At 40.5% G+C, this 72,089-nt stretch overlaps 2 protein-coding genes and 1 pseudogene across 3 annotated transcripts; 2 read left to right on the top strand and 1 right to left on the bottom strand.

Moving 5' to 3' along the window:
* Positions 1-16,610: 16,610 nt before the first annotated feature.
* On the top strand, positions 16,611-23,411 carry DPPA4 (developmental pluripotency associated 4; the record flags this gene model as incomplete). The annotated part of the gene is made up of 7 exons (XM_082655326.1): positions 16,611-16,634; positions 18,391-18,553; positions 19,459-19,622; positions 19,710-19,760; positions 20,109-20,406; positions 21,879-22,074; positions 23,381-23,411. The coding sequence occupies 7 exons, from the start codon at positions 16,611-16,613 to the stop codon at positions 23,409-23,411; spliced, it is 927 nt and encodes a 308-aa protein (XP_082511452.1).
* Positions 23,412-40,404: 16,993 nt separating this feature from the next.
* DPPA2 (developmental pluripotency associated 2) lies at positions 40,405-51,692 on the top strand (the record flags this gene model as incomplete). Its single annotated transcript, XM_082655435.1, has 7 exons — positions 40,405-40,428; positions 42,188-42,335; positions 43,974-44,134; positions 44,554-44,607; positions 45,007-45,265; positions 48,797-48,992; positions 51,584-51,692. The coding sequence occupies 7 exons, from the start codon at positions 40,405-40,407 to the stop codon at positions 51,690-51,692; spliced, it is 951 nt and encodes a 316-aa protein (XP_082511561.1).
* A 6,744-nt stretch (positions 51,693-58,436) lies between these two features.
* On the bottom strand, positions 58,437-58,752 carry LOC309822719 (small nuclear ribonucleoprotein G-like; annotated as a pseudogene). Its single transcript has one exon. The product of its transcript is annotated as a small nuclear ribonucleoprotein G-like (transcript).
* Between the last annotated feature and the right edge of the window lie 13,337 nt (positions 58,753-72,089).

The following is a 72,089-nucleotide window of genomic DNA, read 5'->3' on the forward strand; positions in this document are numbered from 1 at the left end:
GGCCATCCCTCGCAGCTTGTGGGATTTTAGTTCCCCAACCAGGGATTGAACCTGGCAGTGAGAGTTCACAGTCCTAACCACTGGACAGGACTGCCAGGGAATTCCCTACATCCATTATCTTTTTAATCCTCGTAAGGACCCTGAGGTTGATAGTATTATTACTGCCATTTGACCAAAAAGTAACCTGATAATTACTTTGCTCAAGGTCACATGGTAGATTCGTAATGCAGGTAAGATTCTAAATAGAATATCAGGACAATAGAAATTTACCTCGAAGGGCTTCCCTGGTGGCGCAGTGGTTGAGAGTTCGCCTGCCGGTGCAGGGTACAGGGGTTCGTGCCGCGGTCCGGGAAGATTCCACATGCCGCGGAGCAGCTGGACCCGTGAGCCACGGCCGCTGAGCCTGCGCGTCAGGAGCCATGGCCGCCGAGCCCGCGCGTCAGGAGCCATGACCGCTGAGCCTGCGCGTCCGGAGCCTGCGCGTCGGAGCCTGTGCTCCGCAACGGCAGAGGCCAGAACATTGACAGGCCCAAGTACCGAAAAAAAAAAAAAAAAAAAAAGAAATTTACCTCGAATTTTTAAATTTTCATAAATCAGGATTAAGAGAGGAAAAGCTATGGAGGTTGGGTTTCTCTTTCCATTTTTATTATGATAACTTTTAAACACATGCAAAGTAGAGAGAATACTAAAATGCATTCGTAAACCAATTATCCACATATATCTCACCAAACTTGTCACTTTCCTTCACCTATTCCTTTTTTCCCTTTGCAACCCTATTTTAAAACAGATCCTAGATATCATATTATTTCGTATCTACATATTTTAGCATGCGTCTCTTTAAAATGTGGCCATTTTCCTACTGACTGGAATGTCAAAATCAACCAAACAAAATTAAGAATAATATATGATGTTGGCTAATACCCAAGCCATGCATTTCCGTGTCTTAAAATGTCTAAAGTAGACTACTCAAGGGACTTCCCCGGCGGTCCAGTGGTTAAGACTCCATCCTTCCACTTCAGGGGACACAGGTTCAATCCCTAGTCCGGGAACTAAGATCCCCCCCGCATCCCGCGTGCGGTGTGGCGTGGCCAAAAATAAATAAATAAATAAAATTAAAGTAGACTGCTCAAACTTTTCCCCCTGTGTCATTGATTTGTCCTGTAGAACAGTGGTCCCCAACGTTTTTAATACCAGGGACCGGTTTCGTGGACGACAATTTTTCTATGGGGGCGGGGGGCGTTTCTATGGGGGCGGGGGGCGTTGGAGGGGGAGAAGAGACGGTTCAGATGGTAATGCAAGCGATGGGGAGTGATGGTGAGGGGTTTGGCAGACCATTTTAGTTCTTTTATTTTTCTTGTATAATTTTAAAGTAGAAACAATAAAATATTCATACGAGTCATAAAAACAAGTATCCAATTTTCATGTAAGAAAATGTGATATATTTATTTCTCAAACAAACAGACAATGATAAGGGACAAGGACGATAGAGTTCATTTGTAACTGCTGCTTTGTTTACAGTGGGCGAAAAAAAAAATTGCTTTCCAAAGCAAGGTCAGTGCTTTTAAAAAAAGTACATTTAAATCTGTTTTTTAACCAATATATTACTTGAGAGCATCATAAATCCAAAGCAGATATTGGACCTATATGAGAATCACTGAGAAAGAGGCTTGCTTTAAAATATTAAATATTACTGTTGGAACTTTGCTGAATCTCATGGACAATTATAAAGATGCCATTAAATTGAAAAGGAGAGTAAATGCATATCTTACAACAGTAACATATACAGTAAAACCCCAATGTTAGTTTTTATTAAGGTTAAAATATTCTTCCCATGAAATAGAAGATCGTTGAGAAGATTTTTAAGTAAGATGGATTTTATTATGCATTTCTTTGAAGTAAGAGAAAATCTTTCAAAAAGAAATGATGCAATATAAGATGAACATGGGATATATTGCACTGTAAAGCAAGAAGGCTAATAAAGAGTAACTGGGCTTGGACTTCCCTGGAGGTCCAGTGGTTAAGACTCCGTGCTCCCAATGTAGGGGGGGCACGGGTTCGATCCCTGGTTGGGGAACTAAGATCCCGCATGCCGCATGGCACGGCCAAAAAGAAAAAAAAGTTAATAAGATTAACTGGGCATGCCAACATGAGCCGCAAAAGAACAGTGCAGGCCCCATGGGTGGAATACCTTGCACCCCAGGACTTGCTCTTTGTATTTCGTATCCCAGTGCTTAACACAGTTCCTGGTACCTATTACCTCTTAGGTATAGGGATATAAGAATTAGGAAAAGGAAAATCAAAATTTGATCAGATTAGTAGAAAGGGAAGTAGAGGGCACTAGAAATAAATGTACCTACTTAGATGTCTTCTATTCTGTTTTCTTTACACCCATCACCACAACACCCTCCCCTGAGCTCATACCACAAACCACCACCACCACCGTCTCCACCACGGCTTGTTAACCAAAGCCCTGACTAGTCACACATACCCAACATCAATATACACCAACTAGAGGAGCAATCTGAGCCAATGTCAGGATTCCTGTGACCACACACCCAAACTTAGTCTCAGCAACAATGAGAAGAACTAAACCAAGCACTGGAAAATTTGTCTGCTCATCCATTCAGTCATTTACTCATTACTTAGCCAATATTTATTTGTGTGCTAGGCTCTTAGACAAGGGCTGGCAATACAAAGTTAAATAAGACAGAGTCCTTTTAATCCAGGAAATCCTAATCTAGGAAATCATTATACTACAGGATAAAAGTCGTGCAAGATATGCAAAAGTCAAGAAGGGAAGAATTAAATGGGGTGAAGCAATTTGTCAGATAACTAGGACATTTTATCAAGCTGGCTATACTTTGGACCACTAAATGGACACCAGAATTTGCAATTCCAGGTTCTTTAACAAAGAAAGATATATTATAGTTCTATCCTCTACACTGTCTTCAGAATCTTAGCTAAAGCCTGGTAGATATTTGATTACACAACTTTGGATTTATTTTATGCCAGGTGGGTCATTGCAGGAAATAACACCTATCAACAATTACTAAGTGCTGCGATCTCTTAAGTCCATGACACATCTCCCTTCCACATTCTCTTTGGTTCAAATGTAGTGTTAATAATATCACCGTTTTCCTGGTACCCATATTTAAACCCCACTTTCATAACAAATTTCAATCCCTCGATACCTAATAAGTTCCCATGGAATTCTACCTCATCGTGCTTTACATAATCTTCCTTGCCTTTCCAGTTCCACCAAAAACCACTTCATGCTGGTCTTCATGGTCCCTTGAGGGGAATCCCACAATCACTCCTTACCAGAGTAATTTTCCTAAAGCCCAATTCCCATGATGCTTCTCTAAGAAACACAGCTGTGCTCATCATTAAATTCTCATCAGTGCTGACCCATAAGCAGTCAACAAATGTTTGTTGGAATTGACCCCTGGCTCCTGCTAACAAACTTCCCAAGGTAAGCAGAGGGGATTTAATATTCACAGGATCGGCTTCTCTGTAGTATCAAGAATGTTTATGTCCAGTAGCTGGAGTTTCTCTCTCCTTTGGACAATTGTAAATAAATTCAAGCACTGACACGTTCTTTTTTTCTACGCTACTCTTTGGTTTATAACAGGGCATGATCACACTGCCTCTCTGCATTGCCACCACTTTCAAACTGGGTTACTATTTTGAAGTTTACAGACTTGTTAACATTTATGGTATTTCAGGTTGACTACTTCCTAGTGGTATAAAGGGCCTTCTTGTCAGAAAATTGCCTTTGAATCACATCAGATGACTTACCATACCTGTATATACTTGCATGCTTTATTTTATTTTTTGGGTATCGTGGTTGTGACTTTTATTTATTTATTTATATACGCTTATTTATTTATTTTTGGCTACATTGGGTCTTCCTTGCTGTGCATGGGCTTTCTCTAGTTGTGGCGAGCAGGAGCAACGCTTCATTGAGGTGCGTGGGCTTCTCATTGTGGTGGCTTCTCTAGTTGCAGAGCACGGGATCTAGGTGCTCAGGCTTCAGCAGTTGCAGCACATGGGCCCTAGAGTGCATGGGCTTCAGTAGTTGTGGCTCGTGTGCTCAGTTTAGTTGTGGCTCGTGGGCTCTAGAGCGCAGGTTCAGTAGTTGTGGTGCACGGGCTTAGTTGCTCCAGGGCATGTGGGATCTTCCCGGACCAGGGATCGAACCCATGTCCCCTGCATTGGCAGGCGGATTCGTAACCACTGCACCACCAGGGAAGACCCTTGCATGCTTTAAAAAAAAAAAGGATATATTCCGTAAGGATTTTTATGACCCTTTACCAAAGTCATATCTAGGTCAATATTTATGGGATTCATCTTACTCGTGCATCAGAACAGTTATTCACTGTCTGTACAGGATCATCAATCTGTGTAAACCAGCTAATCATCACATTTGGTATTGTGTGGACTAATATAAGGGTCGTGTGGTTTGAATGCTCTCACCTGTTCTTTTTAAAACTAATTCTACACATAGGCAATATGGGAAACTTCGTGGATAATGTATCCCACACAAGGCTGCACTTATCCCAATGTACTCCTATCATCATTCTGCTATGCTTGTTGCTGATTGACTGCATTAGTAGTGCTCCTTAGAGCTGAGGGATGATCTACAAAAGAACCATAGGCCAGAATATAAGGAGGCAATAGCTGTACCATCCAACTAGAAGCCACTACCATATGTGGCTATTTAAATTTTAATTAAAATTAAATAAAATTCAAAATGTGGTTTCTCAGGAGTTCCCTGGTGGTCTAGTGGTGTGGTGCTTCCACTGCCGTGGCCTGGGTTCAATCCCTGGTCGGGGAACTGAGATCCCCCAAGCCACACAGCAGAGCCAAAAAAAAAGGGGGGGTTTCTCAGTTACACTAGCTGCATTTCAAATGCTCAATAGCCACATGTGGCTAGTAGCTACCTTATTGGACAGCATATTGTATAAAACATTTCCATCATCCCGAAAAGTTCAATTGGACGACTCTGCTCTATAATTTAGGACATTGATGTGCTTTAAAATCACCTGCAGGACATTAAAAAAAAAAGCTTGAAAAATAGATGGGTCCCAAAGTTTTTTATCCATTAGATCTGAGGTAGAGACAGAGAATTTGCATTTCTAGTAAGTTCCCAGGTGATACTGATGCTTCTGGTCAGGGTCTACATTTTGATAAGCACTGGTTTAGGAGTTAACGTCTCAGATTACTGAGACAGAAACATCTGAGTTTGAATCTTAACTCCACTTCTCATTAAGTGTATGACACTGAGTAAACTTCTGGGCACTAGTTTTCTTATCTGTAAAATAGGAACAATAATGCAATAATGTAAATATAATACTTATCACATATACGCTCAATAAATGTTCATTGTTATAATTATCTATGTCTACCTAGTTTTCCGAGTACCTAACTGATTCCTAGACAAAACTGAATCCTATTGCCTAACTGACTCACAACTAGAGGAAATCAGTCAAAAAACAGGTAGCTTTTGATGGATGAGTAGGAAACGAGCACTAGGGATCACGATTAGGGTGCTCAGAGTGGTCCCTAAGAAGAATGCCCTAGTGCTTAAGATTTTGGGCTCTTGGGGTGCTACCTGTATCTCTGGGTAAGGAACATCAGAGGATTTTTAAGGATGGCGACACTAAACACAGTCTGTACCAGTTTCACCACTTTCTAAGGATGTCCTAACCCTCTCACCCTTAGTAAAATTCAGAATATCTCTGTTCCATTCAGACATCTTGTCTGATGAATTGGAAAGTTATACTTTCCTTTCTTCTAGTTGGCCTGAATCCATGCTCCATCTTTCACTCTAATACACAATGATTAATGTTGTACATAACAAATTAAATATCTTTTTAGTGTGGTTTGAATGTCATGCGCTTAAAATACTTTTAGGTAAAGAAATACTGTATTTTAAAACACAATTTTCTAACATAGGGAACAGTGCTTAAATCATTTTAATGCTTTTTGGGTTTTGTTTTTACTAATTATAAAAATATTGCAGGCTAATTGCAAGAATTTCAAATATTGGGACTTCCCTCGTGGCGCAATGGTTAAGAATCCGCCTGCCAATGCAGGGGACAGGGGTTTGATCCCTGGTCCAGGAAGATCCCACATGCCTCGGAGCAACTAAGCCTGTGCGTCACAACTACTGAGCCCATGCTCCTAGATCCTGTGCTCTGCAGCAAAAGAAGCCGCTGCAATGAGAAGCCCGAGCATGAAGAGTTGCACCCGCTCGCCGCTAGAGAAAGCCCACGTGCAGCAACAAAGACCCAATGCAGCCAAAAATAGAATTAAAAAAAAAAAAAGAATTTCAAATACTACAGAAATGTCAGAAACTGACAATGAGCAATAATCTCTTCCTTCATTCTCCACATTATTACTGTACAAAAATGGTGTCAGCATACACATTGCTCTGAAATTTGCTTTTTTACTTAAAAGCATACCTAAGATTTCTTTACTATGTGAGAGTACATTTCTCTACTTCATTATTTTCAGTGGCGGGAAAGCATCGTGTTGTATGAATGCATCACAAATTTACCTCTCCAGTTACCTATGGCTGGATATTTGGGCTACTTTAAGTTTTTCACTATTTCAGACAGCGAGTATCTCATATTTTCTAAAGAACTTTCATATTGTGGAACACTTTTATGTGTTGTAACATACTTTCTTCCAATGAAACTTTGTTTCACTGTTCAGATGTACTATATTTTGTCTTTGTGATGTATTAGACTGAAAAATACACTAATTTTCTTTGACATATTCTGTACTTTAGACCCTTCATTCAATAGAACAGATCGTATCCAGTAATTCTGAATGAATGCATGTGAAGCATAAAGGACACAGATAAGAGAGAGGCTGGAGGACTTTGGGCCACCCCCACGAGCGGACCTCTCCTGGCCCAGAATTCCAGGACCTTACACTCCAGTTTATAAGCCTGGAAATCTAAGTCCTTCAGCACTAAGCAAATTACTAAGCAACCTCACGGGAGACAGAGGCATAAACCAGAATGATGCCAATTTACAAGGACAAATGTAACTCTCAAGAGAATCAGATAGCCTCCTTGGGGTGGTCATTTCCTCTTTCTAGCCAGTTGTTCATAAGAAGCCAAGTTAAACATGGAATGTAGTTCGGTGAGTAAGAAAACATGGCCTGAAGAATTGGAGGTTCTCCAAGGCTCCTGTCATCAGGCCCTAACAGTAGATAGCACCTATCTTTCCCTGGCTGGACAGTTGGACAGCAAAACACTCTGGAAGCAGGACACTGCACAGTTATAATATTTGACTGTAATTTCCGATGTGTTCACTATAAGGCAAACAATACAGAAATATATAAAGTTAATATTAAACATATAGCCCCTACCTTTCTCTTTATCCCGTTGCTCTTCTTTGCTTCTGTGTTTATATCCCTCCCTGAAACTTCTACTTTGTGCTTTTTTTTTTTTTTTTTTTTTTTTTTTTTTTTTTTTGCAGTACGCGGGCCTCTCACTGTTGTGGCTTCTCCCGTTGCAGAACACAGGCTCCGGACGCGCAGGCTCAGCGGCCATGGCTCACGGGCCCAGCCGCTCTGCGGCATGTGGGATCTTCCCAGACCGGGGCACGCACCCGTGTCTCCTGCATCGGCAGGCGGACTCTCAACCACTGCGCCACCAGGGAAGCCTCCACTCTGTGCTCTTTTTACCCCCGTTTTGTGTCTTTGTGTTTCTCCCTTTCCTCTTTTCCTTCCTATCCTCTTCCTTTCGCTGATAACAATGTATGAATGAAGCATATTTTCTAATAATGAGTAAAGGTTCTGCCCCCATTTCCCCCTTGGGGCCGTGGGGTTGTTCCCGACAACAAGCTATTCCCTGACACCGGCTGGGTGTCCTACAATTTAACTCAATTCTGACACTATGTTCACAGAGATCGCTTCAGATCCCACAGTCCCACAGACTGCCCCTAGCCCCACTTCAGACACCAGTCGCAAGTACAGGCAATCACCTGTACTTCTGAACAACCAGCTAGGGATTGGAGGTTCCAACAATCCCCCCCTTGGGTTCTATTAATGTACTAGAGCAGCTCACAGGACTCAGAGAAACATTGTACTTACTAGATCACTGGCTTATTATAAAAGGACATAGCTCCGGAATAGCCAGATGGAAGAGATGCACAGAGCAACGCATGGGGAAGAGGCACAAGTGTCACTCTCCCAGCACTTCCCAAGTTCACCAATCCCCACCCTTTTGGGGGTTTTATGGATGCTTCATTAGGTACACTGGATTAAATCATTGGCCACTGGTGAATGATTCAATCTCCATTCCCTTTCCCCTTCCCAGAAGTCAGGTGGGGGTGAGGGAGGGACTGGAAGTTCCAATCCTCTAATCCTGTAGTTGGTTCTCCTGGCAACCAGCCCCCATCCTTGAGAGCTTTCCAAAGGTCACCTCATTAACAAAACAAAAGATGCCTTTACTGCTCTGTCAATTAGGAAATTCCAAGGGTTTTAGAAGCTCTGCCCCAAAAAAGGGGAAGGAAGACAAAATTCGTATTTCTTATTATAAATCACAATGAGCAAGGTCCAAGACAATACCATTTTTTGAAATTCCACATATATAGCAAAATGAAGAAATGACAATGTAAATTTACCAAAAATGTACAATTGTAGAAAGTGTTTACTTCTAACAGTTACATTGAACAATTGATATATATTTTCTTTTAATCCTGATGGTACATCTCTGGCTATAGGGATAATCTCCTTTGGAGATCTTTGAACTGTCTAAACGTGAGGCCCTTTGAAAATGCGAAGCTTGGATCTCTTGGTTTCCTTTATGGCACTGACAAAAAAATATCAGTCAATCCAAGAAAGAGGTGGAAAATTTTATGGGAGCCAAACTGAGGATTATAACCCAGGAACAGCTTCTCAGAAATCTCCAGGAACTGTTCCACTCTAGAGGTCAAAGCACAGTTATATAAGTTGTTGAGACAGACAGCTATACATTAAATGATGTATTATCGACAGTTCACACAATCCATATCTACACATACAAAGCGAGTAGTAGGTCAGGAAGGTTATCTCCTAAGGATTTGTGACCCTTGGTGAGATTAGAAGGAATGTTATCTCCTAAGGAGGTTTGGTGAATGTGGATTCGCAATATACACTAAAGGGGAGGGAGGAGGCCCGAAGGGACAGAGAAAAATTTTACGTTTAAATTTTTTTTTTGTCTTGCCACAAAATATGAATTTTATTTCATCAATGGTAACACCTGTTCTTATTTATCGTGAAAATTTTAATTACCTTGGGAAAAAATATATTGTCTACTCTTTGCTTATCTTAATTTTTCTGTGAGTGATTAACCTTCAAAAAAGTTCTTTTTTTTTTCTCCAATCTATTTAGAGATTTAGGGTCTCACTGTTTAACTTCTCTTACGTCAGTAATCAAAAATGCTTGCACCGGGCTTCCCTGGTGGCACAGTTGTTAAGAATCTGCCTGCCAATGAAGGGGACACGGGTTCGAGCCCTAGTCTGGGAAGATCCCACATGCCGCAGAGCAATTAAACCCGTGAACCACAACTACTGAGCCTGCGCTCTAGAACCTGCAAGTCATAACTACTGAGCCCGTGAGCCAAGAGCCCGTTCTCTGCCACAGGAGAAGCACTGCAATGAGAAGCCCGCACACCGCAACAAAGAGTAGTCCCCACTCACTGCAACTAGAGAAAGCCCGTTCACAGCAACGAAGACCCAACTCAGCCAAAAATAAATTAAATAAATACATTTTTTTTAAAAATGCATGTACCTATAGACAGGTACAATATGAATATTTTAAAGTCACCAAAAAAATACAAGGTGACAACCTCACAAGAGAAAGTGTGAAGAGGATCAGTCGCAATGTATTTCTGAAAATTTCTAGACCTACTATCAATATGCAGAACACTTACAGTAGTGCAGTTCAGGGCTCTAATAGGAAAAATTTCCATTTATACCACTGAGCACATCCTGTAAATCTTTTGCTTCAGCAGAGTGAAGAGGCCAGTTCTCCGACACATTCTTGACGTGTTTGTTAGCACCATGATTGAATTGATTCTGGGGAGTAAAAGATGTTTTATCTCCTTCTTCATCTCTGTATTTTTCCAGCGCAACTTCAGAACAGCTCAGAAAAATGCCCATTCATCACTTATCATTATGTTTTTCTCCCATGATAGCAAATGCCTCAATGCCACAAAGGCAGGTGGTCCGTCGATGCCTTTGCACCTTGAGTTTGATGTTAGAGGGGAGGAAAAAAGAGAGAGAAACCTGTGTTCAAAATCAATATACACTGAATTCTAGAGATGCTTTGACTCATTATCATATTTGAGAAGGGAAACACTCGGGAATAAGGAAATTGCACAGTTGTAATTTTCAACTATAACACAGAATCAGCTACATTTTGCCTTCCTTTGAGATACTCAGATGAAAGGCAGCCTTGTCTGAATGCAAAATATTACCTGTCTTCTCTTTGAGGTTGCAGTTATTTAGTGATCATTCTCATTTAAGTTACTCTTACTGTTCTCTGCATGGTTATGCTTTTAGCTCAGGAGGAAAGCAATTCTTATAAAAGCCACCCTATTTCAGAGCTGGGTAACATTTAAAGTCAAAGAAAGAGAATTATATTTAACAGCAGTTAAGGCTTTTGAGCAAAAATGCATACATGCCGCAGAATTAAATTAAGCCTGCTTTTATACAAAATCTCAGTACTAAATTCCTTGAGATGGTCGTCTAGGTAAAAAAACCTCATGTACGCCTGTTTTCTATTCCCTGCATCACTGGGACACTAGAGCTGAAAGGACTCTAGGGGACACCACTTGCGTCGTACTCGTGTCCCCTGGAGGTGGAGAGCACAGCCTTCTATAGTAAGCCTCGCGTGGAGGATGGTTTGGAAGGGGAAGGCTGAATGAAGATAAGAACAGCATAAGGAGGCTATTACAGTGGTGCAGGTGAGAAGAAATGAAATCCTGAGTACAACGGTAGCTGCGGGGATGAAGATGAAGAATGACAGTATTGTGAAACATAGAGGAAGTGGACCCAGTAGGACTTGGTGGGGAATGAGGATGAGGAAGGAGGGATTCATCCCTCACACTGGGAAATGGAGGAATGGTCTTGTTACTGAGTCCAAGCTAATACTGCTCACTGCACAATATGCCAATGAATTGAGAGACGAGTTGTTGGGGGCAAGGAATAGCAACTTTATTTAAAAAGCCAGCAGACTGAGAAGATGGTGGACTCCTGCCCCAAAGAACCATCTTGTCTGCATTAGAATTCAAGCTTCTGGGACTTCTCTGGCGATCCAGTGGTTAAGACTCCGTGCTTCCACTGTTACAAGCACGAGTTCGATCCCTGGGGGGAACTAATACCCTGCGTGCCGCATGACGTGGCCAAAAAAAAAAAAAAAAAGAATTTGGGCTTCTTTTATGCTAAAGGGGGAGGGAGTAAACATTTCCTTGTCAGCCTCCGGAGATGTGTTAATTTCTTCCTCCCTGTAGTCATTCACAGGTGGACCTGTTCAGGATGTTTCCTGTGAACTAAACAAAGGTATTTTAGCTTAATGGTCATTACCTGGGAGACAGGGTTCCCAGAGATGGGCCATTATGTATAGTCTAAGCTTACAGGCAACATCCCTTTACTGATTGACTTGTACTAGAATACAAAATGTTCTTTCCTATTGTATTCTCTTTCCTTTACTTTGAAGTAGGTGACTGTATCCAGGAGAGTTTATATGATCACAAAGACTAGTACAGAGCCAGGTATTTCTCTGTTTTCAGTTCAAATAGGTTCATTAAGGCCTACAGGCTCACAGTTGCCTCTCTTCCCCAGTAACATACAAACAAAGACTTGGGAAATCAACACTGACCTATCTACAGACACTATCAGTTGGCTTGGTGAAGAATAACCTTTGGGAAACATCAATATCCTCCACGGCAGTGATGAATCTCCTGGAGTGTTGATAGATATAATTTATTTTGGCTTCAAAAAGCTTTTGAATTGGGCTTCCCTGCTGGCGCAGTGGTTGAGAGTCCGCCTGCCGATGCAGGGGACGCGGGTTCGTGCCCCGGTCCGGGAAGATCCCACACGCCGCGGAGCGGCTGGGCCCATGAGCCATGGCCGCTGAGCCTGCACGTCCGGAGCCTGTGCTCCACAACGGGAGAGGCCACAGCAGTGAGAGGCCCGCGTACCGCAAAAAAAAAAAAAAGCTTTTGAAGATGTCCTCAATAACATATTTGAAATAAACCAGGCACACAGAACTGCTGTGGTAATAGTACAAGTAGTGGGCTCCACACGGAAGCTCCAGAGAAAGGATGTGAATTGAAGCTGGAATAAAGCTCAGGAGCCTCTTGTCAATCCTTGTGGCCTCACTCAGAGCTGCATCAGCCTGGAGAAAGTGGCAACTTTTTTCTAACTGGTCCACTTGAGTGGATACTTTTTTGCAATTTGTCAGCTCCAAAGTGTTATCGGTTTCAGATGTATACTAAATTTCATAAGGGCTGATAATGGCCCTAGGACACAAAATTACTTTGGCACTTAGCACATACAGGAAGATCAGAAGCTAGAAACCTAATAATTGAGTAATGATTCTCCTGGAGCAGTTAATTGGGAGGAGAGAGGGGAAGAAAAAGGAGAACATATTAGGTGAGATTGTCAAGGAATGTTATTGTTTTATGCAAACATTTCAGTATTTATGTATAATCACTGGGACAGATCTATAAGGTCTGAAGCTTATACAACTTTGGAGTTCCCTTTTTAAGAAAAAGAATATAAAATTATGAATGCACAATTGCTAGAGCCCTCACAGGAACTTGGGAAGGGCCAGTGAAAGTCAAGTACTCAAAGCTTAAACTTTAGTAGTTTCATGGTAAATCTGCCCTGATTAGCACAATGCGTCCTGTTCTTTAAAGTAGATGCCAAAGAAAACTAGGTATGTAATTCACACCATTAGGTTTGTTCACATTTTGGGAACTTCTTCTACTGTGAACAAATTAAGGACCCAAACCACCTTTTTGTTACTAGTGCCTAAGACACAAAGAAAGGAAGGCAGAAAGGAAGGAGGGAAGTTGGGAGAGAGATAGTTTATAAAGAGACAGGTTTTTTTTTTTTTAATTTCATTATCAGCTCTATCAGCTCCCTCCAACTTTTCCCTTTTTAAACCAAAGTTATTAACAAAGCTGATGGCCTACTTTACTGTTTAGATTTACTTCTAAATGACTGACCTGTTTCTTAAAATAAAATAACCTAATAAAGAGCAATAATTTCCCACTATAAGAGATACTATTTGAAAGGTACATTGTCATAAATTAGGTGTGTCAAGTTCCAGTGTACTTGTAAAAGTACCAGTCTCTTGGATATGGAGAAAGAGGGGTTCTCATACACTTTTAAATTGGTAAAATCTCTCTGCATATGAATTGAGTTATGCATAAATTTTAAATAAGCCTAACTCTGGACACAGCACTTCTAGGAATACACAGTGCAGAAAGATTCAGGCAAATTCTCCAACCAGCCTCCACAGTCACACCTCCCACAAAATCTCTTTATCCCATCAAATATGAAATGGTGGTTATGTATGATATAATCCTGTTTCATCTAGTGTAAATGCAGATTAATGGCTTTTTAAACATCATTGCCTCCAGGTAAACAACTATAGGCCTCATTGACTCCGCTCATTTTATTCAATCAAAATTTGGGGGGAAGAGAAAATACACATAAAAACAAAGACAAAAGAAAACCTGGCAGAAATACCCCCATATCTCTCAAATCTGTCTTCCTTTCCAACATGCTAATAATAGAAACATTTAACACTGATCCAACACGTGCTGTGCCAGACACCATATATTGGGACATGTGAGAGCCCACTCCACTCTCCCACAACCCTTTGAGCAAGGGGTATAATTTTCATCACCCCCATTTTACAAGTGAAGAAAGGGAAAGACCTAGAGGTGTTACATAACTTGGCCAAGATCACACAGCTAGAAGAGGAGAGGTTGAGGTTCAAATGCAGTCTGGCTTTGGAGTCTGCTCTTTTTAGTTCCCCAACCAGGAATTGAACCCGTGCCCCCTGCACTGGGAGCAGAGAGTCTTAACCACTGGACCGCCAGGGAAGTCCCTGGAATCTGTTTTCTTAACCACAACTCTACATCACCACCCACTCACAAGTTTTCACAGGCCTAAAAATGCCTCAGTGGCTTCCTAACTCATCTTCCAGTGTCTGTGCTGATTCATCTCCACTTTTCTCCTCGCTGCAGTTGAGAGACCTTTAAAGTACGCTCATCAGAGTTCACTCACCCCCATCCCATCCCCACTGCCACCTTGAACTTTTCGATAGCTTTCCATTGCTCTTAGCCTACAGATCAAAAGGCCAAACTATCCAGACTCAGTTTACACTGTCCTCCTCCCCCTCAGAACAGAGCGGGGCTGATCCCTCCCCACCTTCCTCTATTCAGTTAGGTAGCTCATCTGGTCCTTCAGATCTGCTACTTTCTTGACTTCCTCCATGAAGTCTAAACCCCTGTTGCAGGCTGCCAAATGTAGGAAATTTCCTCCTTTTCAAGGGTCATAATTGAATAGTTTACATTTGTTTGGATAATACATATGTATATATAAGATAAAAAGATATTTGGATTTTTACTTCATTCAATAATTCAATAGTATTAATTATGCTCAAATATTTTAAATTGTACTAATCCTCTTTATACTGAATATATAGGACATTATTTAACCCTTTTTTTTTTTTTGAATGGTTGGTGCAATTCTTTTTTTTTGTCTTTGTTTTTATTTTTTGGCCATGCCGTGCAGCTTGTGGGATCTTAGTTCCCTGACCGGGTATCGAACCAGGGAACACGGCAGTGAAAGCCTGCGTCTTAATCACTGGACCACTGGGAAATTCCAGGTGCAATTCTTTTAGAATTGTGTTTCTCCAAATAGCGGTTGGCCTAAGAATTTCTAAATTATAATCTCAACACACACTCCCATCTATTAACATACAAATCACAGATTATATCTTGCCCAGGATTAGGTATCTCTTAATTTAGAACTCTGTAATGTTACCTTCAATTACACTGCGAAAAGGAAGATGATTCAATGAAATACCTGAATCAGCCAAACCTAAACTTGATTTCTGGTTCTTTCACTTACTGTGTCAAGCAAGTTACCAACACAATCTTATACACACTTTTGTCATCTATGAAATGGAGAACAATAAAATAATGGCTGTGTGGGACTTCCCTGGTGGTCCAGTGGTTAAGACTCCATGCTTCCACTGCAGGGGGCATGGGTTTGATCCCTGGTCGGGGAACTAAGATCTCGCAAGCCGTGTGGCATGGCCAAGAAAAAAAATTAATAATGATAATAATAATAATAATAGCTGTGAACCTTTAAACCCAGAATTAGTACAAAACAAATACTCAATGGACTTTAAAAAAAAATTTTATTTTATTTTTGGCTGCGTTGGGTCTTCATTGCTGTGCACGGGCTTCCTCTAGTTGCAGTGAGAAGGAGCTAGGCTTCGTTGCGGTGCGCAGGCTTCTCATTGTGGTGGCTTCGCTTGTTGTGGAGCTAGGGCTCTAGGCACGCAGGCTTCAGTAGTTGTGGTGCACAGACTTAGTTGTTCCACAGCATGTGGCGTCTTCCCAAACTAGGGCTCAAACCCGTGTCCGCTACATTGGCAGGTAGATTCTCAACCACTGAGCCACCAGGGAAGTCCCTCAATGGACTTTTTTTTTTTTAAGATATTGGGGGTAGGAATTTATTAATTAATTAATTTATTTTGGCTGTGTTGGGTTTTCATTTCTGTGCGAGGGCTTTCTCTAGTTGTGGCAAGCGGGGGCCACTCTTCATCACAGTGCGCGGGCCTCTCACTATCGCGGCCTCTCGTTGTGGAGCACAGGCTCCAGACACGCAGGCTCAGTAGTTGTAGCTCATGGGCCTAGTTGTTCCGTGGCATGTGGGATCCTCACCAGGGCTCGAACCCGTGTCCCCTGCATTAACAGGCAGATTCTCAACCACTGCGCCACCAGGGAAGCCCCCTCAATGGACTTTTAAAACTGTTATTGTTAGTTGTTGGCAGATGGGAAGGTTCTAGTTATTATTAGTACTGATGGAAAACTGAAGTTTTAATAAGTTGAGTAACTTGCTTAAGAAATGAAACGTATATGGTACAAGAAATCAGTTTTGCTTTCTTCAAGCCACTGGTTTGGCCCAGAATTCTGTTGTTTCCACAAGTTTCATCATTAAATCCTGTCACACATCCCCTTCAGAAGTCTCTAGCAACTTTTCTTTTTCCCTTGGAATTTTTCTGAAGGAATTTTCAACTTCCCAATGTCTCTGGAACCACACCCTGCATAATAATGTTTAAAAAAACTCACTGGAAAGGGCCCGGAATGTTATTATGTATTCATTCATACAATAGTCACTCATGAATAAGAAAGTGTGCAAGCTTAGCTTTCACAGGTTGTGGGGGAAGGAACAGAGGGGAGGAGAAAAGGAAAAGTGCTTACGGGCGCCGGAAGAAGGAGGAGCCTTTAAAAGAGCCACCTTGGGCCAGGGGCCATTTCAGAAGTAAGGAGAGTATCATCAAGCTTGAGATTTCTGATCATGGAGAGTGCAAAGAACAAGGAGGTACGTACAATCTGCACGGGTTTGCTTTTGTCTGTCTTCGTCAATCTTCGTGTTTCTCTTTCTCTTGGGCACACTTACTCCCTCTTTTGAGGAGAAAAGAAGGTCCCTTAGAATTTCCTTCCCTTCACTTGTTGAAAAAAAAAATCAAGTTCCTGGATATAATTGCTCCCTGGTATACTGAACCAGATCCTTTAATTTTGATACTACAGATACAGGTTCGAGACCAAAATTGCTGCGTCTGGATTCATCTTTTCTTAGGGTTGTTAGGGCCAAGGAACAATGGGAAACCAGACGTATTGAGCAACACTGAGGACAGCAACTAAAGTCAGACAGGCTGTGGGGCTTTGTTGAGAAAAATTGAATCCCTCTGCCAGTGCAGCCTGACCGCTCTTCGGGTCTCTTTCCTAGAGCTAGGTCATTTTTTGCCCTCCCAATTTTAACTAAGACTTTTGGGAGGCCCCAAAGTGAGTGAGGTACAAAGTGCACTTTGTGTAAGTGTTATGCCAATGTGAGATTTGAATATGAATGTAAACCTGCTATAGAGATGTAAAAATGTAATTCGTACTCCCTTCTTGGAGGTGATAGGAATTAGATTTGGAAGCAAATCTGGGATTTAGTATTGACTTGGGGTTTAATTTCTATCGCAAGTGTCTACCTGTGTGCCCTTAGTTATGTAACCTCTGAGCCTCAGCTTCTGCATCTGAAAAACAAAATAATAGATTGTTGCTGGATTGCTGTGGGGATTAAAAGAAGGAAAATAAGGAGTCTGTGGTGTGGAACAATGCCTGATGGAAACTATAGGCTCAAAAAATGTTGTTTCTTTGTATCAAACAGCTTTATTCTCACTGTTCTCTTGTTTCTTTTGAATTAACCAATATTTATTGAGTGCCTACAACCAGAGGGAAAGGAATTCTACCCTTGGGGAGTTTATAATCAAATGGATTAACAGTCATGGATCAAATCACACAAGCAAATGTAAAACTGCAACTGACAAGTGGTAGGAATGTGGCAATGGCGCAGTAGATTTGTACTGGTCTATAAAGTGGAGAAAAGGTTACCAGCTGAACTAACACTTGAAGTGAGATTCTGAAAGCGGATTAAGGGTTTAAGAACATGAATATAAGGGAAGGTGGTGTGTGTGGAGCTGAGTGATATCCTTTCAGGCAAAATAACTAGGTTGGAAAGGAAAGTAGTTTTGTGGCAGTAGCTTGGGGCAATAGTATGGGAAAGGTTTATCTGGAAGAGGTAAATGGGAGGGGGGTGGAATGGGGAAAGAGGGGAAAAAAAACCTTCCAGGTGAGGGATAATGGGTATTGTGGGTGATGTAAGGGCTTTCTCCAAAGCAGAGGCTAGTTTCTTCTATGAATTTTGTTTATATATATATATATATATATATATTTTTTTTTATCTTTTCTCGTACATTTTTGGACCTTGCCGCCAAGGCTTGTGGGATCTTAATTCCCCAACCAGGGACTGAACCCTGGCCCTTGCAGTGAAAGTGCTGAGTCCTAACCACTGGACAACCAGGGAATTCCCCTTTTCTCATACTTTCAGATTGGCCTTCCACTTCTCTATCACTGCTTCCCTTTCTTATAAATAAACCTGAGTATTAAGATGATACCCAGAAGAGAACCCATGTTGCCAGCGGAGTTCAGTGATTATCTTGGTACCTTGGATGTGAGGTGTCATAAGTCAGGTAGTGTATATGGTGGGTTGGACGCCCAGAGGAGTGACTTTCTGGTTCCTCTATCCCCAGTGCAACTCCACAAAGAAGACAGAGGAAGAATATATGAGCTGCAAATTCAAACGTACATCAGTAGATGCCGAAGAGGGACAGGGGGCTTCTTCTGGTAAACCAGATATACTAGAAAACTCGGCAAAGAGGACCAAAAGAAAAAGATCTATAAAAAATAACAGAGGTAAGAGATCTACAGTTCCTCAAATCCTATTTCCCTGGGTCCGAGAAGACAGGGATTTTTCTGAAAAAGTAGGGAAGAAATTTCAGTCCTGTATTCTGCAAATCCTACACTTCCTTCGAAGCCTAGTTTAAATCTCACCTCCTGGTTGTGATCATTATTTTGCCTACTCTAGATTCTGGGAGTTAAGGATCTTCATGTGCAATGATCTGGGGACAGAGACCTATAAATTCAAAATCCCATCCTTGAAACTCTACTTCCTGTCTTAAAAATATGAGGAAAGTAGCTACCTTGCTGAGTTGGATTGAGGTCAGGGTGGAGGGTCAGTTGTAATTTACACAGAATAATTAGGTAAACAGCCTACACTTCATCTGACTGAACGGGCGCTCAGTCAAACCTCGTGACTATTAACGTCAGTCTTTCCTGAATGGTGAGAGCGTGTGAGGGGCAGCAGGAGACCAGAGTGCTGCCCTAGTGGGGTGGGCTGCCAGAATTATGGGTATTAGTCATTGTGTAGCATTTCTGGGTGGCTTATTTTGTTTTTTGCGGTGAGAGGGCAAGGCATGGCCTAGTAGTTATGACCTCAGGTCTAAAGCTTCTATCATTCCCTGCATTGGAAGTGCAATCTCTAGGTCAACCTCCTCAGGGTCTGTGGTTTAGAGCTCTCACAAAAGAGCAAGTGTGCGTGAGTAGTGGGGAGTTTTAGGAAGTAAAAATACTGAGGCATTCAGAAATATTGTCAGTTATAGTTTTGAGGTTCTATCCCTTGAAGGTTACGTGGTCTTTGGCAAGTCATTTAATTTTACAGTGGGGATTAGACTATAAGAACTAAAAGTGATTGTACTTTTGACATTTTAAAAGGCTACACAAAAGTTAATTATTGCTAATTTTATCTCATTCTCCTTCAGCTTGTTGTCCACGAAAAATGCCACAATGTTGTGACAGTGTGAAACCTCAGAAGAAGACGATGCCAATTCCTCCTTTACCTTCTATACTGCCGCCTGTCAATCTGATTCACAGGGATGTTGTGCGCGCTTGGTGCCAGCAGTTAAAACTAAGCACCAAAGGCCCGGTGAGTGTCCAGGGTAGGAGTTGATGCTCTTGGGAGGAAGACTACGAGCCTCAGTTTGATTATTAACTCATTTTTCTCTTGTCTTAGAAACTAGACGGATATAAACGACTCTGTGAACATGCCTACCCTCATCAAAAAGTGAGTAATTTGTAGGGAATTTGGCCAAGTCGAAGGTTTAGTTATTCTCATCCTACTCACTTATTTTAGCGTTAAAAGGTGAGCAGAGGGCTTCCCTGGTGGCGCAGTGGTTGAGAGTCCGCCTGCCGATGCAGGGAACACGGGTTTGTGCCCCGGTCCGGGAAGATCCCACATGCCGCGGAGCGCCTGGGCCCGTGAGCCATGGCCGCTGAGCCTGCGCGTCCGGAGCCTGTGCTCCGCAACGGGAGAGGCCACAACAGCGAGAGGCCCGCGTACTGCAAAAAAAAAAAAAAAAAAAAAAAAGGTGAGTAGAAGAATTGTCTTTAATCTTTTAAACCCTCGATGTAGAACATTCCTGCCACAGCTGAGGAGGCCAGGATCCTATCACTAGCAAGAAGAAAATCAAAGATGGACGAGGGGGAACTACCTCTGGAATGTTCTGATGAAAAGATGTCTTCTGAAGTGGCTGCTCCTCTTGAGGAGGGAGTACCTGCCCTTGAAGGAGCTCCTGCCCTTGAAGGAGATCCTACTCTTCAGGAAGTTGTATCGACTTCTGCCTCTGACCCAGGAACTGTGTTTGCCTCTTGGAGCAGAATGACGGCCAGGGCCATGAAGATGGAGTTGGCGCAATCGCAAGAGACCTGTGGTAAGCTCACTAGTAAGAACTGCTTCTGGTTCAGGTGGGAAAATAAGTTTAATTGCTATTAACCGCTGATTAACTTCAGGGTGTTATCAAAATCATCTGAAGACCTGGTGATTCCTGGGCCCCACCCACACATTTTTCTGGTTCAGGTCTGGGTAGGCCCTAGGAATTTACATTTCTAACAATCTCCAAGGCACGGCTAATCTGGGGACCACATTTTGAGAACCAGTGATCTAAATTAATGAGGTCATCAGAAGGGGATAGAAATCTGGCTTCATTTCTTTTCGCCTCCTTTAAAGAATTAAAAGTAAAAGCAGTCTCTAAAATCAACTGCCTGAGCTAAAGCCTTGGATCTTCTAGCATCTGTCAAGTAAGTGGCATTAACTGTTATTTAATCTAGTTCTCAGTTTGCTCGTGGTGATGTAGGTTAATAATAATACCTACCTCATGGATGTTATCGTGAGAGTTACAGGAGATAAAATTAAGACCATGAACTGGTTAGCACATTACAATGCCTGTTGAGACCCCTGTCCCCCTATAACTGGTAACCTCCCCCTTCCCTTGGGAGCAAAGCCTGGGGCCAGGCCCTGTCCACTGTCTGTTGCACATAGTGGGGTGTTGCTCCAGGATCTTGCTTCAGACATGTAAGATCCCCCATCCATTAAACCATTGATGTCGCTAAAAAAAAAAGAGTTGAGACCCCTGAACTTATTTTATGAGGGCCTTCCCAGACCACTCTGGTTTAGTCTTTCTATTGAAGGAAATCAGAACGTCACCCCAAAATATGCCTCTTTGCCATAAAAATCTTGAGCTGAAGGCAATCAAAAAGCAGCAACCCCAAAAAAGCTCTCCCTTTTTGCCCTAAGGCAGGATTATCTATTCTCCTTTTGCTGGAGACAGACTTATCCACTGAGAGTGGGCACCAGAGCAACCAGCAAAGAAACCTCATCCACTAGTTTCCTCCCATATATTTACCTTCCCACCGTTTGCCACCCTTGGGAGCCTGCTTCCGTTTGTCCTGTCATTTCTTTGCAAATGTATTGTTCTTTGTCAAAGATGTTACATAAGACGGAATTCTAAGCTGCCATTTTGAGCTAATGTTTGCATTTTTCCTGCACTATGTGCGCTGCATGAATTCATCAACTGTTTTTCCCTTGTTAGTCTTTTTGTTAGAGTCCCAGGTGAAAACCTAAGACGGGCAGAGGAAAAGCTTTGCCAACCTCCCAGCCACACTGTCATCTACCCACTTGCCTCTACACATCCAGATGTATTTTTTGTTTCTTTTAAAATATTTAACAGGAACTGTTTTTGCATTATTTTCTAAAGGGGAACAGGGTAGAGTAAGTTAGGTTTCAGGGTTCATATCTGGGAGCTGGCACTTGAGGAAGACAGTAGCATCAAAGGCCATGATGCAAACTCGAAGTTTAGACTTTGGTCTTGCTATGCTCGTCCTGAACCTCTCTTTCCTTCCCCAGGGGTCTGGTGGTGTGTGGTTCACGGGAGAGGTCTCCCTGCTAACACAGAGGGCTGGGTTCATTTACAATTTCATGCCGGACAGGCTTGGGTGCCTGAAAAACGAAGGAGGGTGTCTGCGCTCTTCTTGCCTCCTGCGGGCAATCTTCCTCCCCCACACCTGGAGGACAACATGCTGTGCCCTGAGTGTGTGCACAGGTAAACACATGGTACCCTTCTACACACTAAAAGTGGGCATCTGGGTTTTAGTTGGGGGAGAAAGGAGATACATATTCATCTTAATTAGCCCTGTATTTCAAGCACAAGTTGTCAATAAAGATTTTCACAAAAAGTTTTACTTGAGTAAGTGTCTTCCTAGGAGAAAGGGCATTTTTATGTCAAGGCATAATGCTTCTACCTGGAGACCCATAATTTTGGAGCAGTAACCAATTGTATAATTACTATGTTCCCAGTATACGCACTACACAGAAATAATGACTAGCAAAAAAACCCTGCTTTTAGGTGGCCTACAGTCTAAGGGGGATGACTGGTACGTAAACGACTGTATCACCATGTGATGACTGGTATCAAAGAAGAGGTTTCTTAATTTAAGGGAAGAATTGTCTAGATGGAAAGGAGGAAGTAAGAAAAACCTGGCTTCTAGATAGTTTTTCGGTAATTACTTGAACACTGATAAGGAGAAGAGTTGCATTGGGTTGAGGACAGAGCTTCAAGGAACAGCAGTGTTTTAGGGGCATGTTAAAGGAGACAAAAGAAACAAGGAGAAAACCTGAAATATGAAGTCAGTGGGGAGAATTTGCATGGGGAAATTGTCTTATAAAGGAGGTAGAGATAACATACTTGCTTGGAAAAGATAAGGGATTCAAAGCAATACAGAATATAGATAATCTGGGGGTGGTTGAATAAGGGGAGGAGAGAAATAGAGGCTACAACTGGAGGTATTTTCTGAAAGATACGAATGGAGAAGGGGAGCGCAGTAGGATGCTTGGAGGGGATTGCCATGTGTTTTCTGTTAAATTGGGCCACGTGTGTTTCCGGGCTTAGCTTGGAAGAGGGGCCTGCAGAGGAGGAGGATGGAGAGAAGCCCATCCCTCTGAATAGAGGGGCTTGGAGCAGCCCAGACTTGGCTCCCAGGGATCCATTTCCTCACCCTGTAATTGTCCAGGAATCATCCTGGGCTTCATCCCGTGCTCTCTGTTGGCCTGCTGGGGACCCACTTTTGGCGTCATGATGACTGAACACCAGAGATCTAGGGTAGCTGGCAGAGGATAGAAGCCTCAAGTGGGGTGGGGTGGGGGGGAGCTCAAGCTGCGGGATCTTAGTTCCCTGACCAGGGATTGAACCTGGGGCTATGGTAGTGAAAGACCTGAGTCCTAACCACTGGACCACCAGGAAAGTCCCAAGGGCAATTTTATTGGCATTCCAGGAGTGGGTTTCTTGGTTATTTTCAAGAATGCAATTTCATATTTCGTCTTGATTCTAAAACATTTCATTTGCTTTTTAGGAATAAAGTATTAATGAAAAGCCTGCAGTGAGATCACAATACCAGTAAAAAGGGTACAGCTATGATTATAATTAATGATAGAGAAGTGACTACAAATCAACTCCACGGCTATGATTATAATTAATGATAGAGAAGTGACTACGAATCAACTCCACGGTGCTATTTGACAGCTGAACTCTGGGCCACTCTGCACTCTCCATGCTTCCTGCTTACAGGGTTGCATGAAGAAAAGCCTGTGAACTGCCAAAAGTGGAAGTGGCTATCTCTCCAAAGACTCCCAGCCCTAAGGGAGCAGACGAGAAGGGAGATGGGGACATTTTAAAAATGCTAATTCGATGAATGGAATTAATTTACTTGAAAGTGCCTCAAGTGAATTTCTACATTGGGAAAAATGGGGCTTATAGGCAAAAGTTCAAATTTGGTTATGTACACCTTAACCAAGTATTCAAACTTATCATCACCAGGAATGGTAAGAGTAGCAATGTGTTTCCTGATGGGATACAATATATCACTGATAATATTCTTGCCCCAAAGAATCTATTCACAAGGATGCAATCAGTCCTGATTATGCCTCTTGTCTCCGCATAATTAAGTGAGCTTACCTTGTTTTGGGTGGCAGTTACTTAGATGCACCCATATGTAAATATTCACAGAGCTATGCACTTAAGATGTCTGTATTTTACTTATATGTAAATTATATATAATTTTTTTAAGTGTCCCACATTGAATGATAAGTTATAGTGCCTCTGGGAAAAAGGCAACTAGAAAATTTTGAAATTAAAGCTTTTATTTTAAAACAAAATTCTCAATTGTGTATGTGAAATGATTCTTTTGAAATATGTCAGATCATGACACTGCTCAAAACCCTCCCATGGATCCCATTCAGAGGGAAAACCAAAGTCATTGTAATGACCTCCAAGACCTTAACTAAAGTGCATTCTACCCCGTGCCCCTTCATCTCCTGCCTCATCTCCAACACCCTGCCTTTGCTGTTCTTTGACCATGCCTCACACGCTCTTACCTCAGGGCCTTGTCACTGGCTGGAATGCTCTTTTCCCCATATGTCAATATGGTAAACTTTCTTTTAATTCTTTCTTCGAATGCCACTTTGTCAAAAAGGCATACTGTGACCCCCTATTTAAAATCATAAACTGTTTCTCCAGCCCTATATGCACCCTGGGTCCCAATTTCTATTTTTCTATAACACTTGTCTCCTCTAACATGTTAATTTGTAATTAATTATTGTTTGTCTTCCCCTAACAATACAAAAGGATTTCTGGGGTACTTCCCTGGTGGTGCAGTGGATAAGAATCTGCCTGCCAGTGCTGGGGACACAGGTTCAAGCCCTGTTCCGGGAAGATCCCACATGCCTCGGAGCAACTAAGCCCGTGAGCCACAACTACTGAACCCACGTGCCACAACTACTGAGGCTCATGTGCCTAGAGCCCGTGCTCCGCAGCAAGAGAAGCCACCACAATGAGAAGCCCATGCACCGCAACGAAGAGTAGACCCCGCTCGCCACAACTAGAAAAAGCCTGCGTGCAGCAACAAAGACCCAACACAGCCAAAAATAAAAATAAACTTTTTTAAAAAATGGATTTCTGTCGGTTTTGTGCACTTAGGTATCACAGCCTCCTAGAACAGCCTGACACGTAGTTGGTACTCAATAAGTGTTTATTCAATGGATGATGAATGAGAAGGTATGAAGTGAATTATAAAAGGAGATGGATTACAAGTTTCTCGGAAACCAATATTAAAAAATAGATCTCTGTCCTGTCTATCTATATTCTCTGGGAAAATAAATTGCTTTGAGTTACATTTTGGAAAAAAAAACTTCTCTGTTGTAACACGCAGTATTCCGTTTTCTAGTTCCGCCATAAAACTCATAGTTTAATTTCCTCCAAAATACAATTTTGGAAGGTCTCTAGTAAATTCTTTTAAAACTGTTTAGCAGGATTTGTGTTTCCCCCATGAGCCACACTCCTGTTTTAGAATATGAAGGGCTGAAGTGTTAAGAATGCCAGTAATCACCCAATATTTCAATCAGCCTTACCTGAAGGATATAGCTGAAATTGTATTTTTTGAAAGATAAGGAGAGGAAAAAGAACTTCCATTACTAAGGGGTAGACATCAGATGACAAAAGATGAAGTAAATGGGTCCACAAGACATTTCTCTTTAGAAGAATTAACTTGAGTCATCTTTTGTTCCTGGCCAGGAAAACCTAGATTGGAATGGCCTGAAGGAGGTAAATTGCTCCAAAAGATGTTACTTTTCATTTCTGAGTCCACTACTTAAAGGGACAGATTTCTCTGAGAAAGAGTTTTGAGCTGACATCAGATTGAATGGCAAATAAGAATTTAAAAAAGGAGAAGAAAGGACATTCCAGCCAGTAGAACGGGTTGTGAGGCTCCTGAGGTGGGAAACAAGAAAACTGAAAGGCCAGTGCGTTGGGAGTTCAGAACCAGGGAACATAGATATTGGATGAGGCTGGAAAGGAATGGAAGCCCAGACAAGAGAAATCCTTTGTTTTGCCTTTATCTTAAAAAATAGAGGGGGGCTTCCCTGGTGGCCCAGTGGTTGAGAGTCCGCCTGCCGATGCAGGGGACACAGGTTCGTGCCCCGGTCCGTGAAGATCCCACATGCCGCGGAGCGGCTAAGCCCGTGAGCCATGGCCGCTGAGCCTGCGCGTCCGTAATGGGACGGTATATTGGAGGGAGGATAATAGAAAGTAAGGAAAAAGTGATTCTAAAACTGATGTCTATCAACAAATTACCACTTCCATTGTTCAATTTTTTAGTCTCTTCACTACTTTTTAAAAAATTTTGTTTTCTATTGGAGTATAGTTGATTAACAACGTTGTGTTCTCTTCATCATCTTTTATATTAAAAACCATTTGGTAATCAAGATGAGTAAGAAAAGGGACAGTCCACCTACCCAAAGTAAATAGGATGCCACTTCTTTATCCAGCTAACCCATGGGGTGGGAGTGGCCAGAATCTCCTGGAAGGGGCAAAGAGAAAATTCTGTGGTGATGGAAATATTTTCTGTCTCGACTAGGGAGTTGCCTACCATTTTTCAAAACTTATCAAACTGTACACTTAAGATCTGTGTATTTTAGGACTTCCCTGGCAGATCCAGTGGTTAAGACTTTGCCTTCCAATGCAGGGGGTGTGGGTTTGATCCCTGGTCAGGGAGCTAAGATCCCACATGCCTCATGGCCAAAAATCAAAACATAAAACAGAAGCAGTATTGTAACAAATTCAATAAAGACTTTAAAAAATGGTCCACATAAAAAAAAAAATTGTATATTTTACTGTAAATTTTACCTCAAAGGAAAAAAAAAGGTTTAGTTTGGAGATCAAAGAGGAAATTGCATCAGTCACATGACTCCTAGGATTTGTATACAGAGGCCTCAGAGTAGAGTTTGAGGAGGTCGTTTATTCTCATGATGGATGACCAAGAGGAGTGGCCCAGTACATTAGGGAGATTTATAACACTGAGAAGGGTTATAGAAGAAGTTCACAGAGACTGGACAAGATTTCCTCAGTAACTCAGAACTCCTGTAGCTCTAACACTGGAAAACGAAGGTCAGAACTTGATTCCTTCTGCTCTTCCTCAAAAGCCCTGATTAAATCTTCTCTGATAACTTTATTTGATATATTCCTTTTTTTTTTTTTTTTTTTTGCGGTACGCGGGCCTCTCACTGTTGTGGCCTCTCCCGTTGCAGAGCACAGGCTCCGGACGCGCAGGCTCAGCGGCCATGGCTCACGGGCCCAGCCGCTCTGCGGCATGTGGGATCTTCCCGGACCGGGGCACAAACCCGTGTCCCCTGCATCGGCAGGCGGACTCTCAACCACTGCGCCACCAGGGAAGCCCCCCTTTTTTTTTTTTTTTTGGCCACGCAGTGCAGCATGGGGGATCTTAGTTCCCAGACCAGCAATTAAACTCATGCCCCCTGCAGTGGAAGTGCAGAGTCTTAACCACTGGGCCACCAGGGAAGTCTCTATATTTCAATTCTTAAAACTACTACCTCTTTTATCCATACTGGATTGGAAGTCACCACTTATTTCTTACTGTTAAGAAACACAAGAGCCCAAGCTTTAGGGGCAGCCAGATATGTTTACAAGTTTCTATCCTGAAAGCTCAGTTCACTTGATTTTTAAAATGAAGGTAACAACTCACACTTGCAAGGTTGCTAGGTTGAAAAAAATAATGTATGTAAAACTGTTATGTTAGGAAAGTGATAGGCACTCAGCCAAGAGTAACTGCTGTAGTTTCTACTATGTTTTGTCTCTATCTTTCTTTTCTGCACTGAACTGATATGTAATTACCAAGCACTTATTAGCCACTTCAAAGCTGTGTGGCTTTGGGAATTTAATTAATCTCTCTAGCCTTAGGCAGGTTTATTGAACATATAGGTTTATTTACAAACAGTGAAATTCACCCATTTTAATGTATAATCCTTTGAGTTTTGATAAACGCATGCATCCATGTAACTACCATCACAAGAGCTAGAACTTCCATCGCTCCAGAAAATTCCTTCTTGCCTCTTTGTAGTTAACTCCTTTCCCCTCCTCAACTCCTGAAAACCAAAGATCTATTTTCTGTTCCTATAGTTTCGTCTTTTCCAGGATGTCTTATGAATGGAATGAGACTGGGTTATTTAATTTAGTATAAGGCATTTGAGGTTGACTCATATTTTTGAATGTATCACCAGTTTGTTCCTTTTTATTGATGAACAGTAGTATTCCATTGTGTGGATATGCCATTTTGTTTATCCATTGAGGGGAAGCAGAATATGCCACCCCGGAATGTGGCTTTGGCATATGGATTATTTTGAGCTGAAGACAAGCAGGGACCAGCAGATTCAGAAAGAGCTTTTTACCTTCCCCTTAACTGCCTCAAAGAATTCAGATAGAGGACCTATACTAGGAAGAAAGCTATTACTAGAGATAATATTTTATATAAGAAAAACTTATTATCAGGACTTCCCTAGCAGTCCAGTGGTTCAAACTCCACGCTCTCAATACAGGGGGCACAAGTTTGATCCCTGGTCAGGGAACTAAGATCCCGCATGACGCATGACATGGTCAAAAAATAAAAGACTCATCTACATGGCAGAGCAAACATTTGTTTACCAAACATTTGCTCTTCTCATCTTCCTGAGAACTGTCTTCCTCCGCCTTGAAGCCCCAGACCCCTACCCCTTCTCTTTAGCTTGGGATGGTATATACGCCTCAGTTACCTGACTGCCAGGGAGTCCACATATTTTTATGGGGCTCCCACACATACAAAATTTGATTTTCTCCTGTTAATTTGTCTCATGTCAATTTAATTATTAGACCAACCAAACTACCTAGAAGAGTTTTCTGCTCCTACACCATTCACCAGTTGAAAGATATTTGGTTATTTCTAGGTTTTGGTGATTATAAATAAGCCCTCTATAAACCATCATATACAGTTTTTTGTGTGAACATTCAAGTTTCACTCATTTGGGGGTAAATATCTAAGGAGGGAGATTCTGAGTCATATATTAAGTATGTTTAGCTTTACAAGAAACTCTCACACAGTTTTCCAAAATGATGGTGACATATTGCATTCTCACCAGAAACGTATGATCTCCTCCTCAACACTTGATATGATCAGACTTTAATTTTAGTTATTCTAATAGGTGTATAGTGGTATCTTAATTGTGATATTAATTTGCCCTCCATATAGCTTCTTGATGGAGTGGCTGTTAAAGAATTTTGCTCTTTTTTTTGGCAGTGGGGTTGGGGGTGGGGATTGTTTTCTTATTATTGAGCTTGAGGAGTTCTTTATATATAAATTTAGAATCAGCATGTCACCTTCTGCAGCAAAAATCCTTTAGGGATTTTGATGAGTTTTCCGGGTCAGTGAGTAATGGGAAAAGCAGCTTGTTGCAGGTCCAACAGGAGAGACTAACTCTAGAAAAATGATATTTGGTATTGTGTTGTAATGTGTTAGGGATAGTTATGTTTCTTGCAAGAAGAATACATTTAAGTACGTTCCTCTGTAAGAAAATATCTAGCCTTAAGTAGAATGCAGTGTGTAAGGAGTTCTGCAAAGTAGCAGAAGGCAATAATGGAATGCAGGTGAGTTGTATGTAATGTGGAAGGTATTAGGAAATGAAGATAACAGTCAACTGTGTTAAATTCTAAGACTTCATTGCCCTAGATGGTTAATATAACTCAACTACAATCTAATGCAACGATATGACCTGTGAGTGGGGACTACAGAAACACAAAAGATGACACACATGTATGTTGGGCAAAGTGTTAATGACCTGCCAAGATTAAGGAAGTAAGAAGTCTAACACCTAGGTTTGAGACCAGATGTGCTATTTTAGTAGATGGTTGATATTGAGTATCTGTCACCTGAATAGCAGTGATCATAATATTTATCTCACAGGATTATAAGGATTAATGAGATAATATATAATATACTTCATAAATTGACAGTCTATGCAAATGCTCTTTATGACTATTTTATTAAACTCTTTCTTAGCTTCTGTTCTTCAATGTTAAGTTGCCCCGAATAGAATACTTCCCTAGCCGAGCAGTCTGCCTCCTATGGATGGGCTGTCTTGAACACTTTGGGTAGTTGGTGCCAACAACATAATTTGAGTAGTGACAGCAAGGTTAGCAAACTGGGAATTTGTGCTGCTCAGAACAAAGACGGGAATGTGAATCCTTTTATTAACTTTAATTTCCCTCTTATTCTCTCCAGAAAAAATAAACAATTTATGAGAGATTGTGTAAACATGCATTTTTTTTTAAAAGTCACTTGTTGGGAAGACATTAATGCTACAAAATCATAATTCTTATGTTGAATCATTTTGCCTAATTTTGGTATAAAGCAAGGCCAGAGAAAGCAGACAGATAGAGAAGGGGAGGATATTATTCTCAGTGTCTACTACCATACATTACTCTCTCCATACTCTATTTTGAACTATTGAGATAAATAATGTTCATCTTTTGTTTTTTTTGTTTGTTTGTTTTGTTTTGTTTTGTTTTTTGCGGTAAGTGGGCCTCTCACTGTTGTGGCCTCTCCCATTGCGGAGCACAGGCTCCGGACGCGCAGGCTCAGCGGCCATGGCTCACGGGCCCAGCCGCTCTGTGGCTTGTGGTATCTTCCCAGACTGGGGCACGAACCCGTGTCCCCTGCATTGGCAGGCAGACTGTCAACCACTGCGCCACCAGGGAAGCCCAATAATGTTCATCTTTTAAAAAATGGTAGTAATACCTTACTTTTGAACACTGATCATGAGACCTGTTTGCAGAATATGCTCACCTCAGCAGAAATGGTCCAGAAATTGTCACATTTGAGAGGAGACCAGATATTACCCAGATACAATTGGAAGAAAAAAAATATATATATATATATAACTCAACTAAAACCAACCCCTCCCCCTCAAAAAAAAAGAGAGAGAGCAAGAGAGAGAGAGACCTGATATTAGCTAGTCCAGCAATGCCTCAGCGCAGACCTAAAAGAAGGAGGAAGATTGCAGTGGTCACTACCCTCGACATGGCTAAAAGATTTGTGATAAATAACTCAGACAAAGGGACTGTATAACTATTACATTCAAGAAAAGGTTCAAGATCAGACAACCCTATTGTAGTTGCCCTAGCTATTTTTACTGCCACTTCTGAGTCCTGGACCCAGAAAGTCTCTGGTAAGACTGATAATAGTGCTGGTCAGGAAGAGGTAAGAAACTCAATTTAAAATAGCTTCAAATGGAAATAAAGTGATGGAACAAGCCACTTACTATTTAACAGTCCATAGGTTGGGAAATATTTTTCCATAAAGCTTCTCTCCATTTGCAGCAGCTCACTTACTACGGGCAGATGTCAACGTTTTTCCTGAAATGATTTCTAAGCCAAGTGGTTTGGCCCCTGCTCTTTTCCCATCATTGAGTGTAATTATAATTTCAGAGGGAAGAATAAAGTGTTGATGTGCTCAGACGAGGAATGCCCCAACCTAAGTATACTCTATTTCTCTTCCCTTTCTTCAAGGCATTCAAGCAAAGGGAGTATAGCATTATGGTGTGGTGATCACGCAAATGTGCCTTTCAACTCTGTACTGCAGGTCACTGGCCCCATCTTTAACACCACTGTTGTGAAGTTCACACCTATGCTATAACTCCCATCTGCTCCTCCCAGCCACTAAGTGTAGCAGGAATTCTAAAGCAGGGGCATTCTTATAGCTTAGACTCAAGGACTCTTTATCAGCTTTGCTGAAACTTCCTTAGAACTGCACTGCAGTTCAAGACTCTTCCTACCCATACTCCCTTCCTTCTCCTTCACAGGGGTCAGACCTACGTCATGGTCTGACAACTCTCCCAGCCTTCCAGCTCCCTTCTTACTTTCATTCGCAGTTATTTTCTATACCGAATCTCTTGCATACCTAATCCCTTCTTGACATCTGCTTCTTGGAACATATGAACAAATACCTATTGTGCGAGGAGCAGTCAGGAAAAACCAGGTAATAAGATGAGATTCTGGAACTGGCTCACTGACCTGCTGGCGAACACAAAAGGAGAACATTCTGGGTGCTATATGGGGGATGGATAATCCCTGGCCCACAATGGTGGTCCAATTGCTGAAGATTTTACTGGAGGTGATCTGGGAAAATGTCCTTGTAGAGGGGAAGGCCCTCACAAATGCAATAATTCAGGCATTTGGAAAATATAGGTGTAAAAGCAACTACAAAGTTAGTGGAGTTGGCTGGTTACTTGTAAATCATATTAATGTCCATCAATAGGATAATGAGAAACTGAAGGCCATTAACAAGCATCGGAAGATGAAGTATGAGATGTGAGAGCCAAAGAGCCCCTAGTCATTTACAGAGGCCCACATCTCCTGATGTTAGATGAATGGACACAGCAAACAGAAGCTCTAATAGATGAAGTCGCAGAGCTACAGAGACTTAAAATCTTAGCCGAGGCAGCTCTATTATGCTAAAGTCAGCAACCTGATTGGGAACATCTTGGACCCTGAAACATCAGGTGGGGGTATGGGAGTGGGTGCCCCTGAGAGTGTCGGCTCTGTAGAGCCCTGTGAATTCTCAGACTTTACAGAGCTGGTCCGTGGTTCCCTAGTAAGAACTAACCCTATCTGTATGCTGGAGGATGCTGCCCAGGCCTCTCCCCCGAAAGGTAAGAGTGACAGGTACTCCCCTCAAAAGTTCCTCCAACCTCCTCTCCCAGCTACTAGGCCAATAACTGAGAATTACATTCCAGCATAACCCAGCTGAGAAAGTGATGGGCCTGGCAAGGGAGGACAGAGAATATCCACCAGAGGATCCGGAGACATTAGCCAGTATGTTCTGGCAGGAGCTAGGGAAATAATCCTTCTGTGAGGTTTTAAAAGCAACTGACCAAAAGGACTGGAATACAACATTAGATAAGAAAGAATTTATTGTCTTGGAGGGATATTTTCTCTTTGCATAGGATTCAATATCCCAGCAAGGATCCCAGGAGATGGGACAAATTCACTGCTAGGATGATTCTTAGAGGCCCAGGGCAAGTGACAGCCAACACTGAGCAAAGTATAAATGCCCAAGCTGCCCTGGCAGAGGGTAGAGGAGGGAATAAAGAAGCTGAGGAAAGTGAATCTGCAGGGATGGACAAGTTATGTGAGGCCAGACACCTACCAGAGAATGTTCCTCAGGAGGACCCAGCATTCACCAAGGCCAGCAGGAACATGCCGGAGAAGGGAGCCCCAGTATTGCTGAGACAAGGCTGATGGTAGGTGAGGCAGTCACAGAGTTGGACTTGTTAATGTCATTCTGGGGATTATGGTCCCTGAAGTAAATGAGTCATATGGTGGCTCTTAACCAGCAGAAACCAGGAGGCTGCAATTACCAGGAGGATTGGAGGGCAGCCAAGGGGGCTTGATTCACAGGAGGTTGTGGAGATGGTTAGTAGCGCATGACAGCTAGGGGCAAAGTAGATGGGCAGCCAACAAGGATGCTGCTTCTTTTTTTTTTTAATGTGGAAGTAAACAATTACTTGTATTTAAAATTTTTCCAGTTTTATTGAGATAATTGACATATAACATTGTACAAGTTTGAGGCGTACAACATAATGATTTAATACATGTATCTATTATGAAAAAGGATGCTTCTTAACAGCTACAGTCAAAGTCAAGGATAGAGGAGCAGGAGGCTGAGGGCAGTCATTCTAGTAAAAAGTCACCATCTCTTGCTTAGCTCCCAGACCTGAGCTGATTTTCAGATCCAGAACCCACTAGGAGATGAGATGGCGGCTTCCTGTGAAGAAGGACCCTGTAACCACTATAACAAGTTTTTTTTGTTTGTTTGTTTGCTTTTGTTTTGTTTTTTTGCGGTCAGCGGGCCTCTCACTGTTGTGGCCTGTCCCATTGCGGAGCACAGACTCCGGACGCACAGGCTCAGCGGCCATGGCTCACGGGCCCAGCCACTCCGCGGCATGTGGAATCTTCCCAGACCGGGGCACGAACCCGTGTCCCCTGCATCAGCAGGCGGACCCTCAACCACTGTGCCACCAGGGAAGCCCCCATAACAAGTATTTCTTATAATTATTCCCCCGTCTTTCTCCAAAGGGATGTATAGGCATTTAACGATGTGACTGTACACTGGAAAAGAGAAATGAGACATTTTAAAGACTATTGGACACAGGATCTGAATTGACTTTGATACCCAAATTATCATCATGACCCCCTTTTTGTTAGGTTGGGGGCTTAAAGCAGCCCCATAATAGCTGAGTCCTGGCTAAAGTCTAGCTCCTGTAGGCCCACTGTTTTTATGAAGACACCCAGGGATCATTTTCTCAGTCTCTGAATGTATAATTGGAATTGATATACTTGACAGATGAAGTAACCACCACATTGGATCCTTGGCCTGTGGGATAAGAGCTATCACAGTGGGGACGCCAATTCTAAACCTCTAAAACTACTTCCTGTGACTTCTCTCGTGGTCCAATGGTTAAGACTCTGCACTTCCACTGCAAGGGGAGCAGGTTCGATCCCTGGTCGGAGAAATAAGACCTTGCATGCTACACAGTGCGGCCAATAAATAAATAAATAGAGTAATTTCATTAAAAATAAATAAATAAAACTGCTTCCTATCTCACCCTGGTGCGCACAGCACAGACACTAAATTCCCTAGTTATGAAACTCAACTTGAGGTAACATACATCAAGCATCATCGAGAATGGGTTGGGAGACTTCCTTCGTGGCGCAGTGGTTAAGAATCCACCTACCAATGCAGGGGACACGGGTTCAATCCCTGGTCCAAGAACATCCCGCATGCTGCAAAGCAACTAAGCCCGTGTGCCACAACTACTGAAGCCCCCTCGCCTAGAGCCCATGCTCCACAACAAGAAAAGCCACTGCAATGAGAAGCCCGTGCACTGCAACGAAGAGTAGCCCCCACTCTCTGCAATTAGAGAAAGCCCACGTGCAGCAACAAAGACCCAACACAATAAAAAAAAAACTAAATAAAATTAAAAATAAATAAATTAAGAAAAAAGAATGGGTTAAGGATTTCCCTGATCTGCCCTCCAATGCAGGGGACACGGGTTAGATCCTCAGTCGCGAAACTAAGATCCCACATGTCACGGGGCAATTAAGCCTGCGCACTCTGGAGCCCTCATGCCGCCGCAAGGAAGAGCCCACGGGCTGTGACTAAGACCTGATGGAGACAAAAAAACAAACAAACAAACAAAAAAAACACACAGAATGGGTTGAATCTGAAAAAGAATGTGTGTGTGTGTGTGTGTGTGTGTGTGTGTGTGTGTATAAAACTGAATCATTTTGCTGTACACCTGAAACTAACACAACATTGTAAATCAACTATACTTCAATTAAAAAAAGACAGGATAGGTTGGCTGGGAGGTAATATGATCAGTGAGAGATTTCAATAACGGGTTAGAGATGCTTTAGACAAGAAGTAAGGCAATGGCAGTAGAATTATAGGAGAGGCAAAATCAAGCAAGATGTGTACATGTTTGACTCCACAGGACTTTGACCTATTGGAGTTTAAGGAGAAGGTGTTTTAAGTAGTTGTTACGTTTCTGCCTTTAGATGACTGGGTGGATGATAACACATCTCAAGAAGAAATACCAAAGGTGGTGAACGTTGGTAAGGATGTCACTGAGTTTACTTCTTACTAAGTTTGAAGTGCATAGCCTGATATGCCAAAACTTGGGTCAGTAAGGCAGGCAAAAAGATTGGGCTAGAAATACATATATGGGAGTCATCAGCATGTAGGTGGAGGTTGAAATTGGAAAAATGGATGAAGCTGCTCTAGAAAAGCATGAAGCATGATCAAGAATAGAGAAATGCAACCTCATGGGACATCAGTGTTTTAGGAGTTAGGTGGGTAAAAGGAGACAGAAAAACTATTAGACCAGAAAGGAAAGGAACTAGACAGAATAAAAAGTTATGTTCAAAAAGTTGAACTGGGCTTCCCTAGTGGCGCAGTGGTCGAGAGTCCGCCTGCCGATGCAGGGGACACGGGTTCCTGCCCCGGTCCGGGAAGATCCCACATGCCGCGGAGCGGATGGGCCCGTGAGCCATGGCCGCTGAGCTTGCGTGTCCGGAGCCTGTGCTCTGCAACAGGAGAGGCCACAACAGTGAGAGGCCCGTGTACCGCAAAACGACAACAACAAAAAAATTGTCCTTCCCACCTCATCTCCCCTGACTGCCATGCTCTGTCCTAACCACATCTTCTGAGTCATACAGAACAGAGGATAGACCTTACTTGTCTGGATTCTGAATTTAAGATTCTCCTAATTGTGACTGTTGCTTCATGATAAAGAAGAGATATTTTTTCAGAAAAAAGAAAAAAGCAAAAATGCTCATTTATTCTCGATCAGAAGACAAAGATCTGTAACTACCGCTCTAAAGTAGAAATGAATTTTCAGTAGTGCTTGGAAGTGGGAATTTCTTGAAATGAAGGATGTGGCAAAGCTGGGAACATCTTTCAGAGTGCATCTTTTATCTTCCTCCTCAGAAAACTGAAGAACTCAGTAGCTGTCCCTTCCACATGAGAGTGATACCGAACCATAGTTTCCAAACTGTTTCTCAGCACCTGAGGGTTCTGTGGGGATGTCTTATGGTTTTTTATTTTTCAACCAGAGTTGCTCCACTTTTATCTGTTACATATTGGTGCTCCATGAACATTTACTATTACAGAGCATGTTCCTTTGATTTAAAAAAAAAAAAAGAAAAACTTTTGAAAAACATTTATCTAAACAAAAAAATACAATGTATTTAAATATTTAACTTACAATATGGTAAATAAAATATATTTGAAATAGGTAATGCATTTTTATTTCAGAACCATTCTCTATTATTGGAATAATATTAGAATCCAAGTATACATAAACAATTTTTTTTCTTTTTAAAATCTCTACCCTACAGTCTAGGTTATTTTTTATAGCTTAACATCCATTTAGTGGCTGCTTTTCAGTTTTGAGGTATATACTGAGCCCTAAACTGAAATTGGTGTAATATGATTTGAGTCCTTTGTTGTGCCTAATTAAGAGCCTTCTCTAAACCAGGCACTGAGCTGAGCATGGGGAGAATAAAGGTGAGTCTGAGAACTTCACAATGTCACAGTCTGACAGGAGAGAGTCAGGTCAGTCTGTTACCAGCATTTATAGCATATCCATTAGAGCAGCAGCACAGAGAGGACCATCTACTCAAAAGGGAGTTGGTGGCATGGTGTGGGGGGCAGGGAATAGAGGCTGATGCAGGATGAATAACCAGCATTGATTGAGCCTCTGTTCTGAGCCAGATACAGTGCAATGCTCTAGGTTAGACCATTGCTCTCTGGAGCCTACTGTCTAACTGGGGAGATGAAGTTAAACAATCAAAATTTCAAATATATACAGATTTAAAGAAATTCTATGAAGAAAAGGAATAAGAGAATAACAGGAGTAAACTCTTTTAGGGTCACTACAGGAAACTGGCATTTACACTTAAAGAACAGGATAGAATGCTAATTATAGCTACAATGGCAACAGTATTACAATATACAGATGTATCAAATTAACATGTACACCTTAAATTTACACAATGTTATATGTCAGATATACTTGAATTAAAAATAAGTTAAAAAAATAAGTTTAAAGAATGTGGAGTCAAATGAGTGAAGAGAAAGGGAAAGAGTGTTTTTTTTTTTTTTTGCGGTATGCGGGCCTCTCACTGTTGTGGCCTCTCCCGCTGCGGAGCACAGGCTCCGGAAGCGCAGGCTCAGCGGGCCATGGCTCACAGGCCCAGCCGCTCTGCGGCATGTGGGATCTTCCCGGACCGGGGCACGAACCCGTGTCCCCTGTATTGACAGGCGGAGTCTCAACCACTGCGCCACCAGGGAAGCCTGATCAAGCTCATTTATAATAAATGCAGAGGATAGATGACTAGCTTAAAGTGGAAGTACAAATGAAATTAGCAAAACCTAGGTATAAAACTACAGGAAATTCACACAATTCTTTAAGCAATAATAAGAACAAAAACAAAATTTGTGAGGAAAATAAAAGATGGAGGGAGAATTTACAGATTAAAGAAAATTTAAGGTGGGAATTCCCGGGCGGTCCAGTGATTAGGACTCCGTGCTCTCCCTGACTAGGGCCCGGGGTTGGATCCCTGGTCTGCTCAGGGAACTAATATACCACGTGCAGCGTGGCCAAAAAAAAAAAAAGAAGAAAAAAGAAAAGAAAATTTAAGGCACATATCCTTTTTAAAAAAATTTTTTTATTGGAGTATAGTCGATTTAAAATGTTGTCTTAGTTTCTGTTCTACAGCAAAGTGAATCAGTTATACATATATATATCCACTCTTTTTTGTTTTGTTTTTTTTGGCCACGCTGCGCAGCTTTCGGGATCTTAGTTCCACTACCAGGAATTGAACTCGTGTCCCCTGCAGTGGAAGTGCAGAGTCCTAACCACGGGACTGCCAGGGAATTCCCATATCCACTGTTTTTTAGATTCTTTTCCCATATAGGTCATTACAGAGTTTTGAGAAACATACCCTGTGCTATACGGTAGGTCCTTATCTATTTTATATTAAGGCACATATCTAATCACGGTGTGTAGCCCTTATCTGGATCCTGATTCCAACAGATTGTTAAAACAAGAAAATGAGAGTATGAGATAATTGCATATTTAAATACTGCTGGATGTTTAAACAGGCTGAATAGTGCAATAATATTAAAAAATTATTTTAAATTATTTTTAGATATGAAAAAGATATTGTAACTATAGTTGGAAAAAGTCTTTTTTTCCACCGAATTTATGAATGAAAACTATGAAGTCTGGTATTTCTTTTAAAATAACCCAAGAGAGGGGGAATAGGTGGTGGTTTAGATGAAAACAGATTGGCTGGGAGTCAATAGTTGTTCAAAGCTGGATGATGGATCCATGAGGGCTGGTGATATTACTGTCTTCTTTTATTATTTTTTTCTTTTTTTTCAGCTTTATTGAGATATAATTGACAAATAGAATTCTAAGATGTTTAAAGTGTACATTGTGATGATTTGATATAGGTATACACTGTGAACTGTCTGCTTTTATATGTTTGAACTTTCCCATAATATAATATTTTAAAAAAACAGAGGGGAAAACCCAAGAAAATAAATAAGATAATTATATTGTAATAAACGCTAAGAAAAGAAATATGGTAATGAATGGTCTTCCCACTTGAAGTCCCATCCTAACCTAAGGCACTGGAATCAATCTGTTCAGGTTACCAGGTCAACTCCCTTCTAAATCATCCAGAAAAAGCCTGTAAGTAGGGGCCACACCCAAGTGGGGAGATGGAGTGTTTTCTTGGCTGAATCTCTATGGGCCAATTCAGTTTCCATCTTGGAAGGGAGGAGCCAGGATTCCAAGCATTATCTGCCTAATCCAAAACCATTTGGTCACACCCTGATCTAGCCAATGTTTACAGACTTTTAGGTGCATAAGAACAACACTGAGGGCTGGTTGAAGCACAGATTTCTGGGTCCTGCCCTTAAGGATCTGATTCTGAAGGTCTGGGGTGGAGTCTCATAGTTTAATTTTCCAACCAGTTCTTCAGCAAACTGAGGCAGAGCCCTTGCACTTTGAATATAATATAATATTTAAGTTAAACTGATCTCGGCTCCCTGAGTCCTGAGACTGATGGACCAGACCATTTACCTAGGGGAAGAGAAAGCCCATTGTGAGACCAACGAATGTCAGAGTTGCCATACTGTTTGTGAATATATTTTCCTTTAGAAACTCTGGCTCCTTTAGAGTGACCTATAAAAACATCTGTGACTTTTCCAACCTCCTGTCTCATCACATCCTGCCCCCAACATTATCCTCCAGCAACTCCCAAGTTTTTGCAGTTCCTTCTCCTGCATTCATTAGTACATCACTTGCCTTAGCGTTATGGCTTCTGCTGTTCTTATTCTGAAGAGCCAAACCTTTCCCTTCTACTCAGCTCGCCATTATTGCAGGCTTAAAACCTGTGTTTAGATCTAGATCCAGAAGAGATCATGTTGTCCAGTCCCTACAATCTAAATCTAATCTCCCAGTGAGTGACACACCCACGGGCATAAATCAGTTATAAAATACCTTTGAACTTCTATTCCCTCCACAAAGCATCATTCAATCCATCACCAATATTGTTTACAAAGATTGTTTATTTGTTTGTAACTTGTCAACAAGTGTTTGTCATTTTCAAGTTTCACCTAAGTCTCACCTTAAAGGAATAAAACCCAAAAATTTTTTAAAAAATCAGGAGTGATATTAATTACCCAATGACTTAACTCTTGCCTAATAGACAAGCCTGGGTATAAAACTGATGAAATTATCACACTGTCAGATAACAAGGGAGGGGGGAAAAGAGGAGGAAGGAAGACAGCTCTTCTGGAAAACAGGAAGTAGGAGACATTTGCTTATAAAAGGAGAAATTGGACTAGAAACCTCAGGTTAAGAGGATTAAATTGCAGATATCCTTAACATTGCCGGCTCTGCCTTTCTCTGAGAGTTCCTTGGAATGGCACACCCAAATTGTGAGAAGGTAAGTTTGGTTTGAATTTCATTTATTTTCCCACAGATTCACTTTTTAAAGCCTTTCTAGAGCTCACTTATATTTCCGTCTTTCTGGATGTAAGACATCTCTATCTGAGAATCCTCCCTTTGCAAGCGAATTATTACTTTTCTTTCATGTGATTGCGGTATACAACTTGGGTGAAAGTAAAAAAGGAGAAACTAAATATTTCTGTTCCTAGTTCAAAGTAAGATATTTATTTTGTAGAAAGACATGTTGTAGCTGGGCAAGATAAAACGGTAAAGAAATGGAGAGCTGCCGTAAAAAGAAAGCGAAAAGGGTAACGTGGATAAGGTCAGAAAGTGACGTGACTAGTAGGTTTCTTTCCCCCAGGAGTAAGAAGCAAACCTACTCCCAATGGCCTTGGTACCAAAGGGTTTCCTGAGTAGGTTTGGGTAGTCCTGGACTAGAGGAAAATATAAATTGAGTAGGTTTCATAGGTATTTGCAGGGGCCACTATACCGGGCTAGAGAACTGAATTGGCCAATATGAAGTATGTGATTATGGGCAAGTCATATAGCTGCTTACCTCTTGAGTGGAGTGATACTCTCCCAATAATGTTCTTTTTTTTTTTAAGCTGACCAGTGAAATGTTTCCTGGAGTGCTTTGAAAAAGTGGTGTACAAAGGCAAAATCCTTTTTGCTAGCTAAAGTGCAGACGAAGGGGAAGTCTTTGAAGAGATTTAAACCGGCTGCGGAGGGACGGGCGGGAGGGGAGTGGGGGGACGGGGACGGGCCTGGCCGCATCGGATACACTTAGCTGTTCAGAGAAAAGAATATTACAATTGAGCTGGAATGGAGTTTATTCATCCTTGGATTGGAGAGGAAAAGCTAGAAACTTAAGCATATGTGACTCTATGTTATTGGTCATTTAATTTCTGAGCCTCAGTTGCCTAATTTCTAAAATATGAAAATGAATAAATTACTACAAGTATGTTATAGGATTAAATGAGAAATACAAAAAGCTCCTGGCACAGTGCATGTGGACTGTACAAAACCAGTAAATATCAGTTCCTTCCTACCTATCCACTTTATCTTTCATTCATGAAATTGTTAAAAGAACACTGAGTGTCCACTCTGTGCTGGGCACTGTGTAAGCCCTGCGATAGCAATGGAGGGTAAGACAGATACCTTTGCTCCCCTCCGGTCGTGGGGCTGAAACAAGGTTGGTATGGCTGAAGCTCAGAAAGCTCAGGACTCTTAAGCTGGAAAGGCAGGCAGGGGGCCCGGCTGTTCAAGAACTTACAGGCTACACCAGGGAGTTTTGTCTTTTAACTGAAGTATTTTGAACAAGCAGGAGAGCAGTCTGCAGAAAGGAGCCAGAATGGATTGGAATCACAGGAGATTACTGATCCTGCCAGTGATGATAACGTGAATCATGCAACAGAAGATGAAAAGGCAGAAACACCTTCTACACAGATTTAGGAGATAAAATGAAAGTATTTGGTGTTTTAACTGATGGAGAGGAAGGCCATGAAGGAAATGGTTTCCCCAAACCCAAGATTTATGCTTTAATTTCCTCTTATCATCCACATGTAAATCTGCTTTTGCCCATTTCCTCATTGTTTTTCCCATCTAATAAAGGACCTATGAATCAATACCAAATTCAGGGAATCTCAGTCTCTCCATCCAGCTATTGGCTTCTCTTATTCATTAGTTGTGCCATGAAAGTAAATATGTTAGTTGTACAGCATTAAATGAGAATCAATGATTGAGCCTTGCTTTTCCAGAATTTCTTTGAAGAGGTCTTAGGTGAAGAAAATATGGTTCTTACATTGATTCCAGTTAATGAGGAAATTGTTGAAGACCATCTAACGGAACCAAGTGTTTCTTCAACTTCAGAAGTCAAAGTGGAGTCACTGAGTCCAGATAACCAAGGTATGAGAACAACAGGGTGAGCTCAGTTTGCTGCTCCTCCAGCTCTGGAAGATTCTTCTTCCCCTGTCCTTTAACTATGCAACACCCAGCTTAAATCTCACCTTGATTATCTGTGGTAGGCAATTTCTCAAACTCTCATACTGCTCATTTGCTAAGCACCATTACTGTCTTGCTTTTAAAAAGACACAAAAACTAGGCATGTGCGCTTCCCTGGTGGCGCAGTGGTTGAGAGTCCGCCTGCCGATGCAGGGGACACAGATTCGTGCCCCGGTCCGGGAAGATCCCACATGCCGCAGAGCGGCGGGGCCCGTGAGCCGTGGCCACTGAGCCTGCGCGTTCGGGGCCTGCGCTCTGCAACGGGAGAAGCCACAACAGTGAGAGGCCCGCGTACCGCAAAAAAAAAACAAAAACAAAAACAAAACAAAAACCCAAAAAACTAGGCATGTGGAGTGCTTTGGACAGAGCATGACCTCATGGGGCAGCTAGATGTGAGCTCAAATTCCCAACCCATGAAGCTCAATCTTCTTTCCATTTTTACATACTTCTTATGAAAACCAAATCATTCCGAGCTTTTTTCATTTTCTTTTATTTCGAGCTTTTTTGAGATATAACTGACACATAAAACATGGTGTAATTTTAAGGTGTACAGGGTGATGATTGACGTACATATATATTGCAAAATGATTACCAAAATAAGGCTAATTAACACATCCATCACCTCACTTAGTTAACTTTTCCCCCACTGTGGTGAGAACATTTTAAGATTTACTGTCTTCTCAATTTTTAAGCATACATTATACGATTAACTGTAGTCACCATGCTATACATTAGATCCCTAGAACTTACTCATAACTGAAAATTTGTACCCTTTGATCAATATCTTCCCATTTCCCCTACTCCCAATTCCTGGCAACCACAAATCTACTCTCCGTTCCTGAGTTCAGCCTTTTTAGATTCCACATGTAAGATCAGATGGTATTTGGGAGACTAAATCATTTTGAAAAGCATCTAGTCTTTTGCTTGGTGAGCAATTGTTGATCAAATATCTAGCGGCTCTTAATATGACCCTTTGTATCAGGGCTTCATATGAAGGCATTGAATAAGTATTTTCAGAATGATTTTATTTTGGGGGCAAATAACGAGGGCTTCCAGATAAAGTAGACAGTGATAAGTTAAGCAAAGTGATGTGAGACAAGGTACATTTTCTCTGTAGAGAAAAATGAGGCAGGTTGACAGAATGGAGGACCATTGTTGGATGGGGTGGTTTTAATTATTTCTGTAGGGACAGATATTTTGTGGTCCAACATCTACACATTTTGGAGGAGCAATCCAATATAATGTTCTATCCAGATGGTTGTTTATGGCTGCAAAAAGCAGGTTGCTATAGGTAGTGTAAAAAAAGTGGAATTTAGAATTTCAAAATGTGTATTTGAGTCCCAGTTCTGCCATTTTAATGGTGGTGTGATCTTGGGCAAGTCCTTTAACTCCTGAATCTATTACCTTATTTGTAAGATGAAGAAAAATAGTTGATATGAATATGTACAAATTGGGTTATGAGAGATAAGTGAGAACTTCGTAAAATTTTAAAGAATTTACAAATATTACATTATTACTACTTTGGTTCTCTTCTTTTCTCAGTTCATCCTCCTCAAACAGATGAACAGTTCAAAGCTTGCCCAACATCTAGTTGTAGTAAACCAATTTATCCCTTGCCAACCATATTGCCTCCAATTAACAACGTGAGTCGGGACACTTTGCGGAAATGGTGCCAACAACTTAATTTGAGTACCGATGGTCAGGTGAGTGCACTGGTAGGAATCTCTGGTGCTTGCAACAAGTATGGGAGCTCTGCCAGCTTTTAATTTTTTAAATTAATTTTTAATTAATTAATTAATTTTAAATTTATTTATTTATTTTTGGGTCTCCGTTGTGGTGCATGGACTTCTCATTATGGTGGCTTCTCTTGTTGTGGAGCATGGGCTCTAGGTGTGCAGGCTTCGGTATGTGGCATGTGGGCTTCAGTAGTTGTGGGCCTGGGGCTCTAGAGCGTAGGCTCAGTAGTTGTGGTGCAGGGAATTAGTTGCTCCACGGCATGTGGGACCTTCCCGGACCAGGGATTGAACCCATGTCCCCTGTATTGGCAGGCAGATTCTTAACCACTGTGCCACCAGGGAAGTCTGCAGGTTTTAATTTTTATTTCCCTTCTTAATTTCCTTAGAAAATAGAGGTTTATCTGAGACTCCAGAAACATGCTTATCCTGAAAAAGATCAGGTGAGTGAGGAGTGTCGTGATGTAAGTTCTGATTGTGAATTTTTCCTCCTCTTCACCATCTCTATATGGTGGCAAGGTTTCTCAACCAAGACAATTGATATTTCCAGCCAATTAATTTCTTTTTGTCCTGGGGCTTGTCCTGTGCATTTTAGGATGTTTAGTAGCCTACATATCCATGGATTCTACCCACAGTCTGTCAGTGATCTCCCTCCCCCTATACATAGTTTTGACAATCAAAGTTTCTCTCAGTTAAGAACCACTGCTCTGAGGGAACTAATATTCCTAAACCCTTCCCACACTGACATACACAGGTCAATGTACGAAGAATGATAAAATCAACCCAAATGTCCTTGGGGCAGTGACACTTCACTGCATACTCATTGTGAATTCCATTTGCAGTATATTCCTGAATCATCACGGGAGGCCAGATTGCAGTCATGTCCAGGGAAACACAAGACGGTGACCAAGACAGCAAGTGTTCAGAAGAGGAAGATGAGTGAGAATGAGGAAAGGACTAACATGGTTGAAGTGATAACTTCAGCTCAGGCAGCCATGTTGGCAGCATGGTCAAGAATTGCTGCAAGAGCTGTTCAACCTAAGGCTGTAAATTCACGTCCCCTGCCTACCTCTGTTGAGTGCTTTCTGCCGCAAGCTTCCGGTAAGATCAACCTTAAAAAATGGTTACCATGCCAGAGAAAAAAGGCACACTTTTATTAGTCCAATACTGATGGTAGTTAAAGGGAAAGCGTTATTAAAATATCTGCAGATGGGACGTTAGGTTCATAGAGGGCTTATCTTGTGACTGATACAAAGCCAAGTTTTGCCTGAATGGCTCTCTGAGCCAGGTGGCTGAGTGGGGACACTTTCTCATCGCTAAGCACAGATCCAAGGTAGGAAGAAAGCATAATCTGGTAATGTGGTCAGCCACAGCCTGAGGTCTTCCCCTTTCTATTGGATCGGAAGAATTAATTAAAATGACCATGGTTCAAACCCTCGTCTTACCACTTCCCAGGTATGTGACATTGGCCAGTTACTCAGCATAAACCCTGGTATCCTGATTTATAAAATGAAGATTTCAGCTATTCTACTTGATAGAATGATTGTGAGGCTTATGAAATACAACTTGGTATCCTAAAAGTAGGCAATGATAATTAAAATATTTGGGGCCCCTGTCCTCTTGAGAAATCTCGAGAATAGCTTAGCCCCATCTTTCTCCAATTCCTGCTCCACTCTTTGATATTTCTGTTTTCATTTCCATCAGACCCTACCTCAGGCCAGCACAAAGTCATTCTCTTTTTTGGCTTGAATTCTTTTCCTCTCTCCATCCCATTTCCAGAGGTGTTCTGGATCCTCTTTTTCTATTATTAATTAACTTATTTATTTTTGGCTGCATTAGGTCTTCGTTGCTGCGGGCAGGCGCTCTCTAGTTGCTGCGATCCGGGGCTACTCTTTGTGACAGTGCGCAGGCTTCTCCTTGTGGTGGTGGCTTCTCCTGCTGCAGAGCACGGGCTCTAGGTGCGCGGGCTTCAGTAGTTGTGGCACGCAGGCTCAGAAGTTGTGGCTCGTGGGCTCTAGAGCGCAGGCTCAGCAGTTGTGGTGCATGAGCTTAGTTGCTCCGTGGCATGTGGGATCTTCCTGGGCCAGGGCTTGAACCTGTGTCCCCTGCATTGGCAGGTGGATTCTTAACCACTGCACCACCAGGGAAGCCCTACTCATCCTTTTAGTTCCTCTTCATTCAGCAGTTATCAAGCACCTACTGGGATCCAGGAGTGTGCCTAGCCACATTCTTTAAATTACTCTTTTAAAATTTATTTTTTTAAATTTATTTTATTGAAGTATAGTTGATTTACAATGTTGTGTTAATTCCTACTGTACAGCAAAGTGACTCAGTTATACATATACGTATGCATTCTTTTTCATATTCTATTCCATTATGGTTTATCACAGGATATTGAATATAGTTCCATGTGCTATACAGTAAGGCCTTGTTTTTCATCCATTCTGTGTATAATAGTTTGCGTCTGCTAATGCCAAATTCCCAATCCATCCCTCTCACACCTCCTCGCCCTTGGCAACCACAAGTCTGTGTTCTCTATGTCTGTGTGTCTGTTTCTGTTTTGTAGATAAGTTCATTTGTGTCATATTTTGGATTCCACATGTAAGTGATATCATATGGTATTTATCTTTCTGACTTACTTAGTATGATAATCTCTAGGTACATCCATGTTGCTGCAAATGGCATTGTTTCATTCTTTTTTATGGCTAATACTCCATTGTGTATATGTGCCACATCTTTTTTATCTGTCAGTGGACATTTAGGTTGCTTCCATGTCTTGACTATTGTAAACAGCTCTGCAATGAACACTGGGGTGCATGTATTCTTTCGAACCATGTTTTTCTCCAGATATATGCCCAGGAGTGGGATTGCTGGATCACTGGTAGCTCTGTTTTTAGTTTTTTAAGGAACTCTGTACTGTTCTCCATAGTGGCTATACCAATTTACATTCCCACCAACAGTGTAGGAGGGTTCCCCCTTTTCTCCACATCCTCTCCAGCATTTGTTATTTGTAGACTTTTTAATGATGGCCATTCTGTATGGTGTGAGGTGGTACCTCAGTGTAGTTTTGATTTGCATTTCTCTAATAATTAGTGGTATTGAGCATCTTTTCATGTGCCCGTTGGTCACCTGTACGTCTTCTTTGGAGAAATGTCTATTTAGGTATTCTGCCCATTATTTGACTGGGTTGTTTGTCTTTTTGTTATGAACTGTTTGTATATTTCAGAAATTAAGCCTTTGGCGGTCTTGTCATTTGCAGATATTTTCTCCCAGTTCATAAGTTTTTTTGTTTGTTTGTTTATGGTTTTCTTTGCTGTACAAAAGCTTATAAGTTTGATTAGGCCCCATTTATTTATTTTTGCTTTTATTCCTTTTGCCTTGGGAAACTGACCTAAGAAAACACTGCTACAATTTATGTCAGAGAATGTTTTGCCTATGTTCTCTTATAGTATCATGTCTTATATTTAAGTCTTTAAGCCATTTTGAGTTTATTTTTGTATATGGTGTGAGTATGTGTTCTAACGTCATTGATTTACATGCAGCTGTCCAACTTTTCCAACACCATTTGCTGAAGAGGATGTCTTTTCTCTATTGTATGTTGTATATTCTATTATATATGTCTTTTCTCTATTGTATATTGTATATTCTTGCCTTCTTTGTCAAAGATTAATTGAGCATAGTGTGTGTGTTTATTTCTGGGCTCTCTATTCTGTTCCATTGATCCATATGTCTGTTTTTGTGCCAATACCATGCTGTTTTGTCTTTTTTTTTCATGCTGTTTTGATTACTGCAGATTTGTAGTGTTATCTGAAGTCTGGGAGGGTTATGCCTCCTACTTTGTTCTTTTTCCTCAGGATTGCTTTGGCAATTCTGGGTCTTTTATGGTTCAGTATAAACTGTAGGATTATTTTTTTAGTTCTGTGAAAAATCATGGGTTATTTGATAGGGATCACGTTAAATCTGTAGATTGCTTTGTGTAGTATGGCCATTTAAATAATATTAATTCTTCCAATCCAAGAGCGTGGTCATCTCTACTCTTATTTTATAGTCTGACTGGGGAGATTTTATAGATATTTAAGCCTACAGTGATTGCTCCTTTCTCTCAATTTCAGACACTTGATATCTATAGGACTTACTACTCTGTTGTCTCTCAAATATCCCATCTCTCCAATTAGATTGTTCCTTAGACTTTTAAAAAAGATCCTTTTGCCTGTTTTCTATAGTTGAGGCAGTACAATGTAATGGTTAGGCAAATTGGCTGTGAATCAGAATACCTAGATCCTTGTTTTGGTTCTGGGAAAATTATGATATTTTAACACTGTAAGCTTCACTTACTTCACCTGTAAATAAGAAAAGTAAATAGAAGGTAAATATTAATGATGTTCTTAAGAATAAATGTATTAATACATGTAAGTCACTTAGCAAAATCCTGGACACAAAGCAAGTTTTCCAAAAGTTAATTGTTATTGTCCTCTGTGCTATGTAGTTTGTGAAGTTAGATTACACTGTCTTTTGGTCTACATTTTCCATGCTTCTCATTCAGTTGATTCAAGAGTGACTCACTGAGGGGTTGGATTGGGGTACGGTTACCTGATTGTAGCAGTTTATGTTTGCTTCTTTTTCCTTGCCTAGGTGTCCGGTGGTGTGTGGTCCATGGCAGACCACTCTTGGCAGACACAGAAGGTTGGGTTCGCCTGCAGTTCCATGCAGGTCAGACCTGGGTGCCTAACACTCCCAGGAGGATGATCTCTCTCTTCATGTTACCTGCCTGCACTTTCCCATCCCCAGACCTAGAAGATAATATGTTATGTCCTGAATGTGCTAAGAGGTAATCCTTAAGTATCTTTCTAAATATGACACACAGAACAATAGATGTCTAGATGGGTTTCTGAAAAATTTAGTAGGAGAAGGCAGAGGGCAAACATGCTGTTTTCTTAATTTGCCATATAGATCAGGCAAAAATAGGAAGCAAAAATAATTTAGCAGGGGCTTCCCTGGTGGCGCAGTGGTTAGGAATCCACCTGCTAATGCAGGGGACACGGGTTCGAGCCCTGGTCCGGGAAGATCCCACATGCCGCGGAGCAATTAAGCCCGTGCGCCACAACTACTGAGCCTGTGCTCTGGAGCCCGTGAGCCACAACTACTGAAGCCTGTGAGCCTATAGCCCGTGCTCCGCAACAAGAGAAGCCACTGCAATGAGAAGCCATGCACGGTGAGCCCCTGCTCGTCACAACTAGAGAAAAGCCCACACGCGGCAACGGAAACCCAATGCAGCCAAAAATAAAAATAAATAAAATAAATTAAAAAAAAATTTAGCCGTGGATTAGAACTCAGATAAATGTGGCTTCTTCTTAGCAACCTTAACAAGGTAGTTGACAAGTTAAGACCTTAACTGCCTCAATTTTAGAGAGATCTGTTTTAAGAAAGAAAAAATTAGGTTCTCATCGTATGTCAGATACTTAGCTGGGGATACAAAAATTAGTAAGACAAAACCCATGTAGCATGCTGAGATGAAAATGAGTAAGAGATGCTATGAAACTATCTGGAAAGGACCTATATTGCGGTGACTTAGGGAAACTTCAGAAGGGATTACATGTACTGAGGAAGAGTTTACCAGTTAGAAAGTAAAAACTTGGGCATTTTGGTAGTCAAAACAGCCCCTACCAATACATGGAAGAATATGACCTACTTACATTGCAAATAGGCCAATATGATTGAAGCTTATATTGACAAATAAGTCTGAGAAGGGAAGGAGCAGACTATTGAAGGTTTTATATCTATATTAAAGGTCTCATATTATCCTGTGGGTCATAGTTTCTCAGTCACTTTTGGGACATAGATTTCTTTGAGAAAATAATGATAACAACATCTTCTCCACTCAAGAAAATACACATTGTGCATACACATAAGCAATGCTTTAGGTTCTATATAGACGTGGAACTCATGAGCACAAAATTCAGCTTTTGGTGATAGAATTGGATGGAGGTGATGCAAGATGGGTGTGAAGGGAAATTAGATTTTTATTTTTTTATAGTTATATATTTTTAAAATATTTACTTATTTGGCTGCATCAAGTCTTAGCTGCAGCACACAGGCTCTTCACTGTGGCATGCAGGATCTTTCATTGCGGTGTGCGGGCTCTTTGTTGAGGCTCGTGGGCTTCTTTCTAGCTGTGGAGTGTGGGCTTAGTAGTTGTAGCACATGCAGACTCAGTAGTTGTGGCACGCGGGCTCTAGAGCATGTGGGCTTTGTTGCCCCATGGCATGTGGGATCTTAGTTCCCAGACCAGGGATCGATCCTGCATCCCCTACATTGGAAGGCAGATTCTTAACCACTGGACCACCAGGGAAGTCCTGAGGTTTTTTCTTTTTTAAGAAAGTAGATTGAAATCTTGTGACAGAGACTAGATTGGAGCGTCAGAGATTACTATAATAATTTTGGAAAGATGTAATTTATGACCTTGGTAAAGAATTTGAAGCGGAATGGGACAAATGTAAGAGTTGCAGGAGTATAGAGAACAGAATGCCATCTTATTAGAGGAAAGGCAGAAGTTCAGTTCAAGGGCAAAGAATGATACATGGGACATGCTTCACATGGGTCTAGTGTTCAGAGAAGTATGGGTTAGAGAGAAACATCTTTTGGGAGTCATTAACATGCAAACTGAACATAAGAATATGTAAGAATTAGAAGGGACTGCAGAAGAACCTTAAAAGAGAATCAGCTTATCGATGGCAGGTGAGCAATGAAGACTGAAAAAGTGCAGTTAGAGGTTGGGAGATAAATGAGAAAAAAAGCAACGGGTCGAGAGTTTCAGAAGGAAATAGTTGGTAGTGAGATGGCCATGTAAGATTATGGTTAATGCAGTGTTGCTGGGAGTGTGAATTTGGTACACCATTGGCGGTCTTTTTGAGAGTATGTTGAGAGGGTCAGGTGATAGTTGGAGCAGAGCATGTGAAAAACTAGGAACAGGTCATATTGATGATCTCTACTACCTGAGCTAGAGGAGATAGCAGTTAGTTGAGGCAGTAATATCAAAGGAGCTTGTTTGTGTCTTCCCTTCCTTCCTTCCTTCCTTCCCTCCTCTGTTTCTTTTTAATTTTTAATGGGAATACCAAGAGTAGTGTGAACAGAGAGAGGATGTGGGGAGAAGCTGTGAGGAGGAAAGGGAGAGTATGAAGATAAAGGAAGTAGAACCAATTGTAGTTTAGAGAATAGGAGCCCTGATATTAAGTGGACAATGTTGTTCCTTTGCTTATTACATAAAATCTTTTTACCCACCATCCTAGGGTTGTGGGGCAAACTACTCACAAACTCCAGAAGGGTATTCCTCATTTTACTGGTCATTTTCAAGGGGCTGGTATGTAATGGTCTATCTTATTCTAACCATTTTCCAAAATTTTTTTCTGACTTGCTTTATAGGAATAAGAAAATTATGAAAAGATTAATTGCAATGGGGAAGAAGAAGAAACCTGGTTTGGACATACCAACATCATTGCTTTTAGATGGGCCATGTCTTAATACAAAATAAATGGTTAGCGGAGGGGAAGGGGTGGGGTGTGGATAAAATGTGTGAAGGGGGGTAATTGTATGGTAATGATGGTAACTAGACTTATATCAGTTTTGTAGTGTACACAAATATCCAATTACTATGTTGTACACCTGTAACATAACGTTATATACCAATTTTACCTCAATATAAAAAAATGTTTGTTAGAATACACCAGTGAAGCCATCTAGTCCTGGACTTTTGTTGTTGGGAAGTCTTTGATTATGATTCAAACTCCTTACTAGTAATCATGAAAAAAAAAAAAGAGATAAATGATGGAGAGCCCACAGTTAAAGTGACTTGCATCCCAATGATTGCTATGCTCTGTCCTCGCCATCCTCAATGTTGCCTGATGCTTTAAGTACAGATGAGAATGTCTGGATTCTGTACTGAGGTTTACCAAAAAATGACTGTTACTGCTGCTTCAAGTACTAGCTATATAGAATGTAATTTGGTTTTATTTTAGTTAATAGATTTTTGTCTTTTTTAGCAGTCTTAAGCTTTCAGAAAAATTGAGCAGAAAGTACAGAATTCTCAAATACCACCCCTCCTCCCCACCCCATTTCCTCTACTATCAACATCCTGCCCCCGAGAGGCACAGTTGTTGAACCTACATTGACCCATCATTGTCACCCAAAGCCCATAGTTTATATTAGGGTTCATTCTTTGTGTTGTACACTCTATGGGTTTTGACCAATGTATAATGACATACTCATCATTTTAGTGTCATACAAAATAGTTTCACTGTGCTATAAAAATGTTCTGTGCTCCACCTATTGAATACTTTCTCCCCCCAGCTCCAGACCACTGATCTTCCTGTCGGCATAGCTCTGCCTCTTTACAGAATGTCATACATTTGGAATCATACAGTAGCCTTTTCAGATTGACTTCTTTCACAACAGGAAATGTATTTAAAATTCTTTCATGTTTTTTCATGGCTGGATTGCCCACTTTTTAATGCTGAATACTCCATTGCTTGGGTGTACCATAATTTATCCATTCACATATTGAAGGCCACCTTGGTTGCTTCCAAGTTTTGGCAATTATGAATAAAGCTTCTATAAACATTTGTGTGCAGGTTTTTGTGTGAACATACATTTTCAACTCATTTGGATAAATATCAAGGAACAGGATTTTTGAATCATAAGAGTATGTTTAGTTTTGTAATAAATTGCCAAACTATCTTCCAAAATGGCCGTACCCTTTTACATTCCCACCAGCAATGAATGAGAGTTCCTTCTGCTCCACATCCTCCCTAGCATTTGGGGTTGTCAGGGCTTTGGATTTTGGCCATTCTATCTTATTTTTTTAATAAATTTATTTATTTTATTTATTTATTTTTGGCTGCGTTGGGTCTTCGTTGCTGCACGCAGGCTTTCTTTAGTTGCAGCAAGCAGGGGCTACTCTTTGTTGCAGTGTGCGGGCTTCTCATTGCGGTGGCTTCTTTTTGTTAATTTTTCTGGATTAATTAGTATATTTAGAAAATCGATGTTCAACATGATTGATATAGATGGATTAAGATCTGTATTTGTTTTCATCACCCTCTTTTTGAATTTTTTTGTCTTCCCCTCTTTTCCTTCTCATTTTAGTTGAACGTTTTATATGACTCCATTTTTTTCCCCTCTCCTGTATATCAATTACACTTTCACTACTGTTTTTTCTTTGTGTGTGCTTGCCCTTGAGTTTGCTATGGTTACTAGTAATCAAGTTCTTTTTCTTTTCTTTTTTAAATATAAGTCTTTTTTAAAAAATGAATTTATTTATTATTTATTTTTGGCTACGTAGGGTCTTTGTTGCTGTGTGTGGGCTTTCTCTAGTTGCGGTGAGCAGGGGCTACTCTTTGTTGCAGTGCGTGGGCTTCTCATTGCGGTAGCTTCTCTTGCTGCAGAGTATAGGCTCTAGGCGCGTGGGCTTCAGTAGTTGTGGCACACAGGCTCAGTAGTTGTAGCTTGCGGGCTCTAGAGTGCAGGCTCAGTAGTTGTGGCACAGGGGCTTAGTTGATCCGTGGCATGTGGGATCTTCCTGGACCAGGGCTCAAACCCGTGTCCCCTGCATTGGCAGGCAGATTCTTAACCCCTGTGCCACCAGGGAAGTCCCTAGACTCTTTTTCAAATAACAATATAGCAATTCATGAGTATTGCAAGTGCCTTGTAATATAGTATTTCCAACTCCTACTTCTCCCTTATAACATTGCTGTCATTCATTTTATTTATCCATCTATTTATTTTGAACAAACATATGTTAGATCAACTAGGAATAAGAAAAATAAAAGATTTTATCTCCTTTTACTTCTTTTCTAGAACTCTTCTTTAGAGCTGAGTTTCTGACCTATATCATATTCTTTCTGAAGATTTTTTTTTAAAGAATCCAGGTTTATGAAGCCAGACATTAATTTGCAAGAGATTTGTAAAACAATGTTACTCTTCTGACTAAATTTCTTTATGAAAATATATTATTTTTCATAAAGATATTTATGTTAACATGTAATGGGTTTATTATTTTTAGTGAAAAAATATTTTTAAAAGTTACTCAGTTTTAATGTCTAATCTGGCAAATATTGATAGACAAACAAAATCTCAATAATTCTCAATAATTTTTAAGAGTGTGAAGGAGTTCCAAGACCAAAACAGTTGAGAATAGTTGATCTAGTCCAACCCTCTCTCTCTTGCTCCCCCAATTTTTAGAGGCTTGGAGTGGAAAGGGGCCCTTCCCAGGAAGATTGTGGCTCTGGTCCTGACACTCCATATTTGGTGAAAGCCTTTGAAAAAGATAACTCCTCTCCGGTGTATTCACTCTCTCTTCATTGGGTCCTTATCTGGATTTAAATGTCTTTGAACTTTTTTAAAAAAGGCCTTTCTCTATACATATACCTCCTTCCACCTAACAATTGCTAGGTCGTTGTAACAAACTTCTTGAAGAAATTGTTTACACTCATATCCCTACTTTCTCATCTTTCACTCACTCATTCAATATATATTTATTGAGAGCTATGTACCATATAGAGTTTTAAGTGCTCATAACTCAACAATGAGTTAAACAAAATCCTTGTTCTTTTAAATCTTACATTCTAGTGAGGGTAGACATGTCCAGAAAAATTGTCCAGAACTTGTAAATGGGCAGAAGAGGATTACTGGGTCATCTTTCATTGTAGTGCTGGGGTGTACCTTTGATTGCCTTTATATTGACTAAGCTATCATACAACTTTGTAGGTAGAGGCTAACTTGTAGAAAACTGATAGCAATGCAAATAATTCTTGTCTGAGAACAATGCAAATACTTCCTATTCCTAGTAATGCAAATGGATTTTGTCTAGTAGAGATGGAATCCATTTCCATCTGGTTGAAGAAATAACTCCCAGAATTACAGTTTTTTGCTTCATAGGATATTAGTATTTTTGCAACTATTAGCAAATTCATTTCAGTATTCCTTTGGCTGATAATCTAAATCTCTGAAACTCAAATTCTCATTTGAACAAGTCTTACCTACCATCTTATTGGTTCCTTCATTATTTAAGATAATAATGGATGAGTAGTTTATTATGATGAATAAAATCTTTGTCATGTGTTCATTTTATATTTTTATAAGAGATATGTTTTCAACCTTTTGAAAATTATTTAGCAGACTAAAAGAAAATAAAATACATATCAGGTGGTAATAAGTCAAAAGTATAAAACAGGGCAAAAGGACAGCTATTAACTGGTGGTGTAGTATGGTACTGTTTATTTATTTATTTATTTATTTAGTGGCACGCGGGCCTCTCACTGTTGGGGCCTCTCCCGTTGCGGAGCACAGGCTCCGGACACGCAAGCTCAGCGGCCATGGCTTACGGGCCCAGCCGCTCCGCGGCATGTGGGATCTTCCCGGATTGGGGCACGAACCCATGTCCCCTGCATCGTCAGGTGGACTCTCAACCACTGCGCCACCAGGGAAGCCTATGGTACTGTTTTAGATAGGGCCAATCAGTCAAAGTCCTGCACTACTCTCTCTTAACTGTAAGTGGAATCCATTCTCTCCTCTCCATCTTCACTGCCACCACACTAATCCAGACCATTACCTTCTCTCATCTGATCTCCTCGCCTTACTCCTACCTACTCCGATCATAGGCTATCAGATGATCATTTTTATAAACAATTATCTGATCATGTCCCTCTTTTCCACTGTCTCCCTATGTGGAGTCAAGTTTTGTGGGGTCTAAACCTTACACAATTCGGCAGGCCCTCGAGAAAAATAATGCAAAAATTAGGTACCGAGCCTTGAAAGGGGTAGTGCAAATGACAGGTTCTGAAACTTAAGCTTCATTAGCTTCACTATAAATCTGCCTCTGCCTACAAGTCTAGCCTCCTTTTTCTCTACCTCAAGACCTTTCTCCGTACAATTTCTGCCCAGAAGGCTCTTCCTGTCCCCTTTTGCCTAGATAACTCTTGAAGTACTCAGCTCCCGATCCTCCCTGAAACCCCAACCGGATTAGGGACCTTTACAGCCTCTCCCAAGTCCAAGCATCCCAGCAGAGCCAGCTTTCTGTGCAAATGATCCTTCAAAAGATCCCTGGCTGGGCGGGGTTTGCACCTGAGATGTGTCTGTGGGCGGAGCCCCAGGCGAGAATGAGCCGTGGTCCTCCCCGCTTTACGTCCGGAGTGGGGCGCATCACCTCTCCGGAACCTGCACGGCTCCCGTTGCGGTTCCGGTCGGAATTACTGGGCGGCGCACGCCGACTTGGCTGCGCAGGTAGTGAGAGTGCTCGGGTCTTGCGGAAGCGTATGGACTTCGCGACGGTCCCGCGGTGACAAAAGAAGTGGGTAAGATCCGGTGACAGCAGCCTTTTGCCGCCGCCCCTCGGGAAACTTCTCCAGCCCTTCCAATCACTTTCCTCACCCTCCTCTGAAAATTTTCTAACATTTCTTGCGAGACACATCTACTGGTGACCAATGCCCTCAGTTTTTGTCTGAGAAATTATTTCTTCACTTTTGAAGGAAAATTTTGCCAAACATAATATTCTAAGTTTTTTTTTTTTCCTTTAGGTACTTTAAATATCGCTTCACTCTTTTCTTGCTTGCATGTTTCCCGACGAGAAGCCATAAATTTCCCCTTTCTCCTTCAGACCTTCATTAGAAAAACATTAAAGCACACTGAAGGGACTTTCCTGGTGGTGCGGTGGTTAAGAATCTGCCTGCCAAAGCAGGGGACACGGGTTTGAGCCCTGGTCCGGGAAGATCCCACATGCTGTGGAGCAACTAAGCCTGTGCACCACAACTACTGAGCCTTCGCTCTAGAGCCCATTCTCTGAAACAAAGAGAAGCTACCACAATGAGAATCCCGCGCACCACAACGAAGGGTAGCCCCTCCGCAACTAGAGAAAGCCCGCGCAGCAACAAAGGCCCAACACAGCCAAAAATAAATAAATAAATTTATAAAAAACAAAACAGGGCTTCCCTGGTGGCGCAGTGGTTGAGAGTCCGCCTGCCGATGCAGGGGACACGGGTTCGTGACCCGGTCTAGTAAGATCCCACATGGCCGCGGAGCGGCTGGGCCCGTGAGCCATGGCCGCTGAGCCTGCGCGTCCGGAGCCTGTGCTCCGCAACAGGAGAGGCCACAACAGTGAGAGGCCCGCGTACCGCAAAACAAACAAAGAAACAAAAAACAAAACACACTGAAGAACTGAAAAAAGCAATACAATGAATACTTATATTCCCTCTACCTAAATTTAGTGTGTTATATTTTTCTAAAGATATATATTACAGTATATATAATATTTTTACTAAATTATTTAAAAGTTGTAGAGATCAAAACCAGAGTTTTTCAAAATTTCACATTTGTTCAAAATGTTTCTAAACAAAATCCAGTCAATGTTTACACATTATATTTGGTTATTAAAACTTTTTCAGGATCAATTCCCCCATTACTTTCTTCATTACTTTTTTTTTTGGCCCTGCCTTGTGGCTTGTGGGATCTTAGTTCCCCTATCAGGGATTGAAACTGTGCCCTGGGCAGTGGAAGAAGGGAAACCTAACCACTGGACCACCAGGGAATTCCCAGTTACAATTTTTTTTTGAAGAGTCTAAACCAGTTGTTTTGCAGAAGGTCCTACTTTTTTTTAAAAAAATTATTTATTTATTTTTGGCTGTGTTCGGTCTTCGTTGCTGCACACAGGCTTTCTCTAGTTGTGGGGAGCAGGGACTACTCTTCGTTGTAGTGCGAGGGCTTCTCATTGTGGTGGCTTCTCGTTGCAGAGCATGGGCTCTAGGGTGCTTGGGCTTCAGTAGTTGTGGTGCACGGGCTCAGTAGTTGTGGTACATGGGCTTAGTTGCTCCATGGCATGTGGGATCTTCCCGGACCAGGGCTTGAACCCATGTCCCCTGCACTGGCAGGTGGATTCTTAACCACTGTGCCACCAGGGAAGCCCCCTCCTTTTTTTTTTTAAAGTATAGTTGATTTATAGTATTTCAGATATACAGCAAAGTGATTCAGTTATAGGTATACATATACATACATATACTTTTTCAGATTCTTTTCCCCTGTACATTTTTACAAGATATTAAATATAGTTCCCTGTGCTATACAGTAGGTCCTTGTTGTTTATGTATTTTATATATAGTAGTGTGTAATTGTTAATCCCAAATTCCCAATTTATCCCCCCCCCCTTCCCCTTTGGCAACGATAAGTTTGTTTTCTTTTTTTTTGTTTGTTTGTTTTTGACTATTACAAAAGTTTATTTAGCAAAAGAGTTCAGTAAGAAAATGTACATGACTCAGAATTTATCATAATAAAATGTGGAGAGGGGACACATAGAAGCAGTTAATTTCTCTGGTGAACACAGCCATTGTTTATACTTGTTCCAAGGCTTCTAACATGATGATACTATTTCCTCGTATTACCACCATTCCAGTATTGTTCTGTTGCTCACTAGTTGCCATCTCCACACATTCATCTATCACAAGATTCATAAAGGGATTGAATCCCTACAGTATTCCTTGGACATGTCTGCCACCATTTAATTTTTATGATAACTTCTTGTCCATAAATTTCTTCAACTCGGGAGGGTGAGCTTTGCTTATGATGTCTACTCAGCAAGCTCAAATATGCCTCCAAACAGAATTTGAGTCATCCCTCATGCTCCAGCAGTAGCCATGTTTGTTTTCTATGTCTGTGAGTCTATTTCTGTTTCGTAAATAAGTTCATTTGTGTCATTTTTTTAGATGCCACATATAAGTGATATGATATTTGTCTTTGTCTAATATACTTCATTTAGTATGATAATCTCTAGGTCCATCCATGTTCCTGCAAATAGCATTATTTCTTTCTTTTTTATGGTTGAGTAGTATTCCAGTGTGTGTGTGTGTGTGTGTGTGTGTGTGTGTGTGTATTATATATATATAATATATATGCCACATTTTCTTTATCTGTTACTCTGTCGGTGGACATTTAGGTTGCTTCCACATCTTGGCTATTGTAAATAGTGCTGCTATGAACACTGGGGTGTGTGTATCTTTTCCAACTAGAGTTTTTGTCTTTTCTGGATATATGCCCAGGAGTAGGTTTGTTGGATCACATGGCAACTCTATTTTTAGTTTTGTAAGGAACCTCCATACTGTTCTCCATAGTGGTTGTAGCCATTTACATTCCCAGCAACAGTGTAGGAGGGTTCCCTTTTCTCCATACCCTCTCCAGCATTTATTATTTGTAAACTTTTTTTTTTTCCATGCCATGCAGCTTGTGGGATCTTAGTTCCCTGAGTAGGGATTGAACCCTCGCCCCGGTAATGAAATCGCTGAGTCCTAACCACTGGATCACCAGGGAATTCCATATTTGTATACTTTTTGCTGATGGTCATTCTGACCAGTGTAAGTTGGTACCTCATTGTAGTTTTAATTTGTATCTCTCTAATAATTAGTGATGTTGAGCATCTTTTCATGTGCCTTTTGGCCATCTGTGTGTCTTCTTTGGAGAAGTGTCTGCTTAGGTCTTCTGCTCATTTTTTTGATTGGGTTGTTTGTTTTTCTGATATTGAGGTGTATGAACTGTTTGTATATTTTGGAAATTAATCTCTTGCCAGTCCTATCATTTGCAAATATTTTCTCCCATCCTGTAGCTTGTCCTTTAGTTTTGTTTATGGTTTCCTTTGTTGTGCAAAAGCTTTTAAGTTTAATTAGGTTCCCCCCCTCTTTTTTTTGCTTTTGTTTCCATTACTCTAAGAGATGGATCCAATGAAATGTTGCTGTGATTTATGTCAAAGAGTGTTCTACCTATGTTTTCTTCTAAGAGTTTTATAGTATCTGTTCTTACATTTAGGTCTTTAATCCATTTTGAGTTTATTTTTCTATATGGTGTTAGAAGATGTTTTAATTTTATTTGTTTACATGTAGCTGTCCAGCTTTTCCAGCACCACTTGTTCAGGAGGCTGTCTTTTCTCCATTGTATATTTTTGCCTCATTTGTCATAGATTAATTGACCATAAGTGTGTGGGTTTATTTCTGGGCTTCCTATCCTGTTCCATTGATCTATGTGTCTGCTTTTGTGCCAGTACCATACTGTTTTGATTACTATAGCATTGTAGTGTAGTCTGAAGTCAGGGATTCCTCCAGCTATGTTCTTCTTTCTCAGGTTGTTTTGTCTGTTCAGGGCCTTTTGTGTTTCCATACAAATTTCAAAATTTTTTGTTCTAGTTCTATGAAAAATGCCATTGGTAATTTGATAGGGAATGCATTGAATCTGTAGATTGCTTTGGGTAGTATGGTCATTTTAATGATATTGATTCTTTCAATACAAGAACATGGTATATCTTTCCATCTGTTTGTGTTGTCTTCAATTTCTTTCATCAGTGTCTTATAGTTTTTGGGGTACAGGTCTTTTACCTCCTTAGGTATGTTTATTCCTAGGTATTTTTATTCTTTTTGATGTGATAGTAAGTGGGATTGTTTCCTTAATTTCTCTTTCTGATAGTTCATTGTTAGTGTATAGAAATGCAATAGATTTCTGTATATTAATTTTGTATCCTGCAACTTTACCGAATTCATTGCTGAGCTCTAGTAGTTTTCTGGTAGTGTCTTTAGGATTTTCTATGTATAGCATCATGTCATCTGCAAAGAGTGACAGTTTTACTTCTTCTTTTCCAGTTCGAATTTCTTTTATTTCTTTTTCTTCTCTGATTGCCATGGTGAGGACTTCCAAAACTATGTTGAATAAAAGTGGTGAGAGGGCTTCCCTGGTGGCACAGTGGTTGAGAGTCCGCCTGCCAATGCAGGGGACATGGGTTCGTGCCCCGGTCCGGGAGGATCCCACATGCCGCGGAGCGGCTGGGCCCGTGTCCGGAGCCTGTGCTCTGCAACGGGAGAGGCCACAACGGTGAGAGGCCTGCGTACAGCAAAAAAAAAAAAAAAAAAAAAAGTGGTGAGAGTGGACATTCTTGTCTTGTTCCTCATCTTAGAGGAAATGCTTTCAGGTTTTCACTTTTGAGTATGATGTTAGCTGTGGGTTTGTCATATTTGGCCTTTATTATATTGAGGTATTTTCCCACTATGGGTCCTACATTCTGAGTGAGAAGATATTACTCCCTTTACCTTACTCTTTTTTTTTTCTATTATAAAATGATTACATGCTCATTATATTCAAAAAAGAAATGTAGAAAGTAAAAACTGTATATCTGAACTTCCAAGAGACAATAAGTAATCATATATTAATGGAAGGGTCAGTTCATCAAGAAGATATAACAATTATATCTGTACCAAACACGAGCCCAGGAACGTATGACTCAAACAGAATTGAAAGAGTAAATAGACAGCTCCACAATATTTGGAAATTTCAATACCGCACTTTCCATAATATATAGATAACAGAAGTTCAGTAAGGAAATAGGAAACTTAAATAATACTATAAACCAGTTAGACCTAACAGATATCTGTAGAATACCCCAAAACAACAGAATACACATTCTTCTCTAGTATACCTGAAACATTTTCCAGGATAGACAATGTATTAGGCCACAAAACAAGTCTCAGTAAGTTTTAAAAAATTGAAATCATGCAGCGTATTTTTTCTGACCAAAATGGAATGAAGAAATCAATAGAATCAATAATAGAAGGAAATGGAGCAGATACAAATGAAATCAATAATATAAGAAGAAATAACAGAAGGAAAGCTAGAAAACTCACATCTATGTGGAAATTAAACAATACAATTTAAAATAACCAATGGAGGGACTTCCCTGGTGGTCCAGTGGTAAAGCGTCTGCCTTACAATGCAGGGGACGCAGGTTCGATCCCTGGTCAGGGAACTAAGATCCCACAAGCCACAGGGAAACTAAGCCCACGTGCCACAACTACTGAGCTCATGTGCCTCAACTAGAGAGCCTGCATGGCACAAACTACAGAGCCCACACGCTCTGGAACCCATGTACCACAGCTACAGAGCCCACATGCCCTGGAGCCTCCACTCCACAGCTAGAGAGAGAAAACCCGCACACCACAGCTAGAGAGACACCCGCACACCGCAATGAGAGAGAAGCCTGTGTGCCTCAATTAAAGATCCCGCAAGCCTCAACAAAGATCCTGCGTGCCACAACTAAGACCCGATGCAGCCAATAAATAAATAAATAATAAATAAATCTTAAAAAAAAATAAAATAACCAGTGGATCAAAGAATAAATCACAAGGGAAATTAGAAAATACTTAGAGATTAATGAGAATGAAAATGCAACATACGAAAACTCATGGATGTAGTGAAAGCAGTGCTCATGGGTAAATTTTTACAGTAAGTGTCTACATTTAAAAAGAAGAAAGATCTCAAATCAATAACCTAGCTGTATACCTTAACAAACCAGAAAAAGAACTAAACCTAAAGTTAGGAGATGGAGGAAATAATAAGGATTAGAACAGATATAAATGAAGTCAATAATAGAAAAACAATGGAATTAATGAAACCAGAAGTTCTTTGAAAATATCAAGAAAATTGAGAAACCTTTAGCTAGATTAAAAAACAAAACAAAACAAACTCAAATACTAAAATTGGAAATGAAAGGCAGGCATTGTCAATTTTACATAAATAAAAAGGATAATTAAGAAAATATTGTGAATAACTGTATACCAAGAAATCGTATAAGTTGGATGAAATGGAAAAATTCATAGAAACCCATAAACTACCAAAACCAACTCAAGAAAAACAGAATAAATCAATAACAAGGAGACTGAATCAGTAATCAAAACCTCCCAACAAAGAAAAGCTCAGGACCAGATGGCTTCACTGCTGAATTCTATCCAACATTTAAAGAAGAATTAATACCAGTCTTTCTCAAACTCTTTCTAACTTGTTCTAGGAGGCAAGCATTACCCTCATACCAGAACCAAAGACATTATAAGAAAATGATAGACCAATGTACCTTGTGAATATAGATACAAAATTCTGAACAAAAATACTAAAAAGAAGCTGAATTCAATGACATATTAAAAGAATTATACACTATTACCAAGTGGGATTTATCCCTGTGACACAAGGGTGGTTCAACATGAAAATCAGTGTAATATACCCATTAATAGAAAGAAGGAAGAAACCACATAATTGTTTCAGAAGAAACATTTAAGAAAATCTAGCACCATTTCATGATGAAAACATTGAATAATCGAGGAGTAGAAGGGAACTTCCTCAACATGATAAAGGTCATATATGTAAAGCCCACAACTAACATCGTTCTCAGTGGTGAAAAGCTGAAAGTTTTTCCCCTAAAGTCAGGAACAAGAATACACATTTTTACCACTTCTTTTCAACATGGTACTAGAGGTTCTAGCCGGAGAGGTTAGGCAAGAAAAAAAGAAAAACATAATCTTACTTCAAAAGGCAGAAATAAAGTTATGTCTATACACACATGACATGATGTTACATATAGAAAACTCTAAATCATCCATCAAAAAACTATTAGAGCTAATTATAGGATTTCCCTGGTGGTCCAGTGGTTAAGACTCCACACTTCCACGGTAGGGGCACGGGTTCGATCCCTGGTTGGGGAACTAAGATCCCACAGGCTGTGTGGTGCGGCCAAAAAAACCGAAACCAAACCCCCCCCACAAAACTATTAGAGCTAATTATATTTGCAGAATATAAAAATCAACACAAAAATCAGTTGTATTTCTTTATACTAGCAGTGATGATCTGAAAAGGAAATTAAGAAAATGATTCCATTTACAATAGCATCAAAAATAGCATAAAATACTAAAGAATAACCTTAACTAAGAAGGTACAAGACTTGTACACAGAAAACTATAAAACATTGCTGAAAGAAATTACTTTTCCCCCTTAGTTAATTAGTGTGGTAAAATAAAACTGATCAGTTTCAAATGTAGAAACACACTTGTGTTTTTTATACTGCTAACTTATCATGATTCATTTTATGATTATATTTTATATGTTTTATTTGAAAAATTTTGCACCGAAGAAAAATTGAAAGAATAGAAATAATTTGCCATTTGTTAACATTTTGGCCATATTTGATAAACCTCTTTTTCTATTTGTTGTTGATTGGTTACCCTGCTAGATAAGCAGACACAAGAGTAAGCAGACACATTCTTGGTCCCTAAATACCTCAGCATGCATCTTCTAAGAATAAGGACATTCTTCTATGTAATCACAATATCATTATAAAATCTAAGAAATATACAACCATTCCATAATAGCATTTAATGTCTAGTTCATATTCAAATATGCTTAATTGTCCCCAAAATATGTTTTGTAGTTTTCTTTGAAAAATCCAGAATTCAATAAAGTCTTAGGCACTCTATTTGATTGTAATATCTTTTTAGTTCCTTTTAACGAAAAAAGATTTTTTTTTAATATTGACCTTTTGAAGAGAAAAGGTCAGTTTTCTTGTACAATATACCACATTCTAGTTGTTTGTCTCCTTATAGTGTTCTTTGATTAATTTTCTGTATTTCCTGTAAATTAGAAATTAAGACTGGAAGCTTGATTAGATTCAGATAAAACGTTTTTGGCAAGAATACTTCATGCATGAGATTGAGGAGTTTATATTCCATTGTGTGAGAAGATACACAATTCAGGTTGTCTCATCATTACATTAAAAATGTTATCACTTTATTAAAGTGATGACCACCAGATTTCTCCAAGGTCTAGATGCAGATTTCACTTTGGAATTTGTAACTACTCTTTAAGATGATACTTTGACATTGTGTGACTATCTCGTGTCTTCCCAACAAATCTTCACCTAATGAATTTTAGCAACCAGTGGTCATCCATGTCTGAATCTATTATTACACTGAAGGTTGCAAAATCTTATCAGTCTTTATTCAATTTTTAGCTGACATTCTACTGTAAAGAAGAACTTTCCTTTTCCTCTTTCCTTTTTGAGTACCATTATGGCCTCATGGATTAAAAATGTTTAAAAAATTTATTTATTTTTCAATTAAAAAGTGTTTTCATATTTAACTTTTGATTATGTGCTGTAACCAATTAATATTATCATAATGTGTTAAAAAACACTTGGATTCGATTAGCTCATATTTTATTTAAACTTGTTGCATTACATGAGTGATTAGCTTGATCATATTTTTTCATACCAACCTACCTGGCTTTATAATATAGATTATACTGGTTTCATTAACAGTTTGGAAATGTTATCTCCTTTCTGTTTTTTGGAAGAAGTTGTATAATCACGGAATTATTTAGTACTTGAAAGCTTGTGGTATTCACATGTAAAAACATCTAGGCAGGATTTGTATTGAGGGAAGTAGGTGATCATTTCAATTTCTTACATCATTATTGGTTTATTCAAGTTTTCTATTTATTTATTTGTTTGTTTGTTTGTTTGCAATACGCGAGCCTTTCACTGCTGTGGCCTCTCCCGTTGCAGAGCACAGGTTCCGGACGCTCAGGCTCAGCGGCCATGGCTCATGGGCCCAGCTGCTCCGTGGCATGTGGGATCTTCCCAGACCGGGGCACGAACCCGTGTCCCCTGCATCGGCAGGCGGACTCTCAACCACTGCGCCACCAGGGAAGCCCCCTATTTATTTTTATGCTAGTTATTTCATCTTATGTTTTTGCAGAACTTTGTTTCTTGCAGGTTTTCAGTTATCACCATATTTTTTTGTCTGCTCTGTCAGTAGTTAATGTCTCTTTTAGATTGTATATTTTGTTTATTTGATTTTTCTCTTGTTTTCTTTTTCAGTCTTGGTAGAGATTTATTCATGTTATTAATCTTTCCAAAGACCAGTGCCCTGGTAGGGTTCTTCAGGAAGCAGACTCTGAGACAGAGGTTAGGGTACAGGATATTGGGGAGCACCTTAGGACCAACACCAATAGAAGGAAAGGGAAGAAAGTGGGACTGGGGAGAGGGAGAAATCAGAAAGTGATGCAAGCAGGAATCAAAGGCTTGACTAACCTCTAGGGGCAGTTCTGGAGCTAAAATGTCAGGGTTGGCCCACCTTAAATTAAATGTTTCTGCCTTATACCCTAGCCAAATCAGTCACTGGTTATGGGCTGCACAGGGAAGGTATGACCTTGGGAAAGGGCATTTGTCTACAGCTAAGGTGCTCTTCCAGGGGCTGACAGCTGGAGACTGTCTCCTGACAACACTCTCTTTCACTGAAGGGGAATCTGGGCAACTCACATCCAAGTCCACTATAGCTGATTTCTGGTTTTGATCACTCTCTGACTTGCTGTTTTATTTTCTATTTCCTTAATTTCTGTTATTATCTTTATTTTTTCCTTCCTGTATGGTTCTTTGAATCTATTCAATGGTTCTTTTTGTAGCTTGAGTTGTAATTTTCCTTGAGTTAAGTTATTGGCTCATTTATATTCAGTCCTTCTGTTTTCTGATCAATATTATTATTATTATATTTTTATAACCTGGGCATGCACAAACTCCATTCCTTTTGTCTGCTGGGCCAACATCATCTCTTTTACCAGGAATTGAACCTGGCCATGGTAGTGAAAGTGCCAAGTCCTAACCATTGGACTGCCAGGGAATTCCCTGATCAATATTTTTAAAGCTAGAATTTTCCTCATAACAATTGCTTTCTCTATTTCTTTTTTTTTAAATTAATTAATTATTTATTTTTTACTTATGGCTGTGTTGGGTCTTCGTTTCTGTGTGAGGGCTTTCTCTAGTTGCGGCAAGCGGGGGCCACTCTTCATCGCGGTGCGTGGGCCTCTCACTATCGCGGCCTCTCTTGTTGTGGAGCAAGGCTCCAGACGCGCAGGCTCAGTAACTGTGGCTTACGGGCCCAGTTGGTCCGTGGCATGTGGGATCTTCCCAGACCAGGGCTCGAACCCATGTTCCCTGCACTGGCAGGCAGATTCTCAACCACTGCGCCACCAGGGAAGCCCCCGCTTTCTCTATTTCTGAGGAGTTCTCAGTCATTATTTCTTTTTTTTCAGTCATTATTTCTTCAAAACATTTTCTGCTCTGTATTTTTTCCCTCTTCCAGGTCTCTTATTAAATATTGTTAAATTTCTTCCTTAATAGCTCTTTCTTTCTTTCTTTCATAATTTTATCTTGGGTTTGTGTCTGGAAGATCAGGGTTGGTATGGCATCCGCCAGATGGAAGAACTCTAGAACAAGGAGTTCCTAGATTCTTCCTTCTCTTCTGTCTGCGCAGAGTAAATTTATGCTACCATGAAAGGCAGTAGCTCTGCTCCTCAGCAAGCTAGCAGGATTCCCACCACCTCTAGGATCACCTCAGGATCAAAGTGGGAGAAAAGCCGGCCCAAGTCATGTTACTTTTGTCCCAGCCACAGTCTCCAAACTACTTTGCTCTTCTTTTCCATTAATATTTATATCTAATCCTCCAATGAAACAAATGGCTTCTAGTTATTGCACTCTCTCCAAATGCTTCTATTTCATACCTATGTTTTTAACCTAGCTATCTATAATTTGTCCTCTGCTCTGAGGGGATGAAAGAAGGGTAGAGAAGGGACAGTCTATGGTCCCAAGTAAGCACTTATTTTCATCTTTTACACATTTATTGCTTACAGTTAGAACTCTACAGGTATGAGTGTAATCTGCAATATATTTTGTAGGACTAAGGTGAGGCTAACTTGAACTCAGGCTATTGATGGGTAATGACACAGTTTCCAATCATCAGTCTATTTTAGAGGGAACCCAAACCAGCAGCGAGACTAGACCACAAAGATCAAATGTCACTTGGAAGCCTTCCCAGTAGGGTGCTTTGTTGTGCTCTCAGGACAAAGTAGACTTGGGGCAAAGTGATACGAGGTCTGTCTTCTAAAAGCATCATGAATGAATTGTCTGCTAGTGTAAAAACTTCTTGCCTGGAAACAAGCACAGGATTAAAAAACATATCATCAGTCTTTGTGAAATAACTAAGAAGGAGTCTAATTCAGTAACCCAAAGAAAACCAACTCTGGCTGTATGTTATTTATTTTCTACTATTTCAGTCTGTCATTCTTTTTTTTTTTTTTCTTTTTCTTTTTTCGGTACGTGGGCCTCTCACTGTTGTGGCCTCTCCCGTTGCAGAGCAAGGCTCCGGACGCACAGGCTCAGTGGCCATGGCTCATGGGCCTAGCCGCTCTGCGGCATGTGGAATCTTCCCAGACCTGGGCAAGAACCCGTGTCCCCTGCATCGGCAGGCAGAATCTCAACCACTGCGCCACCAGGGAAGCCCTGTCATTCTTTCTTCATTAAAAGTTCTATTAGGACTTCCCTGGTGGTGCAGTGGTTAAGAATCCGCCTGCCAATGCAGGGGACACGGGTTCGATCCCTGGTCCGGGAAGATCCCACATGCCGCGGAGCAACTAAGCCCGTGTGCCACAACTACTGAGCCTGCGCTTTACAGCCCGTGAGCCACACTACTGAGCCCTCGTGCCACAACTACTGAAGCCTGCGTGCCTAGAGTCCGTGCTCTGCAACAAGACAAGCCACAGCAATGAGAAGCCCACGCACCACAACAAAGAGTAGCCCCCGCTCGCCGCAACTAGAGAACACCTGTGCACAGCGATGAAGACCAAACGCAGCCAAAAATAAACAAATAAATTTATTTAAAAAAAAAGTTCTATTCATTCTAGTTTTTCTTATTTTACTGCACAAAGACCCTATCTTTCTTGACCTCAAAATCAGTGTATATAGCTAGAAACTTCTCTTGATTTGTATTTACAATTTCAGGTTTGCCTCTAGGTACTAGAGAAAGAGGGGTGTACTTTCAGACCATGTAATCTAATATGAAGCAATAGAAGAGATCATTTGAATTAATCTTTGTGACCTAAAAAACAGTATCATAGTGATTAGGACTCCATAGTGAAGATGGTTGCCTGAATGACACAACTCCATCTGAAAAGAACCTTTTTAAGGGCCTGAAAAGCCACTAAAATAAAGTAATTGCAATTAGTCTTATATTTGTTCATTCAGTGTGTGTTAATGATCCTTCAAGGAACCAGATCCTTTTCGTCTCTGATGGGTTAAACTGATTTGAAACACTGACCATGCTGACATTGTGGTTGGGGATATGACAAATGAAAGACAACATTACAGATGGGACACATGAGGGAGAGTACCTGACTCAAGTAGGAAGGCACAGAGTAAATGGGTCTGTTCAAGCTTAATCCTGGAAACCAGGGTAAAAAGAATAAGAATGGCTTATATCTATTAGTGGACTCTATGTGCCGGTGCTGTTAGGAGCTAACTGAACCCTGGTGAAAAAAAATAGTTGTGGTCCCTGCCCTTATATAGCTCAGAGTATGGTAGGGAAGATGGGTATTATACGATGTACGAATGGGACTTCCCTGGTGGCGCAGTGGTTAAGAATCTGCCTGCCAATGCAGGGGACACAGGTTCGAGCCCTGGTCTGGGAAGATTCCCACATGCCACAGAGCAACTAAGCCCGTGTGCCACAATTACTGAGCCTGTGCTCTAGAGCCCACGAGCTACAACTAAAGAAAGCCCGTGCGCAGCAACAAAGATCCAACGCAACCAATAAATAAATAAATAAACCTACAAAGTATGAATGGAAATCCAACTTCTATAAAGAAAGAGAGAAGGGCTAAAAAGAGTCAGTACTAGAAGGGACCTTCTATCATTATGTGGTTTTAAATAAGTCACATCTAGTCCCAAAGAAGAAAAAGGAGTCATTCAGAAAACTGAGACTCAAGGAGGCCAATAATTTGCCTACAGAAATAGAAGTAATACTTTTAGAATCCAGAATTCGAATCAAGTTGACCTGACTCCAAAATCATAACTGCTATTTAACGACTCAGTAGTTCCCCAGAGTAAACTTCTCAAGGGCAGGGGCTGTATTTATATCACCCTATCTTAAATCTAACACATAGTTGGCACTTAACGAATTATTATTAAATAAATGCATTTGAAATATTGAGCTTTAATAGGAAAAAGAGTAGAATGTTAAAGGCATTATAACAGTCGTGTTTCAGAAGGAGGGAGAGACTTGCTTTCAAATCTTTGACAAACATACTAGACACTTTGGGTTAGAAAGGAAATAAATAAATGAGAGTATTGGTGAAAGAGGATTAGAAATAAATATTAACATCATTAGGGTTATGTTTGGAGAGAAAGTATTACATAAAATAACAGAAAACTGAGAGAAGATCAAAAAAAATTAAAGATGAGAAATTTTTGTAATGAACTGCTGTTTTTGAATATTGATCTCTTATTGAAATATAGTTGATGTACAATATTATATAAATTACAGGTGTACAATATAGTGATTCACAATTATTAAGGGTTATACTACATTTATAGTTATTATAAATATTTGCTATATTACTTGTGTTGTACAATATATCCTTGTAGCTTATTTATACATAATAGTTTGTACCTCTTACTCCCCTGTCCCTATATTGCCCCTCCCCCCTTTCTTCTCCTCACCGATTACTACTAACTTATTCTCTATATTTGTGAGTCTGCTTCTTTTTTTGTTATATTCACTAGTTTGTGGTATTTTTTAGGTTCCACATGTAAGTGATATCGTACAGTATTTGTCTTTCTCTGTCTGATGTATTTCACTTAGCATAATACCCTCCAAATCCATCTGTGTTGCTTCAAATGGCAAAATCCCATGAGTCTTTTTTAATGATAAATTCCTAGAAATGGAATTGCTAAGGAAAAGTAGAGATATTAATAATTGAAAATGTATTGCCAAATTGCCCTCCATAGAGTAGAAATGTATACTTCTACTCATCTCACAATGTATAAAAATGCCTGTTTCTTTACACTCTCACCAACTGAGTGTAAAATCAAATTTTAAACATTGCCAATCTAATAACTGAAAATGGCATATCTGTATAGAATTTTTTCCTTTAAAACAAACTTTACTTTTTTTTACAATTTTAGATCTACAGAAAAAAATTGTGAAGATAAATAGAGTTTCCATATATCCCATGCCCAATTTCCCTTATTATTAATTAATATCTTACATTAGTATGGTACATTTATTACAATTAATGAAGCAGTGTTGATACCTTATTATTAACTAAATTCCATACTTTATTCAGATATCCTTAGTTTTTGCTAAAGTCCTTTTTCTGTTCCTGGATTCCATCCAGGATACCACTTCCCATTTAATTGTCATATCTCATACTTCTCTTGGCTCTGACAGTTTTTCAGACTTTCCTTATTTTTGATGATCTTGACAGTTTTGAGGAATACTGGTCAGGTGTTTTGTTTAAAATGTCCCTCTATTTGAATTTGTCTGATTTTTTTTCTCATGACTAGACTGGGGTTCAAGACCCTTTGGGGAGGAAAAGCACAGAGGTAAATTGCTATTCTCATCATATCATATGAAGAGTACATACTATCAACACCATATTACTATTGAGGTTGACCTTGGTCACCTGATTGAACTAATGTTTGTAAGGTCTCTCCACCGTAAGTTTAGGTTTCCCCTGACCCCTTTCTAAACTGTACTCTTTGAGAGAAGTCACTATGTATAGCCCATCCTTAAGGAATGGGGAATTGTGCTCCACCTCCTTGAGGAAGGAGTATCAAAATACATTATTTGGAATTTTCTGCATGGGAGATTATCTGTATAGTTTTAATTTGTTGATTAATATTGAGATTGAGCATTTTTTCATAAATTAAAGAGTCATTTTTATTTCAACTTAAACTATTTGTTCAAATTTGTTGTCCATTTTTTCCAACGGGTTATTTGGGCTTTTTGTTTTGTTTGCCTTTTTGTTTTTATGTAGTTCAGTTTATCAATTTTTTTTTCTGAATGATTTCTGGATTTTGTGTCATACTTAGAAAAATTTTCCTCATTCCTAGATTTTTTATATATGTACACACAAGTAGACAAATTTTTTTGATTTATTCTGGTTACTTTTAGAGTTTCATTTTAAATATTTAAGTCTTTTATCCACTTGGAATTATATATGGTATAAGGTGTGAGCTATGGACTCACCTTTTCCACTAGGAATT

This window comes from Grampus griseus (assembly GCF_964374135.1).
Source record: "Grampus griseus genome assembly, chromosome: 5".
NCBI lineage: Eukaryota > Metazoa > Chordata > Mammalia > Artiodactyla > Delphinidae > Grampus > Grampus griseus.